Raw genomic sequence first — 50,682 nt, forward strand, 5'->3', positions numbered from 1 at the left:
ACCAATTTTCTCCATAGCTCATTTTCTGCTGCAGCACATATGCTCTGCTTTCAACGAATAAACTGTATTTTCTCGAGCATAATTAGGCTGCAAATTTTATACCGTTGTAAACCTCTATGAGTCTAGTTTGCAACGCAAAAAACGGTTTGTCATTTGGACACTCGAGCAAGGAGATATGCCATTTTTCCTACGGTCGCCGCAAGCTGCGCGAAATTCAGTTTTGTATATAAAAAATCTGAAATTTTCGAATTTTAAACATCAAAACCAGTTTCAATGTTCTTTCAAGAACACCCGCTCTGATACCAATTGATAGGATCGATTAAGGGGTAATCATTGAGCTACAATAGCTCGGTTCTTGAAATATTGAACACCGATGAATTAAATCGAGTTTGGTGTTCAAACCAAGCGAAAAATACTCGAAATAATCCTTCGTAGAAACCGAATAAATATTTTGTAAACCATTTAAAATATATGCACGTTGAATGAGTTAAAATATTCAGTTGAAGCATTTTATCAAACACTTGGTATACAATATTTTGGTATTTGAATAAGACATAAAATGCTTCAACAATGCATCTTTAAAAACAGTGAAAATGATAAGTAAATGCAATAAGCAAATAGACACGAATTTGTTTATGGATGTTCGGAGATTTCAAACACTCCTACGTCACCCCTTCTTCCCCTTGGGAAGGATCCACTAGAAGACTTTGATTTATACAACTACTTGTTCAAACCCATTCCGAAAGGGCAGCACCCAACTAGAACTCCTAGCACTCAAGATTGTAGGCAGCACCTCACAATCAGCATATTGATTAATGTCTCATATGCAAAGACTACATACACAAGTTTATTGTCTTTGTGCAAGACTCACTCAACTAATCTTTGAAGTTCAACTCTCTTGTATATGTGTGAGTGATTGTGTGTGAGAAATTTATCATTTACAGTGTATATCTCAAATGTATCCTCACACAAGGGCTTGTGCTCTCAACTAGCTGATATCTTCATGCTAACTGCCCATGCTTTGAATCCACTTCAAAAGCTATTGTTTGATCTTCAATATGTTGTATTTATAGGCTCCAACACTGATATATACGTTAGACACAAGAATATGACCGTTGGAAAGTTTCTGTACTGTTACTGGAATTGCAACGGTCAAATTCGTCTTGCTGGATATTTTCTCGACTGGTCAACTCTGGTCAACTGGTCAACTCAACTGGTCAATCAGTTCAACTGGTTCAGTTGGTCTGGTTCAGTTCAACTGGTTCAGTTGGACTGGTTCAGTTGGTCTTTAGCTGGTTTGGTTCAGTTTCAGCTGGTCTTCAGCTGGTTTGGTTCAGTTTCAGTTGGTCAGCAGCTGGTTCAGTTCAGTTGGTTGGTCAGCTGGTCAGCAGTTGGTCAGCAGCTGGTGTGCTGAAATCAGCCTAGCTGATTTCAGTTTGTGCAGAACCAGTAACTTCATCGTCATTTATCAGCATCTTAAGTTCTGATTCAGACTTTGACTTCTGAAGATGATTTTTAGATCATCGTCTTATCTTTCCAACGCATACTGAATCGCTTCATTTCAATAACCGAGCTGAGAGATATGACCAAAATACCGCAGCTGCTCAAACTCAACTTATTGCTGTTTTCGTGTGATCAGTTCGGTAATTGAGCGATCAGTTAGATCATGATAACATCCGATTTTGCCCAACTGACGGGAGATACGATTTGTTCCAAATTGAGTTTCTAATCAGTCCAGTTGGCGGATTGTCATTTGGATAATCCAGTTGAGAAATATCATCAAAATACCGAAGCTCGCCAGAAATTCAGTTTGTGCAAAATTCAGTTTCAGCTTGCTTCTTGTGTTTGCAACTTCACACTTGAGTAAATATGTTAGAAACACAATAACAAGTTTTGTTAACATCAAAATCAAGATTGCGAACTTGAAAAGTTCCAACAAAGTATCATTCAAAACAATGACACCACTCCTACAAATTGAATAATTATTTACTATCAAATGACTTCATCTAAACGTGGTGTTGCATTCTCAATCGAGGAGGACAAACTACTCGTGATGGCTTATCTTGATATCTCCCAAAATCCAATAATTGGTATAAACCAATCACTCGATAGGTTATGATCACGAGTGGCAGTTACATACAAGAACAACTCACCGGTAAATCAACAGAGCCTCGAACTATTAAGGCCCTCCAATGTCGTTGGTTCAACATAAACAAAATTGTCCAAAACTTTAGTTCATGTGTTAGCCAGGTGGAACTTAGCCGTCCAAGTAGTGCTTCTGAGAAAGACATTGTGAGTAATTAATTTTCTTTATCATATTTCTGTGAAATTATATTTTTTACATTTTGTAACTAAGATACAATTCATACCTTGTTATACTTGGATCAAGAAAAAGCTTTATTTAAGCAATTAGCTGGGTCGACTTGGCGGTTGGATCATGTATGGTCTTTACTTAAGGACCAAGAGAAGTTTAGGTCATCAAACACTATTTTACATAATTTCATACCAAACCACGGGAGTATCGACTCATCCTAGTCTGACTATTCTCCCAACACTGAATCACCGACACCCGATTCTCCAGGGCTATTTGGGTTTGCTTTAAACCTGGATGAAGATAATCCGTCAGGAGGGAGTTCTCAGCATCCAATTGGCATAAAAAAGGCCAAAGCCAAAACAAAAGCTACTGAAGAACACTTGAAGGACATCTCCACCATGGCCAAATGTACCGAGAAAATGGTGGCTGTGATGTAGAATGCTGGGGTGCATCGACAACAGCTCATTGATATTCAGAAACAAAGGAATGCGATAATGGCTTTTAAGGAAGAAAATAAATTACTAAGGATGAACCCTATGTGCGTTGATGAATCAGTCCGTGCATACTTGATAAAAGAACAACAAAAAATTTGACAGAAAAGAATGGAGACGGGGGATGGCTCTGACGGGACTTCTACACCGTTTGGGGAGTTCCTCGGAGGAACTTCACCATCCGAGTCCGACCTTCCACCGTACTAATTTACTCTCATGATTGCAATGAACTAAAAATATGTTTATCTTTATTGTTTTGTGTGTGTGTTTTTTTATTGTTGGTGATATGTCACTTTTAGTATCTTCTACGTTTTTATGTCTAAAAATATCACATGTTTGTCAATTTAAATTAAGTCGATAATAAGTGTTTGTAATAAATTTATCATTAAAAAATTAAAACAACGTTTGATCAACAACGTCGACCCAAAAGCAAAAAGTGACGATCCTTTCTTCTTCAAGCCACCAGTCGATCGATGAACGGTGATACTTTCCTAAAAAAAATTTCAAAAGAGCTATATTGCAATTTTTAAAATATCTATTTTGTAGTTATTTCCCACTCCTTTTCAATCCTCTATATGAACAGTGATACTCCATAAATAGATGATCATTGTTTTATACTCTAAAATGGAGGAAACAAATAGAGCACGGTTGGAGAAGATTTCATCCTCCAAATCCTCCATTATGGAGGACGGTTAGAGATGCCCTTAGTGGCAGCCAGTACGACATTGGTCGATGGAGAAGTAGCAACACAGGCATATCATATGCGTGATAGTAGAGTGAGGAAGCTTCATGATCAGAAAAAGTCTGGGACTGGCCAATGTTTGTAGATTTAATTTGAGCAAACCAAAAAATACCACTAAAGCGCAAGGTTAAGCAAAATGGTGCTGAGGAGGTGTGAAGCAGCAAGATGGAGGTGGTGGTGAGGACTACGTAACTAGCAGGAGGAAGGCAACAGCATCGACCGGAAGTTGGGGAGTGAAGCTTGGTGGCACCAACGGAAAAAGAAGAAATTTGAAAAAAATTAGGTTTTCATGTTGTGAATATGTGGATTGAATATGAGGATTCAAAAAATTTGAAGGATTGGAATTTTTTATAGGACCTTTAACAGAACATGCGTTATTTCTAGGGAAAAATTTGAAAAGGAAGGAAGAAATCGGGGGCAAGATATTTTTGGATTTGATTGTTTAATGACGTGAAATGTTCCGACTCCTTTTTTTGACAGAGTTCAAACCAATTAGCTAAAGGCTACTTTGGGCCTCTTGTTTATGAATAGAAATGAGGAGTCGAGGGAAGCACAATTTCATTTTCTTTAACCTAGTTTTCTGCATTTATTCTCATCAATGTTGTTATATTTTTATATTTTTTAGGATTCCTAGTGGTTTTGTCCGTACATAAATCATGTTTAAGAATTTTCATTCAATTTATTTATTTATTTTTTCATTTTTGATTGTTGTTCTTGATGCATATCAACTTAAGAGATTCAAGCAACGATCAAATTAAAGATTTATTTTTTTATTTTTAGAATTTAGATTTTTTTTTTTATTTTTTACACAGTTTGGTGCACTTGTACAAGGCACATCCGCATTCAAAAAATTTGAAGCAAACAAGTGTTTGGAATTGTTTGTCACTCGGCACTTGTACACACACATATATGTATTTTTATATTTCTAAGTTGGAGAAGTTTGACGCATCGATATTTGTTTCATAAACTTTACTTTTTCCCCGAAAAAGAAATCGTTTTCAGAACTCAAAAACTAAATAATATATCACAAAAACTCTTGTTAGACGATTTCGTGGATCAATTTTTTGAGATTGATTTTCTATTTGGGTTATGCCATAAAAAAATATTAATTTTATTTCAAAATTATTATTTTTTATTGTAAATATGTGCAAGAGTGACCCGTCTAACGAATAAATACTCATGAGACTGTCTCACAAGGAGTCAACTCATAATATATATAATCTCTCACAAAAGTTAGAATCTACGAGAAATAGATCATTTATGTTCTTAGTGTATTCAACTGGAAATTGTCTTCATTCTGGTACAAACTATATATAGGATGACATAAGAATCAATAAATTAAATTTATTGCAGTTGACATTTTAGTTACCCTTATGCAGTTGGCATCACGCTCTTGATTTTAAACCTTCAAACTTCAATAGACACGGTTTCTGTCAACATTGTATGGGTGAACGGGAGACTGACAAGTCATCCGGATAAATTCGAAACATTACCATTTTGTGAAATCTCATGTTCCACAGGTTGGTAAGGTACATAAATAAGAAACACTCCAAGTGTATATAAAAACAACAGCACGTGATATTGAAGCCACCGGACATGGCCAGAGTGAAGGCACCCTGTGGAGGCCTTGTGCCCGGGCCAGAGGAGAGGTTACTCCATTCTCATATTACTGGACATATTCGGAATACCTTTTTTGAAAAGACCGGGAACGTATTTTTAAATACTTTTTATAATTTTTCCTTGTCTCTACCCTTGACATTTTAGCCGTCAAATTAAATATAAAAACTTTATTTAAATAAACTCTATTCACGTTCTCAGTGAATGTACTTTCGTTCAGATTTTTATTTAATAACATAATGCACGTCATGCTAAATATTAGAGTAAATCCAAAAACTTCACTGAAGTACAAGAAGGATGACTATATCTCTAGAAGACTCGTTACACACACACACACACTTTTGTTCATCGTGATTTTGAAGGAGGAATGAAAAAACGTCGAAATATACATGAATATGACAGTGTCCTACATCTCAAATAGGCTGATTCTATACTTTTGTGTTAGAAGAGACGGAGTTATAGTTGTGTTCATAGTATGACTAGCCAATCAGAATCGTGTTGATCTAGAGATCAAACTGTTTCAGGATACTAACACAAATGATCAAGCGTGTGGACATACACAATCTGTAAAACATAAATTTCAGAAGTAAGAACCCATTATAAATAACCTAGCAAGCAAACCTCTTTAAAATACATAATGTTACCTTTTACAGCAGTCGTTCATCAACATCACAGGGAGATTAGACTCGCCAAACAATATTACTCTGTAACACACATGTAAAATTATCATCCGGAGGAAGAAGGGAAAAAAAATCCTCCCCTATAACCTATCTAAAATATCTATTTAATGACTCCAATGGACAAACAAAACCGTTGTTGTGAAGCAGGATGCTCCAGTAATCAACTGGCTAAGTCGAGCTTGCTCAACCCCAATTCATGTGCGATGAGTCGAAGCAATGCTTGTACAAGCTCTCTAACCCTAGATTCACTGCCCAAAGATATGGCAAGAGGAAGTCAGAAACTATAGGCACATGTAGCAGAGACATTACCTGGAGATAAAAGAGGAAAGAAATTACTGTATCTGGGCAGCAGAATGTTTTGGTACTATGGGAATCAACAAAAAATAATACTCATACTCATCATCTATCTAAGCTCTCAGATTAATTTGTTTATCACATTTTCATGTTTTTTTAGATGCAGACAATTTGTTCCATCTAGGAAAAATGCAAAGATATCTACACAGAGATACATATTGGATTACTTTGAGCTCATTGTCATTAGTTTTCTAGGTTATTTAGTGAATTTCATAACAAGCAGATGCGATTCACCCTGTTGACCACTGCGTTGTGGACACAAACTTGTTGCTACCATTTACAACATAGGAGTTCAAAGGTGTGGAATGTTGGAAAAAGCACGATACAGTAATCAATGCCAAAATAAATGTTATCCGTTCATTTGAAGAACTTCCCACTCATTGAATTTGCTTCCCCAAGTACCCTTCAATAGAAAAAATAGCATTTTCCAAGAAAAAAACTAATTCACCAATCCACAGGCCTTTACCTCCATTAACCAACTAAGAAAAGGTCATCTTCCACTTAGAAACATCAGGCCTAGGCCACCTCAAAAATTAAACCAGCAAATTCAATACTCATCTAAGTTCTATGTTCATTCCTCACAAAAATTACATGACCTCCTCCGAACTACATTCATTATCTCATGAATTTATTCATTTACCATTCTTTCTCATTTCATTCAAATCCATCTAAACATTTCGTCAACTACACTTGGCAGGTAAATTCCCAACCATTACATCTAATGACACTCATCTTAAAACAGTTGTAAAGAACATGCAGTCAACGAAGCAATTGATCAAATAAACTTCATACAACTGAGCAAATTTTTTTTATTATTTATGTATCATCACAAAAACCATCCCTTATCCTACGTAGTTTTAAGTCGAAGTGATCATATATCTAACTTACATCATGTATATACCTGTTAGATAGCTCCCTTTCAATCATGCCCTATCTAGTATATGTTTTCATCTCGCTTCTCAATGTAAATGTTGCCCTAATGCAGAAAGTGAAATTATATTTTTTTACGGTCCTATTCCTCACAGCATTTGGTCCTTATTTGCTTCTGTTTTTGGGATAACACAACTAATATACATGTTTTCGAGTGCTCGGAAAAGAGGGATAAAATGAGCAAATTCTACCCATTGGCATGGATTCTTTGGAATTACAAGGTATTTTGGTTTTTCAGGTTTCTTTACTGGTGTGTTAAAATTCGCATAGTCCATTGGCCAAAGCCACATATCCATAGCTTTAAATTGAATGTTGATGGTAGTGCTAAAGGAAATCTAGGTGACCTTGCATTTGAAGGAGTGATTTGTGACTCATCCGGAAAACTCCTGTGGCCCCTTCAGGAAATTTAACGAAGAGGGTGCAGTGCTCATCTTAAAGCAAAGCTCACAACCTTGTGGCAGGCAATCCTCTTTCGTCGAGACTTTATTTTCCACCCTTTGACTTGAAACCATCTCACAAGTTGCTAACGACATCATCAAGTCTATTGATACCCCATGGGCCCAGGGGCCCGTATTACATTTGGAGGCCCACACCACATTTGGGGAGGAACCCCATCAGGGCCCAGGTATTCTCCTATAAATACCAGGTTTAATAGTACGGTTAACTAATTCACTATATTATTTTTCAGCAGCACCCCTAGCTGCTCTTCATTCATATCCTCAGTCTCTGACTTGAGCGTCGGAGGGGCTACGCCAAGACACCATCCTGGCCCCCTTCTAACGATTTTATTCGTGATTTCAGTCTCAGGACAATTCCAAAACCTGCGTCTGGACTAGTGACACTTGCTGGAATCGGATCCTAAATTTTTCGTGAGTATCACTTGGCGGCGTCTGTGGGAAAATTTGAGTTGAGACGTAGAAATGGTAGGGAGGGGAGAGAGCAAAAAAGTTAACTCAGTATCATCGCGTCCTCAGATGGGACCCGAACAGTCTCATGCTGAGGCGAGGCAGGAACAACCCTGTTAGGAGACAATAACTGAACAACCTCGTCAAGAGACCAGGGCCGAGCAGCCCCGTCCCAATGAGAATGTGGGGAACTTGACCCTGGAGCAGTTGGGCCAATTTATCACTCGGACAGTGGATGAGGCTATGAAGAGGAACCAAGAATCTATGTTCGTTGAAGAGCAGGCCACTCGCCAGGAGCGAGAGGAAAATGTTGAGGGCCAGCAGAGCAGGATTGAATAGACACAACCCCTCCCAAGCGAAGGGAATGCGGAGATTGGATACATGTGGAAGGAAATACGGATGTTGAGGCAGCAGGTGGGAAGCAGAGCACCGGCCCCAAGAGAGGAAGTCCTTTTTCGCTTGGTATTCTGGAGGAAGGACTTCCCGCGAGTTTCCGACAACCAAATGTTGGAGAATACGATGGCCATGCCGACCCAGAAAAACATTTGGGGAGATTTGAGAACGCGGCTCTGTTGCATCAGTAAACAGATGGAGTGAAGTGCAGGGTGTTTTTGGGCACGTTGGTGAGGTCAGCCCAGCAGTGGTTTAACACCTTGCAGCCCAACTCCATACGTTCTTTTGAGGACTTCTCAGCTGCCTTCTTGCACCGATTCGCTAGCAGCAAAAAGCACCAGAAAAATTATTTGAGCCTGTTCGTGATGAAACATCAGGAGTCTGAGACTTTGTGAGAATTTGTCCAGCGTTTTAACAATGCAGCGCTGGAGATACCAGTGGCTACCTCAGACATCATGATAAGTGCTTTCACCCAAGGCCTGAGAGAGGGGGAGTTTTTTAAATCATTGGTCAAGAAACCTCCGTCGAGCTATGATGAATTGCTGGCTCGGGCGGAGAAGTATGTAAATCTAGAGGATGCCCAATGGTATAGAAGGATGGAGCAGTGGCCCGAGGGAAGTAGGATGGAGGGAGGAGAGAGAGGAGGTAGGAAGAGAGGTTCAGGGGAGAAGGAGGAGGACATAAATAGAAGTAGAGGACAATTCTCATCACATGTCCCTCTGAACAGGAATCGCGATAAGGTAATGGAGGTGAGGGAGCCAGAGGGGAGGTGGGAGAAGTCGCAGAGAGCGGAGGGCGGTGTTAGGATGCCTCCTGTGGACAGACGCGAGGGATCCTCATTCGGGGACCGACCGAAACCTCGCCCGTCTCCTAGGCAAGGTCGAGGTCCTCCTTGGATCAACCAGAGGGTCGGAGAGCCGAGAAGAGAAGGGAGAGGTCAGGATGTTCCTCGAGAACCTGTCGAGCCGAGGAGAAGAGCAGACGAAGATAACCATCCCACGAGAGGAATGATTCACATGATCTCGGGGGGTGCTACTGATAGAGAGTCTGGGCGAGCTCGGAAAGCACACGGGAGGAGGATGGAAAATTTTGAGATATCCAGGGGTGCAGACTTACCCCAAGATCATGTCATCAGCTTCGGGCCGGAAGACCTTCGAGGTATCGTGGCTCCTCATAACGATGCCTTTGTGGTGACGGCCACCATTTCCAACTACGACGTGGTAAGGATCTTCATTGATAATGGGAGCTCTGTAAATATATTGTTTAAGAGCACTTTGGGTCATATGAAGGTGGAAGGATTCGAGTTTGATCCAGTCTCCACTCCTCTGTATGGGTTCGCGGGACATGCCATTCCGCCGCTGGGTCAGATTACTCTTCCCCTATCTTTGGGATGTGACCCTCGGTGGGTAACAAAGATGATAACATTTACCGTGGTGGATATCCCCTCATCATCTAATGGAATCCTGGGACAGCCGGCCTTATAGGAATTCAGAGCTGTAGCTTCCATGTATCATCAGAAGTTGAAGTTTCCTGTGGGGAAGGAGGTGGGAGTCTTGTATGGAGACCAGAAAGTTGCGCGACGATGTTATGAAGGAATAGTGAAATAAGAGGGGAAGAGGGCGCGTGTGGAGGTCAATATGATTAGAAGGGGGCGAAGTGGGTTTCCCGTGGTAATGAGGGAGGTTCAGGAGGTGATGGATGAAAAGCCGGAGATCGTGACATTGGGGCCCGATAAGAAGACGCTCAGAATAGCCCTGACCTTGACCCAAAGATCAGGGAAGAACTCATTACTTGTTTACAGGTTAATCTCAGCGGGTTCGCTTGGTCAGCCCAAGAGCTCACAGGGACGAGCCTAGATGTAGCAGAACACCGATTGAACATCTTACCGAATTCTCGTCTCGTGAAACAAAAGAAAAGACCCTTCGGGCCCGAGAAAGATAGAGTTATAAAGAAGGAGATGGGAGAGTTGCTCAAAGTTGGGCACATTCGAGAGGTACAATTTCCTACTTGAATCTCGAATGTCGTCCTTATTCCGAAGAGTTCAGGGAAATGGAGGGTGTGTGTGGACTTCAGATACCTCAATAAGGCGTGCCCTAAAGATTGTTATCATCTGCCCCGGATAGATCAGTTGGTGGACTCCACAGCGGGACACCAATATCTGTGTATGTTGGATGCTTATCAGGGATATCACCAAATCCCCTTAGCTGTGGAGGACCAAAATAAAGTGAGCTTCATCACCTCTGAAGGAACTTTCTGCTACGTGGTCATGTCCTTCGGACTCAAAAATGCCGGAACCACGTATCAAAGATTGATGGATAGGGTATTTTCTGAGCAGATGGGATGGAATGTCGAAGTGTATGTGGACGACATCATGGTGAAATCAAAAGACTCAGCCCAGGTCATACCTGATTTGGTGGAAACCTTTGCCACCCTCAGATCCTACGGGCTGAAGCTGAACCTCATAAATGTATCTTCGGGGTGAGGAGTGGAAAGTTTTTGGGTATATGGTGACAGAGAGGGGGATTGAGACAAACCCCGAGAAAGTTCAAGCTATCCAAGATATGGTCTCTCCCCAGGGACCCAAAGATGTTCAGCAGTTGACAGGGAGGATTGCTGCGCTGGCACGTTTTATCTCGAGGTCCGCCCATAGGAGCTTACCATTCTTCCGGACCTTGCGTAAGGCGAAAAAATTTGAATGGGGTCTGGATTGCGAGAAAGCTTTCAAAGAATTGAAGGAGTACCTTGCTGAGCTTCCTGTCATGGCCAAACCGGCAGCAGGTGAGCCTTTGTGGGTATATTTATCTGCCATTGAAGGGGCTGTGAGTTCGGTTCTTGTCAAGACAGAGGGATCAATTCAGCAGCCGATTTACTATGTTTCGCATGCACTCAAAGGGACAGAGATTAGATACTCAAGGTTGGAAAAATTGGCTTTGGCTTTGGTGATGACAGCGAGGCGCTTGAGTCCCTACTTCCTATCTCATCCATTTGTGGTGCTCGCCAACAGTCCATTGGGCAGAATCCTAACTCATTCAGATATGTCTGGCCGTTTGATTAAGTGGACTATTGAGCTAGGAGAGTATGACATCCAATATGAGCCGAGAACAACTATTAAAGCACAAGCATTAGCCGATTTTCTGGCTGAGACCGTGAATCATGAAAATGAAGACCCTTGGAAAGTGTATGTTGATGGTTCATCTTCTAAGGATGGAAGTGGGGTGGGGGTAGTATTGATTTCGCCAGCTGGGGAGGAGGTGATGTTAGCGGTTAGGTTGTATTTTCGAGCATCCAACAATGAGGCAGAATATGAGGCTTTGTTGGCAGGACTTCAAGCAGCCAGAAATGTGGGAGCTACCCGAGTACATGTTTTTTCTGATTCACAGTTGGTAGCGCAGCAGATGAAGGAATTGTATGAGGTGAAAGATGAAAAGCTTATTGAGTATGCTCAAGAGGTGAACATAGTTAGAGAAAAATTTACCGAGGTCACGTTTGAACAGATTCCCAAAAAAGAAAATGAGAAGGCATACAATCTAGCCAAAATGGCTGGGACAATGGGAAGTTGGAAGACTAGAGATGTGGTCTTTCAAGTCAAACTCACACCTCACACGAGTTCACCTGCAGTGAGCAAGAAGAAGATGATTGGAGAACCGCTATAACTGATTACTTTAAGGAGGGAAAACTTCATGTTGACCCTAGGGAAGCTCGTAAATTGAGAAGAAAATGTTCGCGTTATATGGTGATCGGGGAGGTATTGTATCGAAAATCCTTCGCCGGACCAGTTCTTCGATGCTTGAGTTATCAGGAGGCTGATTATGTGCTTTGGGAAATTCATGAAGGGTGTTGTGAAAATCACCTGGGGCGTACGCTTTGACAAAGAAGGTGTCGCTCGCCGGTTATTGTTGGCCCTCAGTGCTGCATTGCTGCGACTTTGATTGTTGCGCTCCCAATAGCAGGTTGTCCACAAGTAGTATAATTCGGTGAGTCCGAATATCGTATTCACAGGGAAGCTAAGGTAATTACAAGTCCACTACAATATCTTTTTGTTTTTGTTTTTGTTTTTTTCTTTTAATGGTTTGAATATTTAATTGGTAATTTTGAATTGTTCAAATTTTAATTTAAATAGTTGAGATTAAAGGATCCACTCTTGGTATTTTAATAAAGTTAACATTAATGAACATTATTGAAATCCACTTAATAAAATGGTTCCAATATATATTAAATAATCATATTTATATTATGTTATATATTATTATCTTATAAGTATATAATATATATCAAAACTTGTAAATGTTGTCAAGTATTTATTGTGCTATATATATATTTGTAAACACTAAATCAAGGTTCTCACTTTAAATGGTTGGTAAAACCAAACAAACATTTAAATGGTACTAAGAAACTAATATTATGATATTAATATATAATAAATCAAGGCATCCACTTTAAATGGTTGGTAAAACCAAACAAACATTTAAATGATACCAAGAAATTAATATTATGATATATTCATATATAATAAATCAAGGCATCCACTTTAAATGGTTGGTAATACCAAACTAACATTTAAATGGTTCCAAAAATTTAGTGTAACATATAGCAACAATAAATCAAAAATCCCACTTATAAGTAGGGTATAATAATACTTAAAGAAATAAATATAACATAAACAATAAATAATGATTAAATAATATAAAACATATATTCTTACCTTTTAATAACCTTGTTATTATGCCAAGAGTTTCACCTTTTCATCTCAACTTTGGGAAGTTAGCTACTCATTATTCAAAGTGTAAAACTTTGAATATGAATTTAACATGCTAATTATATTTAAATGAAGAAATAAAGGGAAAAAAGAGAGAAATATTATGAACTCAAAGGTTTGTTCATAAAATGAGGGATATCTCAATACATTACAATGCACCCCTATTTATAGCCAAATTTGGGGAGACAACCACAAATAAAATATTATTTTTTACACAAAAGTCTTCATTGGTGTTTCAAGAAATTATATTTTAATACACATCACTTTTGAAAATCTTCACATCCGAATTTTATTCTCCACATAAAACAAAACATGTAGATATCTGAGTTGTTTGAATTTTGGTATTTTTTTAACTATTTGACCAAGTAATTTGAAAGATATGGTCAAAATGCTAGAGAATGGTAAAACTGCAACTTCTTTGGTAACTTTAATTGTTGCTTAATTTGATCCTACTTGTGAGAAGATTTTTATCTCATGCTTGCCACCAATATTGTAGATATTAACATCAACTTTCTACAGGTCCAAAATTCATCTTAATCTCATTTGCAACGCAAGGTTAGTCTTGTTTTATCAAACCTGTAAAAAATAGTAAAAACTTATAATTACACAACAACTTATATTTTATACAATTTATTATAAAACATATAATATTTAAACATTTAATAAAACAAAAACTATAAATTTATATTATAAAACATTTAATTAATATACAATTTTTATGTTTATCACACCCTCCAACCAGCTTATTGCTAGTCCCTGGCAATTTAAGCGTTAATAGCAACACAAAACATATTGATTAATTTAAATAGAAATGTAATCGGATCTATCCAAGTGTTTAAATTAAATTTGAAAAATGTCAAAGTTATATCAAGATCATTATAATTATAATTTATGAAATAATCAGAACTGATCAATTCAAAGCTTATTTTCAGATAGTTAAATGTACATGGCCTTCATAAATTCCTAGTAAGAGTTTCAACTCCAATCCTCACAGGTTAATAAATGTTTCAATTTATGGGAACGATTTCTCTCATGGAGTTGGAAAACAGATAAATGCTCAGGAAATGGTTTACAGAATGCAGACAGACAAACGAGCCAAACTAATCAAAAGATAGGAAATCAATTGATTCAAAATCTAGTTGTTCTTATTATATATTTTTTTCCTGATGTATTTTTTTGAATTCATGGAATCAGACTAAATTTATGCTTCTTGACCACATATTTATTTAATTTGTACAATAAATTTCTCTCTTTTTTTTCTTTTTTTTTAAATTTTTATGAGAGATAAATGGGTCGTAACATATAACTTAAAAATTACATAGATATTCAACATATTTCTTTTTTTTTTTGAGGAAATAACAATTTTTTTTCAAAATAAGAACTCAAGATCTAAACAATAGATAGCCTATCTGATGATCAATAAAGGCTCGCAAGCTGTTTTCTCAATCCTCTCCACTCACTTACAAAATATGTGTGAGTTTAAAAATTTTAGGCAATTTTATTAGGTATATCTTGGGCCATATACTTTAATAACTGATTTTATCACAATGGTTAATCATTCAAAAAGATTTCATAAATCATATTTTTATAGTGATCAGAATATTAAAATTGACTTTTTTTTCAAATAAAAATTTAAACATCCTTAGATAGATTAATATATTTTCTAATTTAAACCTTTCAAACATGTAATGTAATGATATTTTTACAAAAATTACTAAGATACAAACAATAAACATAATTTTATTTTAAAATAATATTTTTAATTTTTTTAAAAGTTTTTTTTTTAAATTTGTTCTCCTCCCAATCAGAATATGACATTGTCCCTAATGTCAAAATAATTATTAATAAAGAGTACATAATGAAAGAGATATCACCTGAAATTTTATTGAAGATAACAAACTGAAACAAACGCAAACCAATCCACGACTTTTAAATCAATGATCCGGCTTTCTTTTCTTACTGCTTGATTGCAACCAATTGATCTTTTTTATCATCGGATCAGGCTTATAAACAAAAGCTTCTAAATCATCAATTAATTGGTCAGCAGTCGAAGTAGAGATGAGCATCCTTCGTGAACTTTCTGAAATGAAATTCTGTTCCACATCTTTATCAAGAAATGTCAACAAACTGTCATAATAATTATTAATATTCAACAAGCCCACAGATTTATTATTGATATTAAGTTGTGCCCAAGAAACAGTGGGAAAAATTTCTTTTATTGTACCAAAACCACTTGGTAGTGCGATAAAAGAATCAGAATTTTCAATCATTTTGGTGATTCTTTCATACATAGAAAAAACTTTTAATTCCTCCCCAATCGTAACACATATAATATTTCCTTCAGCTAAAGCTGTAGGAATAATACCCAAAACCTGACTACCTCCAAGAAAATGAAGACATGGGTGCTAAGGAAAATTAAACAGATAGGAGAGAAAACTGACCCGAAAATAACGCGGGAGAAGGCTCGTGGAATAAGACCAATAGGACGAGCCGGAGGTGGGCAAGAGGCGATGGAAGAACCTGGGCTCGCGCGGACGAAAGTGCAGGGGTAGGGCGATCTCGCTCGGGCGAGCATGCAGGTAGATGGGCAGGGCGCTTGTCAGGGGCGAGCGTGCGGCTAGGCGCTGGGCGAGCGTGCAGCAGGGCGAGGGGTGAGCGTGAGGGCATCTGGGCGTGCACGGCAGTGCGGCTCGGCGAGGGGCGAGCGGGCAGGCGACTAGCGTGAGGGCGTCGGGGCAAGCACTCGACAGGGCGAGCGTGAGGCCGGGAGCTGGGTGAACGTGCCATTGCGGCTCGATGAGGGGCGAGCGGGCAAGCGGCGAGCGTGAGGGCATCGGGGCGAGCACTCGGCAGGGCGAGCGTGTGGCCGGGAGCTAGGCGAACGTGCAGCAAGGCGAGGGGCGAGCGTGAGGGCGTCCAGGCGTGCACGACAGTGCGGCTCGGCAAGGGGCGAGCGTGCGGTAGTGGCGAGCAGCGAGCGTGCAGGCGGCGAGCGGGCGGCGGGGGGCTGGGACGTGCGCATGAGGTAGGGCGCAGGCGGCGCTTGGCGAGGCGGTGGCTGGTTGTGGGTGGGATGATGTGTAAACGAAAGAGAATTGTGGAATATATCGTAGAGGTAATTCGGAGGAGTAAGTGAGAATGAAATGAGGAGATGACTTCTATTTATAGGGGAGCTCAGACCAAATCTTACCATTCAGGAGGAGATTGCAATTTGATTCTGCGATGTGATTTGTTTCCAAATTTTGGGAGATTGACGAATGGCAGAAAGAAAGTGCACGCCCTCACCCAAATTTTTCTAAAACAATATGCCCTCGTAATCGATAAATCGAAAACAACCCAATTAATCGAACTTTGAACCTACGATTCAGCTCGACTATGGAGGAGGAGACTGGTGATACCCCATGGGCCCAAGGGCCCGTATTACATTTGGAGGCCCAAACCACATTTGGGTGGGAAGCCCATCAGGGCCCAGGTATTCTCCTATAAATACCAGGTTTGAGCGTACGGTTAACTCATTCACTATATTATTTTTCAACAACATCCCTAACTGCTCTTCATTCATATCCTCAGTCTCTGACTTGAGCGTCGGAGGGGCTAGACAAGGACACCCTCCTGGCCCCCTTCTAACGGTCTTATTCGTGATATCAGGCTCAGGACAATTCCAAAACCTGCGTCTGGACTAGTGAAACTTGCTGAAATCGGACCCTAAATTTTCCGTGAGTATCATCTATAAAGACAAACCGGGAGTTGAATAGAATCATTACTTCTATCAGATCATTTATTGATTCTCGTCCTTGTTTATCACGGATATTTATCGAGAAGGAAATCAAGCTGCAAATGAACTTTGCACGGGAATATTTTGAGTTGTATGAAATTAGATAGGACACAGTTATCATACTTAAGAGCTTGCTATGGATTCGGGTTCTTGTATCTTCGCAGAGATTTAGTGAGCTTGCTAAGATTCAATTAGGATACATAAGATATTCACCTCACATTGCTCTCAAAGGACAACCAACACCACCCAAATAACAATCAAAACACCAACCTATAATGATCTGCACTTAATACACATAACAGAAACAGAAACAGAAACAAAAACAAATAACTACGATGGAAATCTATTTATCATAAAAAAATATTTGGTCGGTGCTTCAGCATTCATGCATATTGCATAACAAAATGAATAATAAGGCAGGCTTCATCCCGTAAAAACATTACATGTGACGTACCATACTTTTGTACTACTTTAAAATTTGCGGAAAAATAAAAATTTTCTTAGATATGAAATAAACCTTCCAACTTCGATTAAAATAAATTGATATTTGCAATAAAAAGATCACAAATAAAGTTTGCTGAAAATACTTGTTCAAACAACATGAAGAAATCTCGTAAAAGTCAGAGTATTAAAATCGTCATGCATAAAATCTTAAAAACATGGGCGGTCCTCGGATTTAGCCTCTTGCGCAGTCCAAGCCGGCTCATTGGTCCCCACCTCTCGTCTCCTCAAAGTCATCCTCACCTGCATCGATCAAGTCTAGTGAGTCTAAAGACTCAACATGTATAAAATTGAAGATAACAAATAATACATAATAAAACCACTACATCTTTAAAGTAGATCGTACATACTTGAAACATGAACGTAATAACATAAACATAGACGTGCCATCATCATAAAACTTTTCATAAAGATACTTACATCATACATACTTGAACATGCATAAACTTCATCATTTTGCGTAGAGATATGTTTCAAAGCAAGTGACCCATACATAATTGCGCCTGATCAGACTAAACCACAGTACTGGGCTGGCAGGGAAGACCCACTACCACATACATGAGATCCCCGGTCATGCTTTACCGGGTGGATTGGTCCCTGGTTATGCTTTACCGCTTTCCAATCCTGATCTAAACCTGGTTATGCTTTACCGGGGTGGAGAGGTCACCAGCCACGTTCACCGGCTTCCAAACCCGTTCATAATTGGTCACAAGATATTTAGCATGCGTCAAAAATAAAATATTTTCTTTTGCACATCGAACATACTTACATAGCGTTGATGGATTCATTGGATCTCGCTTAGGGCCACTGCTGCACATACTAACATGAGTTCAAACACTTATCATTCATAACTTAGACGTATTAGTCATGCTTATACCCAAAAGAGACAAATTTCCTTATGACGTTCTAAATCTCTCGGGACTCGACCTCGTTTAATCATTGTACTAAACCATGACATCGAACCCCAAAACAATCCATATATGAAGTGTGAACCTTTCCCCAAACATGGAAGACACGGACCCCGTGTACACATCTGGGTCTGGGTCCGTGTAGACTCGGCAAACTCAACCTACGGAATTAACAAAGGCACGGACCCCATGTCAGGGTCCGGCTCCGGGTCCGTGTAGACTCTGGAATTTCACACCACGAAAGAACAAGGGCACGGACCCCGTGTCAGGGTCCGGCTCCGGGTTCATGTAGACTCTGAAGATGGTAAACAAACGGAAATCACTACACTTGTGGCTTAATCCTCCTAACTCAATCATACGGACCGTGAACCAATACCTCGAGACCCATCCTAGGATGCTATGACAATGATTCAAATTCCCATGACACCTAAAAACAACGATACAAATCATACAATTCAACTCGAACCGTGAACATGATATTTTGACACCAAAATGCTTCCTACGACTTCTAATGCAAACAAGTGTCTATCGACACGAAATGGGGCACCAAAGATCATCCCAACATCATACTCACAATACTTAAACACAGCAGCGATCACCCAACGGTTCCCAACGAAGCTTGCAACAAATAACTTCAAGAAGACATTTTCAGAAAAGTGCAGTTTGAGCAGTCCCACAAAAACATTCATAACTCACTCGTTTCTTGTCCAAAAATTTCAATTTACAGTCAAATCGAATATATCAAAAAGTAATACGTTTTATATATTGAAAGGTTTTCAAAACAGTCGGCCAAATTTTTGCAGAAATCAAATGACAGCAAAATTTGGGTTTCCAGATCTAAAATCATTTCAAAATCGATCTAACCAACTTTCGCTCAAACTTTGCACAACACACATGAATTTTTACACATAATAAACATAATAACATGTGCAATAACAAGATCGATGCATAATCGAAAGAATATACATGCCTTTTGATATTTAAAGTTACCGAAACGACGATACCGAAGCGGAAAAGATGCGAGGGTTGATCCGGGACGAACGTGGCACAATTTTATTGAAGAAAAGTGGACGAGAATTGCTGGAAAATTTTAAGAAAAAGGGAACGGCTGCTGGTACACTAGAACCCTACCCTAAGCTTTTCTCTTCAACAAGATGAAATGAAATGGAAGGAAATGTGTGTGTGTGTTTAACGAGAGTGGTGTGGGTAAAAGTGTGTGTGTTCGTGCATTTTGTGTGTTAACGTGTGTGTGTTTAATTAGGGGCAAATTGCTTAATTAAGAATTAAAATGTTAATTAAAAATTTAATCTCCACTATTTTTACAAAATCCCCTAATTAACAAAATAGATTACACAATTCCTAAACTTTAAAAGTTTTAAAAAAAATCTTAAAATCACCTAGTAAATAAATTAGGCTTTTAAAATGCTAAAAACTAAATAAATCATTTAAAATGCTCCAATCCTAACTTAAAATAAAATACAACATTTTAAAATCGTCAAAAATCGTCACCGGTCTCTTTTCCTCGATCCTGCATCGAATAATCGCCTGAAACATGAAACTCGAGAAAACATTTTAACGTGCATCACATAAACATAAATAATTTAAAATAATATAAATAATTAAATCATGCATCGCTAAAAATTATTTTAAAATTAATTAAATAATTTAACAAATAAATAAATGCATGGATTTTATGTGTGCTGATTTTTGGGCTCTACAATTTATCCCCCACTTAAATAAATTTCATCCTCGAAATTAAGTCTTACCACACAACTCCGGGTAGCGTTTTCTCATATCTGCTTCGGTCTCTCAAGTGGCCTCTTCCATTGCTTGATTCAGCCACCGGACTTTGACCCACTTGGTCACTTTGTTCCGAAGTCTCCGCTCCTGTCTGTCTAAGATTTGGTCTGGTCTTTGCTCATACGACAGATCTGGAGCCAACTGCAATGGCTCAAAGCTCAAAACATGCGAGGGATTTGCTAGGTATTTTCTCAACATCGAAACGTGGAACACATTTTGTACACCGGCCAGATCCGACGAAAGGGCTACACGATAAGCTAGTGTCTCAACTCTGTCGAGAATCTGGAACGGTCCAATAAACCTCGGACGAAGCTTGCCTCTCTTCCCAAACCTCATAACACCTTTCATGGGTGCTATCTTCACAAAAATGTGATCTCCTACGGCAAACTCAAGATCCCTCCTTCTCTTTTCGGCATAACTCTTCTGGAGACTTTGGGCGGTCTTCATCCTGTCTCGGATCTTGACCACCACATCTGCAGTCCGCTGAACAATCTCTGGACCAAGTTCTGATCTCTCACCATCTTCAGCCCAATGAATCGGCGACCTGCACTTCCTACCATACAATGCCTCGTAGGGAGCCATACCTATAGATGATTGGAAAATGTTGTTGTAGGTAAACTCCACTAGAGGTAGCTTCGATTCCCAATTCCCTTGGAAATCGATACCTCTCAACAAATCCTCCAAAAGCTGAATCACTCGCTCAGACTGACCATCTGTTTGCGGGTGAAATGTTGTACTGAATAGAAATTTCATCTCATGTAAACTCTTCCAAAAGGACGATGTGGACCTCAGGTCCCTATCGGACACGATAGAAACTGGGATTCCGTGCAATCGGACTATCTTCCTGATATAGAGCTCTGCATACTGAGTCATGGAGAAATTCGTCTTTACCGGTAAGAAGTGCGCTGACTTAGAAAGTCGATCCACTATAACCCAAATGGCATTGGATCCTCTGACTGACCTCGGAAAACCGACAACGAAGTCCATGGTGATATTCTCATTTCCACTCGGGGATAGGGAGTGGCTGCTGGCCTCTGATGCTCTGCTTTCACTTGCTGAAAAGTGAGGCATTTAGACACAAATCGGCGGATGTCTCGCTTCATAAATGGCCACCAATACGAAATCTGCAAATCCTTGTACATCTTAGTACCTCCTGGGTGGATGGAATACGAAGATGCATGTGCCTCTGTCAAAATATCCTCTCTGATCGAATCAACACTAGGCACCCATATCCTTCCTCTGTATCTCACAATGCCATCAGACACTGTGTAGAATACACTGCTCTTGGCTTCATCCTTCAGTCTTTATTTCTGTAATTGCTCATGCAAAGGCTGACCTCCATGGATTCGATCTTAGCAAAGAAGACTGGACTGTCAGATTAGACAGCTTAGGAGCTCTGCCCTTAGGATAAATCTCTAAACCAAACATCTGAATCTCTGACTGGAGAGGTCTATGGTTGGCTGCTGTAGATTCAGTAGTCGTTGAACGGCTACTTATATCTGCAAATTTTTTTTTCAATTTGGGGGCCAAATTGCAAATATAATTTTTTTTACCCCCAAAAATCACCTATAAATACAAGTCATTATTTCTGCAAATTTTTTTTCAATTTGGGGGCCAAATTGAAAATATAATTTTTTTACCCCCAAAAATCACCTATAAATACAAGTCATTTTTTTATATTTCACATATCAATTTTCAATTAGCTTTTCATTTCTCTACGATCAATATATTTATTTGCTATTATTTCTCAAAATATATTCAATAATTGTGTTATAATTTTATCTATAATCAGTATTATTTTTATTGTTATTTATTTACTATTTCGCAATTTACTCATATAAATAATTCGAATTTCAATGGCATTATCTTCAAACCGTCGTAGTGTTGGTGGCGAATACGCTCCCGACTTTGGTGAACATTTTGGCTACATCCCTGACTTTGATGAAGTCGAACTTGGCCATGAGGATGAAGAAGCCATAGAACTCCCCAACAAAGATGTAGGGATGCCATCGTCTACTCGAGCAAGCAACACAATGTCAATGAGCATGACGATAGCCCGTGCAAAGCGAAGCAAAGTTTTGAATAACTTTGATATTGAACAACAAGGTACGAACAACTCTTTTTCCATTTGTAAAATTTGCAAAACGAGGTATTCTTACAAAACGGGTGGTGGTTCCTGGTACCGGCACTTTGAAAAAACATTTAATTAAGGTACATAAACTTGACCCTGATACGCTACAACCATTCGGTAGGGAATCAACACGACAACAAATTAATCCTTCAAGCGGTAAAGCTTTAAAAATTACAAAAAGAAATTTCTCGAAAAGCTATCGTAAAGTTCTTTACCAAATTTTGTCAACCTTTTACAATAGCTGAACAAGAAGGTTTTGTTGAATTTACTAATACTATTCAACCTGGTTTTCACAATATTTCTAGGCACACACTTAAGAAATATTGTTTTGATATTTACAAAGAATATAAAGAAACACTAAAATCGCATCTTTCAAATATTTCTTGTAGAGTTAGTTTGACAACTGATATTTGGACTAATTTAAAATATGAATCATATCTTGTTGTTACATGTCATTGTATTGACGAAACTTGGACTATGCAAAAAAGAATTTTAGCGCTAGATCATTTAGAATCGACTCACAACGCATACATTATAGCTAGATATGTTTTAAATATTGTTAAGATTTATGGCATACAAAATAAAATAATGTCGATAATGTTAGATAATGCGAGTGCCAATACTCTTGCAATTAAATATCTAACAGATTCACTAAAATCAATTTTAGATGGTAATTTGCTTCATGTTAGATGTGCGTGTCATATTATCAACTTATGTGTTAAATGTGCATGTGATGAGCAAATGTCACTGTGATAGAAAAATTCAAATTATGTGGGAAATTATTACGTGAAAGAAGATAGGACGTGACTAGAAAACACTAGTCGAATCAAACGGAATTAAATTTAAAAAATTTCCTCTTCCTGTTGAAACTAGATGGAATTCTTTATATCACTTGCTTCATACTTTATTACGTTTTCAAGATTTAGTTACTGTATATTATAATAATATTGCGATACAATCTTTAATGCTAACTGACGATGATTGGAATATTTTGAGTAAATGTGTTTCTTTGTTAGAAATTTTTAAAGAAGTAACGGAAAAATTTTCTGGCATTAACTACCTTACTTCAACGTTGTTTCTACCTTTGCTTTTCAATATGTTTTATAAATTTATTGAATATCATAATGATTTGTTATGCGTGATTTTGTTTCAAATATGGAAAATAAATTTTAAAATATTGGGAAACTATACCAATTGTGCATGGTTTAGCAACATTACTTGATCCTACTCAAAATCAAGGAGGATTAGATGTTTTTTTTAATATTATGCTAAATTTCTTCGGAAGAATGTTGACGATCAAAAGAAGTTAATCATTCATTCTTTCCAAGAATTGTTTGATTTGTATGCTAGTGAACAATGTGATGAATCGAGTGCGCAGTCGGAGGAGATGCCGACATATAAAAGCAAAAGTGGAGCACTGAATTTCTTTCCATGTCTGAAACAACAAAAGTTCAAAGGAAAATCGGTGACAACAACCAATTACAATGAGATTCAAATTTATCTAAGTCAATATATTGAGACTACGGAGAATTTCGATGTTCTTGATTGGTAGAAAGTAAATTCTAAACTTTATCCAGTGTTAGCTGCAATTGTAAGAGATGTCCTACCAATTCAAAGTTCAAGTGTGGCTTCCGAATCAGTATTTTCAGTATGTGGAAGGATCATTGGTGAACAAAGAACTAATTTAAAGCCAGAAACACTTTCCATGCTAACATGCCTACAAGATTGGTTTGCAGCCAAAAAAAAAAAAGACCTCTGGCGCAATCGATGAATTTCAAAGTTCAAGTTCTGATGAAGATCTGGAATATTCAAAATATATTTTAATAAATCATGATGAATTTTAGATTTTCAATTGTAAAATAAATCTTTCAATTATGTTATTTTTATGATTGTTCAGTATTGTTTCCAGTCGAAATACTAAATAAAAAAATATTCATTAATAAAATTAATTATATATTAAAAATAAAAATACTCGGTCAAGGAACTCAGAACCGGTCCAAACCGAACCTGAACTGGTCTAAAAGTCGTCGAATCGGTCCAAGATTGGATTGGTTCCAAGATTTAAATCTTTAAACCAGAACCGGTCGATTTAAATCTGGAACCGGTTTGGTTCCGACCGGTTCCGGCACCACCCGATCCGGAACCGGTCCGGAACTAGAACCCTAGACCCGGTAAGCATGCCTAATGAATACTATGACGAACTGATCTAGGTAGGGCTGAAATACTCGATTCATGAGGTCCATAAATATCGCTGGAGCATTCGTCAGTCCAAATGGCATCACCAAGAACTCGTAATGCCCATATCTGGTCCTGAAGGCAGTCTTATGAACATCTGCATCTTTTACCTTCAGCTCATGATACCATGATCGAAGATCTATCTTAGAGAACATTGTAGCTCCCTGCAACGGATCAAACAAGTCCTCGATCCTTGGATGTGGGTATTTATTCTTGATCGTTACCTTGTTCAGTTCTCGGTAATCGATACACAGCCTCATGTTCCCATCTTGCTTCTTTACAAAGAGCACTGGTGCACGCCATGGTGAGAAACTAGGGCGTATGAATTCTTTATCTAAGAGCTCCTGAATCTGCTGCTTGAGTTCTAGCATCTCAGTTGGAGCTAAACGGTATGGTGCCTTTGAGATTGGCACAGTGCCTAACATAAGGTCGATGGCGAACTCCACCTCTCTCTCCGGTGGAAGGCCTGTGACGTCGTCTGGAAAGACGTCAGGAAAATCTCTGACAATCGGTACATCAAATATTGACGGAGTGGCTACGTCAGGTGCGGAAACAATGCTGGCCAAGAAAGCCTGACAATCCTTATGCACAAGTCTTCGTGCCTGTATGCAAGAGTTCATGCGAGGGAAACTCCTTCATCTATCCGGCTCAAAGAGAAACTGCTACATGCCCAACGGCCATACCAACGCTGACCTTTTCTAAAAGTCAATAATAACTTTGTTCTTTGTCAGCCAGTCCATTCCCAAGATGATATCAAATTCTGGCATCGGCAACACAATTAGATCTGCATACACTAGGTGGCCTTGTAGTTCAAGATCAATGTCTCTGACCATGCAAGTAGCTGATAGTTGTTCCCCTGATGGGACTGTCACTGAATAGCTCACGTCGAGTCCAATAGACTTGACGTCCAGCTGATCAGCAAACGTATCCGAAATAAAAAAGTGAGTGGCCCCTGAATCAATCCATGCCTTTGTGGCTACCCTCTTTATGAAAATATTTCCTGAGAGACTTTAGCACCACACACAAACTCATATCCCAAAATTCTAATCTTAATCACAGGCATAGTAGAAAAATCTCTACACAAGTCTCCAAAAATACTAACTAGCACACTGATAATCCCAAATAAAATTCGAAACATGCATAGCAAAAATAATGTGGTGCTGAATTAAGTAAGTTACCAGTCAACAGGTTCGTGTCTGGGTTCGCCTCCTCTGCCTGCATGGTGAACACTCTACCCTGGATTGGCTGCCTCCACTGTGGGCAGTCCTTCAACATATGATGGCTGGTTCCGCATTTGAAGCACTTGCCCGATCCCCATAAGCACTATCTCGGATGCTGGCAATGGCACTTCGGGCATACTGGGTGCTCTCCGGGCTTCTATGGAGCCTTCTGCTGAGTAATGAGACCCTTGCCTTTCGGTGGTCCCTGAAATTGCCTCTTCCCCTGTTGTCCTTGGAAAGGCCTCTTAAACTAAGGTCACTGCTGCCGGGGTGCCTGATAGGGCCTCTTGCCCTACCTATCACTCTCGAAGTCCCTTTGGTCCTGCTATGCCGCCAAAGCTCTAGATACTGGCAACGACATAGGTAGTCGGACCAGCAACTCTCACATCACGGCGCAAGATCGGCCGCAAACCATCAATAAAATGCCTCAGCTTCTGCCGGTCATCATTTGCAATCAGGGATACAAAGTGACACCCACTCTTGAACTTCCTCACAAACTCTGCAACGCTACTGTCTCCCTGTCACAGCGTCATGAACTCCCTGGTCAGGCGGGAGCGTACTTCCTCAGTGAAGTACTTTGAGTAAAAGACCTCCTTAAAGCCATACCATGACAGAGTCTACAGATTCACTGACACAGACGCGCTCTCCCACCACAGCCTGGCGTCCCTCTTTTAGAAGGAATGTGGCACATCTAACTCTGTGTGCATCCTGCAGCTCCATAAACACAAAGGTTACTTTGATGGACTTAATCCATCCTTCAGTTATCATCGGGTCAGTAGTCCCCGAGAACTTATTTGGGTCCATCCTCCTGAATCTCTCATACACAGCCTCTGTTCTGGTCCTTGCCCCTGTATCTACTGCAGTCTGGTTCCCCGCAAACTGTGCGAAGAACTGGGTCATCCTTGCAAGCATCTGAGCCTGCATATCCGGCGGTGGACAAGGAGGAGTGGCCCTCTCCCCGTCCTGAGCTTCTCTGTTCTCATCACCTGCTCCTCGGGAAGCCATACGTCTAGGAGGCATACTGTTCCAAAATTTACCCAACACGTAAACCCAACATGCATGAACATAACATCAATATCATAGGATGCACGAAATTTGAACTTGAATATTCACGTGCTGAAATCATGACTTGATGCGACTTGAGGTGTGACTTCGTGAGCTTCTCGCAACTGGTATACTAGAACCCTAAGCTTTTCTCTTCAACAAGATGAAATGAAATGGAAGGAAATGTGTGTGTGTGTTTAATGAGAGTGGTGTGTGTAAAAGTGTGTGTGTTCGTGCGTTTTGTGTGTTAACGTGTGTGTGTTTAATTAGGGGCAAATTGCTTAATTAAGAATTAAAATGTTAATTAAAAAGTTAATCCCCACTATTTTTACAAAATCCCATAATTAACAAAATAGATTACACAATTGCTAAACTTTAAAAGTTTAAAAAAAATCTTAAAATCACCTAGTAAATAAATTAGGTTTTTAAAATGCCAAAAACTAAATAAATCATTTAAAATGCTCCAATCCTAACTTAAAATAAAATACCACATTTTAAAATGGCCAAAAATCGTCGCCGATCTCTTTTCCTCGATCTCGTATCGAATAATCGCCTGAAACATGAAACTCGAGAAAACGTTTTAACGTGCATCACATAAACATAAATAATTTAAAATAATGCAAATAAATAAATCATGTATCGCTAACAATCGTTTTAAAATTAATTAAATAATTTAACAAATAAATAAATGCATGGGTTTTACGTGTACTGATTTTTGGGCTCTACATTACAAGTAGGCCAAACACATCTCTTAACGTTATCTTGGGGATTATAAGTAGAAATGAAACTAGCATTGGCTCACATGCAGGCAGGTAAATGTTTTCGTGACAATCACAAAATATACGAGTATCTGAAAAGTTTTAAAATATAATAAGCAACACTGGGTTAAAATGGCAGCATATTGGTCGAATATACTTTACACTCCAAAACACATCCAATCAAAGTACCCTGATTCTGGTGGATTAGAGCTAAAATCGTTAACATTAGAGCTGTGGCTATATGCCTATAGTTTTATTTTAACACCTTTAGTTAAGCTCGATTCCATAGGTATAGCTCTAGCGGTGTAAAAACCTTCAATCAACTAAAATCATTGAAGCTTATCAGAGACCAGAGATTTTACACCATCAAAAATAACAGATTTGTCTGCAAATAAATAATCACACTTTCAAGTGCATGAAGCAGGAAAAAACATACCATATGAGATAGAAGCAAATGGTAGGCGAATTAGATGAGTACGCTGATAAGTGCAATAATTGCACTTAATTTATATGTTAATCTAGTTGAATTATGTTAGTTTCGAACAGAATTACGCTTGGTATTCGTTGTTTTTGTCGTGCAGGAGGTAAACGACTATTGGTTGAGTGATGACAATTAGGCGCATTTTTGGATGTTGATTTATTGAGAAGATGGCACCGCAGCACCAAGGAACAGCGCCGCAGAGCCAGAATTGCAAAGATCAAGCGCTGAGGCGCTAGCCTGCGACGCTACCATGGCCGAGCAACAAGCGTCTAGAGTAGCGCCGCAGCGCCACACTACCGAAAGACAAGTGGGGCCGCGCCGCGGCGCCACACCTTCGAGAGACAGGCGCCTACCCTAGTGGCAGCGAGTTTCATCTAATGGGCTTTCGTTACGGCCCGTGCACAAGAATACAATCAAAATAGGGTTTCAGAGCATGGAGGTAGCCGTTTTTGGAGAGAAATTCACACGAGAGACAAGAGGACAAACGAGACAAAGAATCGGATCTCAAAGATCGATCACGAAGACGAATCTGGGGACAGAGACGCCACTTCTGATTTGTCACCTAATCTTTCCTTCTTTAATTTCTGCGATGTCTAAATCTTTGAACATGTTTTGTTTTTGTTTAGATTTCGTTATGAACTAATTTTCCAGTCTAGAGGATGATGTATCTTTGTGGATACGATAATTTGACTCGGTTCTCTATATGATTGAATTTCGGTTTGGTTTAATTGTGTTTCTTTGTTTTTGTTCGACTGCAATTTACTGGATATAAATTGTTTGTTGTTTGATTGATTTTACAAATCGGGAGATGGATTATTGGAAACACATCGTTGAATGTTTATATTGTTCGGAAGGCATATAACTTTAGTGAGGCTTAGGTAAGAACATTGTTTGCATTAATCATTTAAAACCTAGATTTTTATTAGGAATGTTTGAATCGAAGTTTGAATGATACAATTTATTCGTCACTTGGAAAAGTGGAATAAAATACTTAAGTGTTATTGACCATTAAATAATTGGAATTCATGAGTATAAATTCAACCAGGAATAGTTATCGTGGAAACTTAGTGAAATCCCTCATCTAGGTATTTTCTCATTGAAATTTTCTCTGTTCGGTGATTAAATTAATATTTATTTGCAATTAATTCATTTTTGGCAAACCAAACCTTTTATTGAATTTTCTAAATAAAGTCGTGACTATTTTAATTAAAGCACTGGTATATTTTTCCATACACACTCCTCGTGGGAACGATACTTTACTCACATATATTAAAACTTGACAATCGTTCGCTTGCAAGCGTAAAATACGCAACAAGTTTTTGGGCAGCGCCGCGGCGCTTGTCTCTCGGCAGTGTGGCGCTGCGGCACTGCTCCGCTTGTTGCTCGGCCTGGTAGCGCCGCTGGTCCTAAACGAAAGCCCATTAGATGAAACTTGCCGCCACTAGCACCGCGACGCTGCGCCCATCTCTCGAAGGTGTGGCGAACCTAGGCACTTGTCTCTCGGCAGTGTGGCGCCGCGGCGCTTGTTGCTTGGCTTGGTAGCACCGCGGCGCTAGTTCACAGTGCCTAGGCGCTTGATCTTTGCAATTCTGGTGTTGCGGCGCTGTTCCTTGGTGATGCGGCGCCATTTTCTCAATAAAACAACATCCAAAAATGCCCCTAATTGTCATCACTCAACCAATAGTCGTTTACCTCTTGCACGACACAAAAACAACGAATACCAAGCGTAATTATGTGCAAAACTAACATAATTCAACTGGATTAACATATAAATTAAGTGCAATTGTTGTACTTATTAACCCCCCAAATTTGAACTTTTGCTAGTCCCGATCAAAATAAAAGTAAGAACTCAAACAAAACTTTTATTCTAACAACTATAAGTCATGGATATGCAAGCATTGACATTGGCCTCCGACTTATCCATTTTCATGTAATTTATAATTACTCGAGAGACACGTGCGTGTGTGATATGTCAGTGTTTATTTACTCAATTGAATGCTCAAATAAATCTACAGTACCCACTCGCCTTATAAACTCAAGAACTCTTCAGCTCAGTTCAACTCACACTTACATAAAATACAAATTCACTTACACAGATCACAAAAGACTTTATCGGTGATTATTTGGATCATAAGATATTCAACACAATTGCACTCAAAAAATGATGTCACATAATGAGATGCTGACATGCAAATGATTAAATTTCATACTTGATAACCATGTTTCTCAGGTATCCATAAGATTGACTTGAACAACTTTTCTCCACTAGTATATTGGATAGATGTGACAAGGTTAATAGGTCTTATAGGCTTGTAACGTTAGGCTACGGCCCATGACTACAATAAAATATATGGAAATCAAAATTTGAGAGAAATATTTAAATTTTCCTCATTTTCACTCTTATTTCATTCACCAACACTTTTTGTTTTCTTCTCATTCATATCCTCAATTTCCTATATTTTTTTTATTTTTTCACCACTTTTTGATCCATCCCTTTTTTTCAACTCCTTTATACACATTTATTTTTTTTTCTTTTCAAGGAGTATTTGAATCATTTCAACGCCAATGAACTTATTTATCTCAAAATTAGGTAGGATAATATTGTATAAGTTTCATTTGGTAGTTGTTGTGGGATATAGAATAGATACAAGTGAGGGATAATTGTATGTCATTGACACACACGACTTGATTTTTAGTAGGCTCAAAATGGGACACTAGGTATATTTCATGTTCATTTGGAAGGCTCGAATGCTCAAACGATTCCAAAAATATTGCCTAAATCATTCTTATGTCATATATTATCCATATTTCGCCTCGAGAAATGTTCAAACAAGTTCTAGATTACCGTCAATCCATTAGTCATCTCATACAAACCAATCACATGCATTGTTCAATCAAAATGATATATAAGATAGGTGCACAAAGAAAAGTCAAGCATCTCAATCAACTAAAAGCTCAATGGGCTAACAATTGACAATAACGAATGAAAACAGGCCCAAATATGTTGAGAAAATTGTCTAGATCATTTATGTATTTGCAAAAGTGTCGACCAATGTCATGTGAGAATTACTAAAAATCAGAATTCCATTTTCTATTTAACATCACAGTTATATAGATTATCTCTAAGCATCGATAGTATCAATAAACATGACATTGCAAAAATTTTGTGACTCCTAACTGATCATAAACACATGTATATAGAACCGCAACTTCATTTTCATCATCGGCCACATAATGACTTATACATGACTCTTTTCTAACGACTCTATAATGCAATAATCAAAATGACACTATTTTTTTTCATTTTTTTACCCGAGAGCCCCGCGCTAGGGCAGTCAAACATTACCGCCCCAGCGCCAAAGCCATTGTCTAGAAAGCTAGTCTAGAAACCTCCACGCTAGGGCGGAGCGCGCCCAGTCCAGAAGAGTTGGCGCTAGGGCGGCCAAACATTACCGCCCCAGCTCGCAGTTGCGGAAAAAACCTAATTTAGAGTCCTAGTTAATTAGGCAATCAGATTTTAATTATCTTTTGATTTTGTAAACAATATATACACGAAAATTGGTCATTCTAAACAAGAATTCTTGAGTTTTCTCTCAAATTTCAAAGCTTGGCTTTTTATACACCTTTGTATTTTTCTCAAATCAAACTTATCAAAGTTTAATACTTTGTGACGTTTGTCGATTGTTCTTCACTCGGGTTGTCAAAGACGAGTACTTTGAAAGTTCGTTTGAATTTTGATTGTTATCTTCGTTAATATTTGTTGCTAAATTCTTCGTAATTTAGAGGTGAATTCTGTACTTCCTTGGTTTGCTGATATTGCGAATTTTTGTCTTGTGGTACTCTTCCTCCAGGTTTGAGCCATCATCAGAAAAAGAAGTTTTTCCATGATATCAAGTTTTTCTTGGGGGTGATTCATTTGTGTACAAGAGGTGTGCTGACCAAGTTATTAGACGATGTGTGGATGGTATTGAAGCACATCAATTCTGGAGCAATGTCATTCTTCACTGTATGATGGACATTTTGGAGCGTCACGAACAGCAGCTAAGTTATTGCAATCTGGTTTTTATTGGCCCAGTTTGTTAAAAGATAGTTATACCCTTGTGAAATCATGTGATAAATGCAAAAGGTTAGGAAATATCTCTAGGCGTCACGAATTACCACTGACAAATATTTTGGAAGTGGAACTTTTTGACGTCTGGGCATAGATTTCATGGAGGACCCTTTCACCCTTCTTTGGTCATTCTTATATTATATTAGTTGTGGATTATGTCTCAAAATGGGTGGAAGCAATTGCCACCAGTATCAATGTTGCTAGAATTGTAGTTAAATTTGTGCATAAGAAAATCTTCAGCGGGTTTGGAATTCCAATGGTCATTAAAAGTGACGAAGGTACGCATTTTTGCAATAAAATTTTCAACTCACTTTTGGCTAAATACAGTGTGAAGCATAAGGTGGCATTAGCATATCATCCTCAGTCGAATAGACAAGCCGAAATATCCAATCGAGAGATCAAACAAATACTGGAAAAGACTGTCAACACAAACCGGAAGGATTGAGACATTAAGTTGGATGATGTGTTTTGGGCTTATCGGACTGCATTCAAGGCACCTATTGGGATGTCTCCCTATAGGTTGGTGTTTGGTAAAGCGTGCCATTTGCCGCTAGAATTGGAGCACCGAGCATTCTGGGCAGTAAAGAATCTGGAATTTGATTTGAAAGTTTCTGGCGATGTCAGAAAATTACAGCTGAATGAAATGGAGAAATTCCACAATGACGTATATGAAAATGCCAAAATCTACAAAGAACAGACCAAGAAGTGGCATGACAAGATCATTGTGCAAAGGGAATTTGAACCAGGACAAAAGGTGTTGCTTTTTAATTCTCGTCTCAGACTGTTCCCACGAAAGTCGAAATCAAGATGGTTAAGACCATTTGTCGTGGAGACATTGTATCTTCATGGGGGGATCGCGCTAAAGTGCAGTGATGGAAAAACCTTCAAAGTGAATGGACAGCGGGTTAAGCCTTACTACGGGACTGAAGTGCGGAATATCGACAATGTTAGTCTGGGCGAACTGAACTAAGAGGGTTGGTGATAGTCAGGGTGACGACGTTAAACCAAGCGCTTATTGGGAGGCAACCCAATCAGTATCTTTTATTGTTTTCGTTTACGTTTTCTTTATTTTTATTTTATTTTATTTTTCAGTAGTATATTTATTTTTACATTTTCATGTTATTGAACTCTGCATGTGACGATTAAACATTGATACGTTTTCTATTATGTAGTTAAAGGTTGAAAAGGGTGTGGAAAGGAGTTTAGTGGACAAAATTTCGGCAGACTTAGCACCTAGGCGCCATACAGTGGGCGCCGCAGCGCCAACTACCCGAAAAAGTAGTGCCTAGGCACCAAATATCAGCGCCACGACACCAGTATTTCGAAGAGTCAGCGCCCCGCGGCGCTGGTCGTGTATATGAAAAAAAAGGGCAAACAAATCATTCACCCTAAACACAAAGCAGCGTCGCGTCTTCCCCTTCTCTACACCGATCAAAAATCGCCCTCCACAATTTCTCTCCTTCAAAACACTACAAACATCATCACAAATCACCCCTAAGCCGAATCCATCTTCATATCTCACTTTCTAGGTATCCTTTAACATGTGAATTTCAACGGGAGTTCTCCAAAGACTCTATACCAGGCGATTTATAGAATATTTTGGGTCTCCTATCAAAAGGTAATCGTCTTTGGTGTAGATATTCTCGATTTTAATGCTTGGAATTTGAAGAAATTGAGTTTTGGGTTTATGCATATAACATGTTCGATAAATTGCCTATGTGAGTTTGTTTTTTTGGATTCTTGGATTCGAGCATTGCATGTTATAGGGAAGTGATGATTGATATATTATGTTGATATTGTGGTGGATATATTGTTGGAATATCGTTGTTGCGAGTTGTTGTTCAAGGGACAAGTGCTATAGAGCGAGTTTATAATTTGAGTTTAAACATGCTGCCGAAGAAGAAGAGTAAGCAGGTTGAATCTGGGGATGGTGAGTCGTCTGTTGCTGGTTTTGACAGACGAAGGTTCTTGGAAATCAAAGGATGGATGGTTGCTTTCGACAATAAGACTATGAACTCGTTGTACTCGATGCCTGATTATGACACTGACGAGTACGTGAGGTTCATGATAGAGGCCTATCCCTATGAGACGATCATCACCGCACTTTGTGAGCCAGACATGGTTTGGAAGCTCAATAATCAGCGAGCCCCGATCACATTTCCAGCGACATCCATGATCAGGGAGGCATATAACTGGTATCATTTTGTAACATCGCGGTTGATGCCATCTGGGCATGTTTCTGATGTAACAAAAACAAAAACAGCATTGGTTTACTGTATCATCACCGGAAAGATAGCGGATGCAGGCTCGGTGATCATGACTTCGATTTTGCAGGCTGTACGGGGCACCTCCACAGTTAGCATGCCCCATTCTTCGACTATCACGAAGCTCTGCCGCCTAGGTGGGGTTACATGGTATGACAGTGAACCAGTGTTGCACAAAAAAGGCGATATCGTACTGGTTGGGAAGCTCCCAAGGGATAAAAGATGGAGGCATATTGAGAATGGTCCGGGCGAGGCTTCAGGGAGTAGAGCGCAGCCATAGCCCACCCCACAGGTACCACACGCACGACATGCACGTGCAGGGATGGGACATACCGCACATGAACGTCTCGATGACTTAGAGCGCATGATGAGAAGACAGTGGTGGATCACACGCGAGCACAAGGATTACATGCACGATTTTACTTGTGTGCTAGCGCAACACTTCCCTGCGACTAGCGTCTCCGACGAGCCATTTTCACACATGTCAGCATTTTCACACTGACCTATAGAGGATGATGCCAAGTATGATGAGGACGAGGATGATGACTCAGAATTATGACGAGGAGGATGACTTCGGCAGGCTAGCGCCGCAGCGTTTGTTGCTTAGCGCCGCAACGCTTACTCCTCTGGTGCTTGGCGCTGCGGCGCTTGATGTATAGCGCCTAGGCGCTAGTCTTGCGCAAATCTGGCATTGTGGCGCCCACTGCATGGCGCCTAGGCACTGAGTCTGCTGAAATTTTGTTCATTTAAGCTCCTTTCCATGCCCGTTTCAACTTTTACCTACATGATAACACACGTATCTATGTCTAATCTTCACATGAAAACTTCAATAAAATAAGAATGCAAAAATAAATACACTGAAAATAAAATAATAAAAAAATAAAGGAAACGAAAGCAATAAAAGATACTGATTGGGTTGCCTCCCAACAAGCGCTTGGTTTGTAAGCCTGACTGTCACCAGTTTGTTCAAGGTGGGTCATGTGATCTCTTGGATGCCTTAATCTCCACCCTCTGACTTTCGACCTTCATGGTCAACTTTCCTCATTTCACGTCAATTAGGGCTCCAGCAGTAGCCAAGAATGGTCGTCCTAGTATGACATGAACATTCTGACTATTCTCCATGTCGAGCACAATGAAATCTGCTGAAAGCCTCAGTTTATCAATCTGAATTTCAAAATCTTCCACAAAACTTAACGGTGCCTTGACCAATTTATCTGTCAGCTGCAAGATTAGTTCTGTGGGCTTCATCCTGCTCAGTCCAAGTTTCGCGTAAAGAGAACTTGGCATTACATTCACGCTCTCTCCTGAATCACAAATAGTTTTTTCCATCATTTGACCTCCTATTGCACACGGTACAACGAATTCCCTGGGGTCTTGCAGCTTCTGCGTAAATTTTCTTTGTATCCCCTCATCGCTTCCTTTGGTAATTATAACTTCCTCCTGATCTACAAACTGAATGTTAGTGTGTAGGTTCTTGAGATCTTCAAGACCTTTTTTCTTTTGAAATTCAGCATTTAATTGTATAAATCTCTGGGGGTGGGGAAGTAAATAAATATCAAAGCAATGATCTAAATTGTAACTTTTACCTTTCTTACCTCGGATTCATTTGCTTGGTGGTGGCTTATCTTCTCGGATGGGTGTGGGATCAACATCTTTCTCTTCTCTGTCTTCCATACCAATCTCTTCATGCTGTATGAAAACGATGTTAACTTCTCTCAGATTTGGGTCTGCAGTCTTTTGTAATGTGCCTGATGGTTGAGACGTGAGTTGCTTCGTTATCTTCTCCACTTGTGACTCAAGGGTTTTTAAGAAAGCATCAATATTCTGTAGAGCCCAAAAATCAGTACACATAAAACACATGCATTTATTTAAATTTTTAAATTAATTATTAAAATTTAAAATGATTTTAGAGATGCGTGATTTATTAAATTGTATTATTTTAATTATTTATGTTTATTTGATGCACGTTAAAATGCTTTCTCGAGTTTATGTTACAGGCGAATATTCGATGCGGGATCGAGGGAAAGAGACTGACGACGATTTTTGTGATTTTAAAATGTAGTATTTTATTTTAAGTTAGGATTGGGACATTTTAAATGATTTATTAAGTTTTTAGTATTTATTTTTTTAGAAGCCTAATTTAAGTTATTAAGTGATTTTAAGATATTTTTTTAAAAAAACTTTTGAGGTTTAAAACATGTGTATTTTTAATTTAAATTTAGGGATATTATTTTTAGTGGGGAAATAATATTTTATTTGGTATACTAATTTATTATTAGTATTTTTAAAATATTAATTAAAACACACACACACGTTTTATTCATTTTGTGGTCAAACTCACACCACACACACATATTCAACAAAACACACACATGTCCAACACACACAACACACACATACACATTTCATATTCCTTTATTTAGTATGGTGAGAGGAGAAAGAAAAGAGTTATTGAAACTCTCCTTCAGCAGCCTCCATATCACCACTTTTCTCTCCAAATATCCTTCAGCAATTATTTGTTGATTTTAGCAGCAAAAATCGTGCCTCAAGTCGTCCGGATCATTTCCCTCACCGTGTCGCTTCGATATTCACCGTATCGTGAGTTTTAAAGATCAAAGGCATGTATATTCTTTCGTTTTATGCATGGATCTCGTCATATTAGATATTTTGATGTAAGTTATGCGTGAAAGTTTGATTATTATGAGCAAAATTTGAGCGATTATGCATTGAATCGATTTCTGAAACATTTTAGATTTCAAAAGACGTTTTTGCTATCATTTCGGTTCCTGTGCAATTTCGGTTCGTTTTCTGAAAATATTTTCAGCAGATAAAACGTAGATCTTTTCGATACCTTTGATTTGATATAAAATTCGTAATTTTTGAACAAGAAACGAGTGAGTTATGGTTGTTTTTGTGTGACTGCTCAAACCTACGATATTATGAAAATGATGTTTATCATGTTTTGAAGTTTTTGAGTTGTAGGTTTCGTTGGGCATCGCCGGGCTTGTGCTACTACATTTAGATATGTTATGGGATGTTTTTAGGTGTTATTTGGTGGTTCGTATGGGTCGAGATTGGTTTGGGATGTAATAGAAGTCGTAGGAAGCGAAACAATATAGAATTACGGGTTATTGTTGTATTGAAGTTGATTGGCGATGTTTGGGGACGTTTGGGGTGTTTGTACGGGTTTGAATCAATGTAATATATCCTAGGATGAGTCTTGAGGTTTTGGTTCATGTTCCTTAGGCTTGGGTTGGAAGATTGAATCATTAAGTTAGTGAATTTTCGTGAATTTTCATGTCCAGAGGCGACACGCACCCTTTCCCGGACCCCGACATGGAGTCCGTGTCCATTTTTCTTTCAAAATGCGAAATTTCCGCATGGTGGTCAATATTGTTCAGCAGACTGCAGACGTGGTGGTCAGAACTTGGCCCAGAGATTGTTCAGCAGACTGCAGACGTGGTGGTCAAGATTCGAGATAGGATGAAGACCGCCCAGAGTCGTCAAAAGAGTTATGCTGACAAGAGGAGGAGAGATCTTGAGTTTGCCGTAGGAGATCACGTATTCGTAAAGATAGCACCTATGAAAGGTGTTATGAGGTTTGGGAAGAGAGGCAAGCTTAGTCCGAGGTTTATTGGACCGTTCGAAATTCTTGACAGAGTTGGGATACTAGCTTATCGTGTAGTCCTACCACGGAATTTGGCCAGAGTGCACAATGTGTTCCACGTTTCGATGTTGAGGAAGTATATTGCAAATTCTTCACATGTTTTGAGTTTTGAGCCGTTGCAGTTGGCTCTAGATCTGTCGTATGAGGAAAGACCTGTCCAAATCTTAGATAGACAGGAGCGGAAACTTCGGAACAAGGTGACCAAGTTGGTCAAAGTTCGGTGGTTGAATCAATCAGTGGAGGAGACCACTTGGGAGACCGAAGCAGATATAAAAAGTCGCTATCCGGAACTGTTTGGTAAGATTTAATTTCGAGGACGAAATTTATTTAAGTGGGGGAGAAACTGTAGAGCCCAAAAATCAGTACACATAAAACACATGTATTTATTTAAATTGTTAAATTAATTATTAAAATTTAAAATGATTTTAGAGATGCGTGATTTATGAAATTGTATTATTTTAATTATTTATGTTTATTTGATGCACGTTAAAATGTTTTCTCGAGTTTATGTTACAGGCGAATATTCGATGCGGGATCGAGGGAAAGAGACTGACGACGATTTTTGTGATTTTAAAATGTGGTATTTTATTTTAAGTTAGGATTGAGACATTTTAAATGATTTATTAAGTTTTTAGTATTTATTTTTTTAGAAGCCTAATTTAATTTATTAAGTGATTTTAAGATATTTTTTTAAAAAAACTTTTGTGGTTTAAAACATGTGTATTTTTAATTTAAATTTAGGGATATTATTTTTAGTGGGGAAATATTATTTTATTTGGTATACTAATTTATTATTAGTATTTTTAAAATATTAATTAAAACACACACACACGTTTTATTCATTTTGTGGTCAAACTCACACCACACACACATATTCAACAAAACACACACATGTCCAGCACACACAACACACACATACACATTTCATATTCCTTTATTTAGTATGGTGAGAGGAGAAAGAAAAGAGTTATTGAAACTCTCCTTCAGCAGCCTCCATATCACCACTTTTCTCTCCAAATATCCTTCAGCAATTATTTGTTGATTTTAGCAGCAAAAATCGTGCCTCAAGTCGTCCGGATCATTTCCCGCACCGTGTCGCTTCGATATTCACCGTATCGTGAGTTTTAAAGATCAAAGGCATGTATATTCTTTCGTTTTATGCATGGATCTCGTCATATTAGATATTTTGATGTAAGTTATGCGTGAAAGTTTGATTATTATGAGCAAAATTTGAGCGATTATGCATTGAATCGATTTCCGAAACATTTTAGATTTCAAAAGACGTTTTTGCTGTCATTTCGGTTCCTGTGCAATTTCGGTTCATTTTCTGAAAATATTTTCAACAGATAAAATGTAGATCTTTTTGATACCTTCGATTTGATATAAAATTCGTAATTTTCGAACAAGAAACGAGTGAGTTATGGTTGTTTTTGTGTGACTGCACAAACCTACGATATTATGAAAATGATGTTTATCATGTTTTGAAGTTTTTGAGTTGTAGGTTTCGTTGGGCATCGCCGGGCTTGTGCTACTACATTTAGATATGTTATGGAATGTTTTTAGGTGTTATTTGGTGGTTCGTTTGGGTCGGGATTGGTTTGGGATGTAATAGAAGTCGTAGGAAGCGAAACGATATAGAATTACGGGTTATTGTTGTAATGAAGTTGATTGGCGATGTTTGGGGACGTTTGGGGTGTTTGTACGGGTTTGAATCAATGTAATATATCCTAGGATGAGTCTTGAGGTTTTGGTTCATGTTCCTTAGGCTTGGGTTGGAAGATTGAATCATTAAGTTAGTGAATTTTCGTGAATTTTCATGTCCAGAGGCGACACGCACCCTTTCCCGGACCCCGACACGGAGTCCGTGTCCATTTTTCTTTCAAAATGCGAAATTTCCGCATGGACCCGGACCCCTAAACGGGGTCCGTGTACCCCCTTATAAAAAAAATTTTAAAACAATTTTTTTTTATTTAAAATATTAATATAAATATAGGATTTTGTTTTGTGGTTATGAATATAAAATAGAGGATTTGTTTAGGGACTCTAAGTCATGGTTTACTATGATGATTAAACTAGGTCAAGTTCCGAGTGATCTAGAATGTCATAAGCTATTTATTTAATTCCGTGGTGAGCACGAATACCTATGTCTAAGCTATAAAAGATAAGTGTTTGAACTCATGTTAGTATGTGCAGCAGTGGCCCCAAGCGAGATCCAACGAATCCCTCAACGCCAAGTAAGTATGTTAGACGTGCAAAGAAAATATTTTAAGTTTTTTAGGTATGCTAAATGTCTTGTGACCAAATTATGAACGGGTTTGGAAGTCGGTGAACGTGGCCGAGGACCTCTCCACCCCGGTAAAGCATGACCGGGTTTAGATCAGGATTGGAAAGTGGTAAAGCATGACCAGCGACCAATCCACCCGTTAAAGCATGAACGGGGATCTCATGTATGTGATGGTGGACTTTCCCTGCCAGGCAAGTACTGTGGTTTAGTCTGATCAGGCGTATTTATGTATGGGTCAATTGCTTTGAAACATGCCTCTACGCAAAATGATGAAGTTATGAATGTTCAAGTATGTACAAGTATGAAAGCATGTTTAAGAAAAGTCTTATGATGATGGCACGTCTATGTTTATGTATGTATGCACAAGTTTCAAGTATGTTAAGTTCAGGCTTTTAAGTATGCAAGTTCAAGTTTCAAGTACGTATGCTCTATTTTAAGGTTTCATGTGATTTTATTATGTATTACTCGTTACTCCCAGTTTATACATGTTGAGTCTTTAGACTCACTAGACTTGATCGATGCAGGTGAGGATGCATTTGAGGAGACGAGGGGTGAGGACCAGTGAGCTGGCTTGGACTGAGCGGGAGGCTAAACCCGAGGACCGCCCATGTTTTTATGAATACTTTTATGCATGTTGTTTCAAATACAAAGATTTTTATGAAGTGTTTATGATGTTTAAACGATTATTTCTTTTGGCAAATTTGGTTGTGGTTGTTTTTATTTCAAATGTTTTAGACGAGAAATTTATTTTAATGGAAATTTGAAAGTTTATTTTGTATTTAAGAAAATTTTTATTTTTTTGCAAATTTCAAGTAGTTAAATAGTACGGTTCGTTACATATTCGCCATGTGGATCTCTAGGTTATCAAGCCTATTCTCTGTCCTAATCATCTTCTTAGCAGATCCAGCAACAAATGTCTCAACTAGATCCTCAAATGATGGCTTTCCTTCCTCATTTGATGTATTGAACCCTGGTGGAGGATTCAACACATTCTTATTGTTTGCATAAGAAAAATTCTCATGATTTCTCAAACCAGGGTGGTAAGTATTAGGGGAAGGATTACCTCGATATCTTCCATAGCCTCCAAAATTCTTGATGTTGATGTATTGAACTTCTTCAGGAAAATGTGATTCTTCAACAACAACCGGTGGTTCCTCAGTGTTTGAGGTACTCATTTTATTTATGGCTTCTATCTGCGTAGTTAATGCTGATACTTGCGCATTGCGTGATGTAATAGGATTGACAGCATAAACTCCAGAAGTCCTCTTTAGTCCTGACCTCTCGCAGATGGCCGCTTGTAGCTATTAATAGTCATCGGCTCAAGCAAGTCATAGGCTTGAGCATGAGATTTGGCAAATATCGTGTCACCAGCCGCTGCATCCACCGTTGTCTGTGTCTGGCCATTCAACCTGTTGTAGAATAATTCAATTTGCACCCGGTTTTCAAAACCATGATTCGGGCACCTCCTCAGCAACTCTTTTTATCTTTCCCATGCCTCGTATAATTGCTCAAAGCCGGTCTGCCTAAAAGTGCAGATCTCGATCTTTAACTGTGCAGAATTCGCAAAGAGAAAATATTTAGCAAGGAACTTCGTTGCCAACTACTGCCACGTTGTGATGCTCCTCAATGGAAGCCAATGGAGCCATCCTCTTGCTTGATCCCTGAGAGAAAATGGAAACAAACGCAATATAATAATATCATTAGGAACATTATTAATCTTTAACGTATATGTGATCTCCGAGAAAGTCCTCAAATGAATGTGAAGATCCGCAGTGGCAGTTCCCGCAAATTTGTTCTGTGGAACCATATTAATCAGTGCAAGCTTCAACTTAAAATTGTTGGCGTTTATAGTGCCCCGAGCAATGCCAGAATAATTTGTATTGATCACTGGACGGAAGTAATCTCTGATAGGTATATCCTCTGGCGGATTATGTCAGTCATTATCTCTGTTTTCGGCCATAGCTTGGATCTCCTCTCTTCTCGCTTTTCTTAGTCTTCGTGCAGTTCTTTCGATCTCAAGATCAAAGATAAGAAAGTCAGGGCTTTGCGATCTTTGCATGCACTGTCAAACAGAGAAAATGAACAATTCAATAATTATTATAATAAAACAAAAATAACTCTAAATTAAAATATAGACTAAATGATAACAATACATATATAAATTTAAATTTTGACACTCCCCGGCAACGAAGCCAAAAACTTGTTGTGTATTTTCCGCTCGCAAACGCACGGTTATCAAGTTTTAATATATGTTAGTAAAATATCGTTCTCACAAGGAATGTGTTTGTAAAAATATATCAGTGGTTGTCATTAAAATAGTCACGACTTTATCTAAAAAATTCAATAAAAGGTTTGGTTTGCCGAAAATGAACTAATTGCAAATAAATATTAATCTAATCACTGAACAGAGAAAATGTCAATGAGAAAATATCTAGAGGAGTGATTTCACTACGTCTCCACGATAACGATTCTTGGTTGAATTTATACTCATGAATTTCAATTATTTAATGGCCAAGAACACTTAAGTATTTTATTCCCCCTTTCCCAAGTGACGAATAAATTGTATCATACAAACTTCGATTCAAACGTTCCTAATAAGAATCTAATTTTAAATGATAACTGCAAACGATGTTCTTACCTATGCCTCGCTAAAGTTATACGCCTTCCGAACGATATAAACATTCAACGATGTGTTTCTAGTGATCTATAATCCTAGTCCCTCTCCCAAGTTGTAAAATCAATTAGACAATAAACAATTTATGGCCAGTAAATTGCAGTCGAAGAAAAACAAAGAAACAAAATTAAACCAAAACGGAATTAAATCATATAGAGAACCGAGTAAAATTATCGTATCCACAAAGCTATATCATCCTCTAGACTGGAAAATTAGTTCATAATGAAATCTAAACAGAAACAAAACATGTTCAAAGATTTAGACATCGCAGAAATTAAAGAAGCGAAAGATTAGATAACAAATCAGAAGTGGCATCTTTGTCTCCAGATTCGTCGTTCTTAGTCTTCGTGATCGATCTTTGAGCTCCGATTCTTCGTCTTGTGTGTCCTCTTGTCTCTCGTGTGAATTTCTCTCCAAAAACGGCTACCTCCTTGCTCTGAAACCCTATTTTCCTTGTATTCTCGTGCACGGGCCGTAAACAAAAGCCCATTAGATGAAACTCGCCTCCACTAGTGTTGCGGCGCTGCTTGGGTAGCGCCTAGGCGCCACTCTCTCCAAGGTGTAGTGCCGCGGTGCTGATTGGGCAGCGCCTAGGCGCTTGTCTCTCGGCATTTTGGCGCCACGACGCTGCTCTAGGCGCTTGTTGCTCGGCCTGGTAGCACCACAGCGCTAGTTCATAGTGCCTAGGCGCTTCATCTTTGTTATTCTGGCGCTGCGACACTGTTCTTTGGTGCTGCGGCGCCATATTCTCAATAAATCAACATCCAAAAATGCCCGTAATTGTCATCACTCAACCAATAATTGTTTACCTTCTGCACGACACAAAAACAACGAATACCAAGCGTAATTCTGTTCAAAACTAACATAATTCAACTAGATTAACATATAAATTAAGTGCAATTATTGCACTTATCATACACCAACGAACTTCAAAATCTTTGGCAAGAACTTGATCACTATCAGGTCATTGTTATGAACTGTGCAGAAGATGCCTTAACTCTAAAACAATTCATTGATGAGGACAGTGTTAATGATTTCTTAGCTGGATTGAACCCAGAATTCGATCAAGTAAAGGTCCTAATTCTAGGAAAATATGAGATTAAATCTTTGGAAGAAAAAATCTCTTTGATTCAGAATGAAGAATAAGAAAGATTTATGGTGCACTTATTGTAGAAAGACCGGACACACAAAGAACAAGTGCAGGAAATTACATGGCAAAAACAATGATTGGAATCAACGATGTGGATATACTAGAAATATAAACTAAGCCAACTTTACTGTTAACCAGCCAAACCAAGGTGACCCAAGATTGAATGAACTTAGTAAGGAAGAGGTTGTTGACTTTTTGCATGTTTGACCTAGTCGGAAACGCCATGTACACAGCTAGGATACGCCATAGATACGGCGGGGACACGTTTCGAAAAACAATTTGAAATTTTTTTTCGACATTTTCTTTTTAAATCACTGCTCTAAAATTGTAAAATGTATATATTTACATAAATATGTATATATATATTTAAAATATATTTATATAAATACGTATATCTCTACAATTTTTAATACTAAATTTATATATATATATATATAATATTTATATATATTTTAATAATTATCGTATCCTAGCCGTATCCTGTCTTATATTCTCAAAATTTTCCGTATCGCTGTATCCATATCGTATTCGATAAAATATACATACTCGTATCCATGCAACATAGAATAGGCAGCATCCAAATTAGGCCCACGATTACACTTCACAATGTTCTTCACGTGCCAAGATTATCCACCAGTCAAATATCTATCAAAAAGCTTACCAGTGACCTGAAATATAATATGTTTTTTATCCATCTCATTGTGTATTTCAGGACCAGGATTCGGGGAAGAAGATTGGACATGCTAGGGATGAAAACGGGCTATATTTTCTTGAGAATATTGGCAACGTGAACAATGTTAGGAATAAAGTGTCTTCGTGTTTTTTGTCATCTTCAAATAAGGATAGCATTTGGCTTCATCATTTCTGATTAGGTTATCCATCTTTTGGAGCTCTAAAATTTATGCTTTCGTTGTTTGTGGGATTAGGAAATGAATGTCTTCATTGTGATGTTTGTGAGTTTGCAAAACATAAACGTGTAAAATTTCCAATAAACAATAAAAGATATGATACTCTTTTTTATCTAATCCATAGTTATGTTTGGTGACACCCTCAATTACTCCTAATATATCTGGACCTCGATAGTTTGTCTCATTAATTGGTGATTGCACTCGGATTTCTCGGATATTCCTTCTCAAAAACAAGTCCTGATGTTAATAAGTGTTTAAAAATTTTCATTCCATGATCCGAAATCAATTTGGATAAAAAAATCAAAAAATTAGATCCGATAAATCAAGAGAATATTTCAATCATGCCTTGTCTTCCTATTTTGAAAAGAATAGGAATTTTCCATGAATCATCTTGCTCTTATACCCCACAACAAAACAGAGTAGCGGAGAGGAAAAATGTCATTTACTAGCTACAGACTGAAAACTCTTCATTTCGATAAAAATGTTCCAAAAAATTATTGGGGAGAAGCCATACTAATAGTTGTATACATCATAAATCGTCTACTCTAAAACGTTAGATTTTAGAAGCCAATCCAGGTACCGTCTGAATTTTTCCCTAGCCTTGACAAGAATTCTCACCTCAACCCAAAACGTTTTGGCTGCACTGCATTTGTTCATGTTCATAACAAGGAAAAGTTAGAGTATAGAGCTCTTAAGTGTATCTTTGTTTGGTATTCATCAACTGAAAGGGGCTACAAGTGTTATCATCCTCCTACCAAGAAATGTTTTGTTTCTATAGATGTTACTTTTGATGAAGATGCATCATACTTTACCCAACCATATCGTACATGTTCTTGAATATGAGGATAGAGATTCCTTTTACTTGAGTTACCTTCAGCCACTCCGGCAGCCCCGACTCCTTCCATTCCAGCCTCTTTTGAGCCAAGTCACTATTCGAATAAGTCTCCTAACAGCAAGCAATTTGACCATGTATACTCAAGGAAAAAAAGGCCCGAAGTTTCCCATGAACAAATCCAAGAATCCAAACCTAATTCTGAAAATGAGGTATGTCCAGAAAATGCTATTTCTTGTGATTATGATCTGCCTATTGCTGCTCGAAAAGGAACAAGGGAATGCACTAAAAAACCTCTTTATCCAATTGCCAATTTTGTAACCTTTCAAAATTTCTGTGTCACAAAGCTTTCCTAGTAAATTTAGATATTATTCACATCCCTAGTACGTTATCTGAGGCATTAAGAATTGGATGGTTGCTATGAAAATTGAAATGCAGGAGTTGGAAAAAAAACAAAACATGAGAAATTTTTGATCTCCCACCAGGAAAGAAGGTTGAAGTACAAATCCGATGGCTCACTGGTGAGGTCGAAGGCCAGATTTGTTGCAAAAGGCTATACACAAACCTATGGTGTTGATTATCAAGAGACATTCGCTCCAGTTGCCAAGATGAATACATTCCGAATTCTATTGTTTTTAGCAGCCAACTTTAACTGGAATATAGAGCAGTTTGATGTAAAGAATTCATTCCTTCACGGTGACCTGGAAGAAAAAATATACACGAATGTTCCTCCAGGATTCGATAAAGATTTCGAGGGATCTAAAGTTTGCAAATTAAAGAAGGCACTATATGGCCTTAAACAATCAACAATGGCAGAGTTTGAGAGGTTCACCAAAGCAATGCTTGCTTATGGATACAGATATAGCCAAGGAAACCATACTTTGTTCTTTAAACATTCCGACTCAGGGGGAGTCACAATCCTGTTGGTATATGTGGATAATATAGTCATGAATGGAAAAAATGAGAAGGAAAAGCAAGGCTTTGAGGAGCTGTTTGACAAAAGAGTTTGAGATGAAATAACTTGGAAGATTGAAATATTTTCTTGGAATAAAAGTAGCTCATTCCAAGAAAAGGATCTTTATCTCACAAAAGAAGTATGTCACACATCTACTGACGGAAACTGGTATGCTAGCTTGCAAACCAGCCCCTACACCAATTGATGCCACCCACAAACTTGGTGCTGACAATGATGGACCCGTGGTCGACAAAGAAATGTATCAAAGTCTGGTTGGTAAGATTATCTATTTTTATCATACCAAACCGGATATTGCATACACTATGGGGATTATAAGTCTATTTAAGCATGATCCCAGAGAAGTACACCTACATGTTGTCATGTAGGGACCTAAAAGCAAACCCAGTCAAAGGCATTTTATTCAAGAGAAATACTGGATTAAACCTTGAGGCATATACCGACACTGATCATGCAGGTTCTCTTGTTGATAAAAGGTCAACTTTAGGATATTGTACTTTTCTAGGAGGTAACTAAGTGACTTGAATAAACAAGAAGCAAGATGTTGTTGATCGATCGAGTTCAGAGGCCGAGTTTAGAGCAATGGCATTGGGAATATGTGAACTTTTATGGATTAAGATAATTTTGGATGACTTAAAAATTAAATGGGAAGGGCCGATAAGATTTTTTTGCGACAACAAATCTGCCATAAATATTGCTCATAATCCGGTTCAACAAGACAACACGAACCACGTTGAAGTGGATAGACACCACTACAAGAAATTTTGCAATCAACAACACCTCTACGACAACGGTTTTAGTTAAAACCGTTGTCAAAAAGTTTTTTAACAACGGTTTTAGTTAAAACCGTTGTCGTAGAGCGTTTTTTAAGCAAAAGACAACGGTTTTATAAAAACCGTTGTCTTTTAGGGGTCAAAGACAGCGGTTTTTAGGGTCAATGACAACGGTTCTTCTTTGAGCATTTATGACAACGGTTTTGTGAAATGTTGTCTATTAGCGTGTTTTTTGGACAATCGACAATGGTTTGTGTAAGTTGTTACCATATTTAGCGATGGTTCAGCAAAAACCGTCGCTAAATTTGGCGACGGTTTAATCTAAACTGTCGCTATTTCAAAATTGCGACGGTTTGAGTTACATTCATCGCTATATTTAGCGACAGGTAAAGCCAAACCGTCTCATGTTTTCACTTAGCAACGGTTTTATAGAAGCCGTCGCTAATATTAGCGACGGTTATATCTTTACCGTCGCTAAGTCAAACCGTCGCAAATTTAAATTTTGAAAAAACCGTCATAATTAGCGACGGTGTTGTCATTAACCGTCGCTATTTGCGACGGTTTAAACAAATAAACGTCGCGAAAGTTTCTATAAATACCGCCTCTTTCAATCCATTTTCTTACACCCATCTCACAACACTTAAAATTTTTCTCTCTTACACAATTTTACAACTTCACAACACTTAAAATTTTTCTCTTTTATACGATTTTAGTTTTGATTTAATGTAAATTTTTTTCTTTAATTTTTTGTAGGAATTATGTTTTCATAGTAATATTGTAAGTTTTTTTAGATTTATTAAATTATTAAAAGTAATTTTTTTTTATTTTACCGAAAATATTAGCGACGGAAATCATGATATAACCGTCACTAAGGTAGCGACGGAATGCATGAACAAATCGTCGGTAATTTTAGCCACGGTTTCTTATTTCCGTCGCTACATTTGTATGCGACGGTTCCTTAATCCCTTGCTAAATAGCGACGGTTTTACATAAATCCGTCGCTAATTTTGTAGGCGACGGTTTCTCATAAACCATCGCAAATTGTAGCTACAACAACGGAGAAAAATCGTTGTCTTTGAGTATACCCTTTAACAACAGAGGCTTTAACAACAGTTTTAAAAGACCTACGACAACGGTGAAAAACCGTTGTCGTAGGCCTTTTTTCTTGTAATGACTTCATAAAGAAGAAGCTAGATAGTGGATTGATTTGTACACCATTTGTTCCTTCAAATGACCAAATTGCCGATGTTCTTACAAAAAGACTCCAGAGTATAGTATTGCAAAGGATTGTTTCCAGCTGGCAGAGGGAGAGTGTTAAAAACTGATGATATTGTGACTATGTTGGAAGATTATATAAATCATATCTTGTAAATCTTTAATTGACATTATGTATATTAGATTGATAGTTCATATTTGGTTCCCTTAAGTCAGAGGATTGCTAAGATTAAGATCTAGGGTTTCTATTTTTAATATTTTAGTATGTTGTATAAATACTATGTAGCTATTGGAAAATAATACAATGAAATTATTCTCTAATTTTTGATATTATATATACTTGTTGCCAAATACTTCAATATCAAACACTAACTATCCATTTGTATTCTGACAAACAAATTTTATTTCCCAGTGGCTTTTTATCCAGATCTCTAAGCTGGAAAAAAATTCCACTCACATTCATAATTTAGAAATCAAGAAATCAAGTGTGAAGTTTGAGCCACGTAAACCTAGCGACGATATAATTTAGGCTCTTGTTTTGATGCCTTTGGCAGCCATAAGGATTTGAGTTTTGGTAAGCCTTGCATTTGTTTTGGAAGCAAAATTCTACTTGTGAGGCTGAGGCTTCAACTGTTTGCTGCAGCTAATCTCTCTTGGCTAGGTGTTGGGATCAAGCACAAGAGTTAAATGCTGATAATGAAGTGATTCATTTTTTTTATCCCTATTCAATAACCAGTGGATTGTTGGAAAGAAAAGGGAGGATTCTACTGAACATCACACAATAGCATTCATTTGAGAAAACCAGAAAGTAGTAATATACAATATGTCGAACATTACACAACAGCAACAAAAAACCAAATCTCTTTAAAGTTCTAGGAAAGAAATATATTATTATGACGTAAAAGTTGGAACACTTATGACAAATAATCCATACTTAAACAAAATTCACATTTTCACCTTGATATAACAAGCTCACATAAGGATGGAAATAGAACCAGCAGATGTGAACGTCTTCTCAGATTATCCTCAGCGAGACCCTCCTTTAAGCGACTATGCAAAGGAAGAGCAGATGTTGTTTCCAAATGAATTACGAGCCGGGCAAGCTCTTGTAGTAAAAATATCATTTCTTCCAATCTTTCTGGTGGTAATGAATGCTGACCTGCACATACAAAGTAGACTTTCATATTGCTTAACAATCGAGAGGAGAAACGAAAAGCATAGAAATTCTTCGATCACAACCCAATTCGTTCTCATCAGTCAAAACCTTTCTCAATATGAATTCACATCTTGACACGAGTACAATGATAAAAATTTTGGTAACTTCACATCTGGTCAAATTCCAATCACTTGTCTCGTAGGTGCGAAAAGATCATCAATTAAATTTTGAACACGGAAACCATACATCAGAGAAATATATAGTTAACTACAGGTTTCAAAGCACCTGCTCAAGGAAAAAAGCTTTTGCAATCATGTTAAAGAGAATCTGCCGCAGTGAGAAGGCATAAGTTCAACAGTTTCGACAGGCAAACAAGAAGTACGCGATGCATTGCACATCGGTCAAGGGTAGAAATCAGTCTCTGTATAATCTGCGGTAGAAAATTTCTGTAAATCAGACCATTTCAAATAATCTTGTACCAGATGGTACACAAAAATCTAGAATCCTGCATCACTGTTAGAGGTGGGGTGAATAAACTCAACGGCAAACTTAATCGATTTTTCAGAATGATGTGCTAGAATCCTGTTAGAGATGCTAGCGGTTTTTTGTTCAAGTTTAAAGACCAGCAGATCACAAGATA

At 38.2% G+C, this 50,682-nt stretch overlaps 1 long non-coding RNA gene across 1 annotated transcript; it reads right to left on the minus strand.

Annotated features, from left to right (window-relative positions):
• Positions 1 to 5,778: 5,778 nt before the first annotated feature.
• Positions 5,779 to 50,255, minus strand: LOC142531949 (uncharacterized). The gene is made up of 3 exons (XR_012816421.1): positions 50,126 to 50,255; positions 49,844 to 50,045; positions 5,779 to 6,092 (listed from the first exon to the last, which is right to left on the minus strand). It is a non-coding gene; the product is annotated as an uncharacterized LOC142531949 (long non-coding RNA).
• Between the last annotated feature and the right edge of the window lie 427 nt (positions 50,256 to 50,682).

This window comes from Primulina tabacum, chromosome 17 (assembly GCF_025594145.1).
Source record: "Primulina tabacum isolate GXHZ01 chromosome 17, ASM2559414v2, whole genome shotgun sequence".
Lineage (NCBI taxonomy): Eukaryota > Viridiplantae > Streptophyta > Magnoliopsida > Lamiales > Gesneriaceae > Primulina > Primulina tabacum.